The sequence below is a fragment of the Littorina saxatilis genome, linkage group LG11 (genome assembly GCF_037325665.1).
Source record: "Littorina saxatilis isolate snail1 linkage group LG11, US_GU_Lsax_2.0, whole genome shotgun sequence".
Lineage (NCBI taxonomy): Eukaryota > Metazoa > Mollusca > Gastropoda > Littorinimorpha > Littorinidae > Littorina > Littorina saxatilis.
The window spans coordinates 12,610,308-12,682,396 of NC_090255.1; the positions used below are offsets into that span (position 1 = coordinate 12,610,308).

The 72,089-nt window shown below is 41.7% G+C and overlaps 1 protein-coding gene across 2 annotated transcripts; it reads left to right on the forward strand.

The window, feature by feature from the left end:
* The first annotated feature begins 4,944 nt into the window (after nt 1-4,944).
* LOC138979772 (uncharacterized) lies at nt 4,945-47,827 on the forward strand. 2 transcript variants are annotated; one of them, XM_070352510.1, is made up of 11 exons: nt 4,945-5,222; nt 6,012-6,370; nt 10,198-10,293; nt 10,741-10,974; nt 11,417-11,439; nt 36,581-36,702; nt 36,922-37,056; nt 39,215-39,415; nt 42,384-42,655; nt 43,407-43,587; nt 44,011-47,827. In XM_070352510.1, exons 1-11 carry the CDS (start codon nt 5,006-5,008, stop codon nt 44,238-44,240), a joined length of 2,070 nt encoding a protein of 689 aa, XP_070208611.1. In that variant the 5' UTR covers nt 4,945-5,005; the 3' UTR covers nt 44,241-47,827. The 2 variants fall into 2 exon arrangements, with proteins under 2 accessions (XP_070208611.1, XP_070208612.1); XM_070352511.1 differs by lacking the exon at nt 4,945-5,222 and adding an exon at nt 5,366-5,471.
* Nucleotides 47,828-72,089: the final 24,262 nt, after the last annotated feature.

A 72,089-nucleotide genomic window follows, 5' to 3' on the forward strand; every position in this document is an offset into this window, starting at 1 on the left:
TCACATTGGCCCAGCGTGTTGTGCAGTTCTTCCATTGGGCACAGGGAATTTAAGCATCCTGAGAAAAACAGCTTTGCACGTTTGATTCGAAATTGTGCAAAAAGAGGAGAGTTGGAAGAACGTTCAGTTGTTCGAATTGGCCCACACCTGCAGTTTTTCCATTGGGCATAAAACAGTTAGGCCTAAAAAAAAAAATAGGTGTGGTTACGGTAACCCGACCTACCCTATTTTTAGGGGCCGACCCTATAACTTTTTTTATTACATTTGTCAAAACAAAACAAAAAACAGTGCAGAAAACGCAATGAAAGCGACAGCGCCCGAGTCGCACATTGTCTTATTTCCCTGTCAAGTAGGTTTAATTTGTATACATTAGAAAAAAAGTTTTAAAAAAAAAGTGATTGCCTACCTTCCTACCCTATTTTTTTTTTTTTTGGCTATGTTACCTTAACCACACCTTTTTTTTTTTTTTTTTTGCCTTAGCATCATGAGAAAACAATTTTGCGTTCGTGATTTGAAATAATGCAAAACAAAATTGAACAAAAGTGTTAGTATACCATAGTGCCAAGAACAAAAGAGACTTAGCACGTCTTCCACAATTTGGCACATATCTTTAGGACTCCTGAGAAAAGAGTTTCGCGTTCGTTATTCAAAATAGTGCAAAACAAGAGTGGAAAAAAAAAGAAAGAACAAAAAAAGTCCGACTGGGTGCGGATTAAATGCAGTGACTTTGTTCTGCCTGCTGCACAACTGAGTCAGAAGAAGGGGAAATCGTGAGTGTGTATGTGCGTGTTCCTTGGTGTGTTGCCAAGATGTAGGTCTCACTCTCAGTGAATGAGGTGAAACTGAGACGCTGAAGCCTACACAGTCTTAATCATAACCCCGAGGATTTCTGTGTACAAGCTAATACTGTGGAACAAAAACAATGTTGGTAAGTGTGTTCCGTGTTTGTCATTTTCTGCATGGTTAGGTGTATGTTTTCTTTCTGTATACTGACTTTCTTGGTATGAGAATTTATTCAGGACCAAGGAAGAACTATAGAGTTATTATCCAGATGCGTGTACGACTCAGAAATGACACAGATACTAAATAGTCCTGGTATAGTCATAAAGTGCAGCAAGGAATTAAATTGATGCCAATTCTCACGTAAATTTCTGCATGGTGAGGTGTATATTTTATTTCTCTATACTGAGTTTTTGGGTATAAGAAATGTATTCCGGAACAAGGACCAACGATACGTTTATTACAATCCAGATACTTGTACGAATGAAAAGTGACACATACACTGAGAAGTTAGGACTGGGATAAATACAATTATATTGAGCTTTGTTTTTTGAATGAGAAGTGACACAAAAAAATAATTCTGCTGGAGATTGATAGGGTAGGAGGGGAAGTGATTATAATTTATCCACAGTAGCCTTTTATTGTGTTTTTAAGACACACCCCTTCTCGTGGAAACTGTTGGGCTCACCATATCAGTCTTTCACATGGGATAAGACAATCCCTCCACTTGGTCACATACCAAAAATCAACACACAGAATGAATGCCGTGGCGAGTTTGAATTAGTTGATGAATTAATTTCTTCAAAAGCCACAGGTTGCATTTACAAAATGAATTCATACAACAGCCCACTGTGCCCTGGGACCACCCAGGCTGTTTATTTGTGTATGTGAGTTAGTGGAGGGATGGTCTCTTATCCTATGTAAAAGCCTGGGATGGTCTCTTATCCTATGTAAAAGTCTGGGATGGTCTCTTATCCTATGTAAAAGTCTGGGATGGTCTCTTATCCTATGTAAAAGTCTGGGATGGTCTCTTATCCTATGTAAAAGTCTGGGATGGTCTCTTATCCTATGTAAAAGTCTGGGATGGTCTCTTATCCTATGTAAAAGTCTGGGATGGTCTCTTATCCTATGTAAAAGCCTGGGATGGTCTCTTATCCTATGTAAAAGCCTGGGATGGTCTCTTATCCTATGTAAAAGCCTGGGGTGGTCTCTTATCCTATGTAAAAGCCTGGGATGGTCTCTTATCCTATGTAAAAGCCTGGGATGGTCTCTTATCCTATGTAAAAGCCTGGGATGGTCTCTTATCCTATGTAAAAGTCTGGGATGGTCTCTTATCCTATGTAAAAGTCTGGGATGGTCTCTTATCCTATGTAAAAGTCTGGGATGGTCTCTTATCCTATGTAAAAGCCTGGGATGGTCTCTTATCCTATGTAAAAGCCTGGGATGGTCTCTTATCCTATGTAAAAGCCTGGGATGGTCTCTTATCCTATGTAAAAGCCTGGGATGGTCTCTTATCCTATGTAAAAGTCTGGGATGGTCTCTTATCCTATGTAAAAGCCTGGGATGGTCTCTTATCCTATGTAAAAGTCTGGGATGGTCTCTTATCCTATGTAAAAGTCTGGGATGGTCTCTTATCCTATGTAAAAGTCTGGGATGGTCTCTTATCCTATGTAAAAGTCTGGGATGGTCTCTTATCCTATGTAAAAGCCTGGGATGGTCTCTTATCCTATGTAAAAGCCTGGGATGGTCTCTTATCCTATGTAAAAGCCTGGGATGGTCTCTTATCCTATGTAAAAGCCTGGGATGGTCTCTTATCCTATGTAAAAGCCTGGGATGGTCTCTTATCCTATGTAAAAGCCTGGGATGGTCTCTTATCCTATGTAAAAGTCTGGGATGGTCTCTTATCCTATGTAAAAGTCTGGGATGGTCTCTTATCCTATGTAAAAGTCTGGGATGGTCTCTTATCCTATGTAAAAGTCTGGCCAGACCTGAGAAGATCAGTGCGCTTTAAATGGAAACCCCGTACAAGTCAGTGCTTCAGTGTTTTGGCGTGCATCCGTCCGTCTGTGATTTCGTACGAGCGTGCTCGTGTGTTTTTTGCGTTTGTTTTGGTAGTCTACTCGTGCGAGTTCTACATGTAGTTCAAAATTTAGCTGTGTGATTGTCCAAGCTTATTTTTGCGCACATGTATGTGTTTGTCTGTATGTCTGTTCCTCTGCGTGTCTTTTAAGTACATGTGTACACGCACGTGTTCATAGTGGCACAGTATATATATCTGGCAGACAGAATGACAGGCAAGCAGAGAGACACGCAGACATGACACACAGACAGACATACAGACAGACAAACAGACATACAGACAGACATACAGACAGACATACAGACAGACAAACAGACAGACAGACAAACAGACATACAGACAGACATACAGACAGACATACAGACAGACAAACAGACAGACAAGAAGAGAGAAAGGCAGACAAGCATGGCGCGAGGGAGGACACATGTTGCAGGCCAGAGACACTTCGTTTGGTGTCACATTCCTGCTCAACAAAACTCATTTCCTTTTGCCGGTGATGAGGGTTCACAATGGCGTCCTCTTTTACCAAACAATCCCCCCAGGCCCTCCACATTCCCCCTCCCCCCCCCCCCCCTCCCTTTAGCTTCACCATCAACCGTCCACATACACAACCCACGCAGCGTGTTTCGGGCATTGGACTCTCTATTGTATCATTTCAGTAACGTTGTTTGATGTTGTGATCGTTGTAGCACATGTTTGTTAGTCCTGCCCCTGGAGACTAAAGTAAAGTGTTGGTCACACGGTCCTCCACATTAGATATACGAGGTAGACTAGATGTACTATCCAAAGATCTCAATGACTGTCAGTATGTGCATCCCAGACTCGAGGAGCGTGGAGTAAATAATCGGAATCAATTCACCAGCTCCTCAACAGTACATCTAGGCTACATAAATTAGCTATAGATCTCGATTTCTCCCAGCAGGTGTTGTCAAGACTTCGCAGCGCCTAGCGCATCATGGCGAAGTCACCGACCGTGACGGGCGAGCTGTCGTGCTCCATTTGCCTTTTCCGTTTATAACTCAAAGTTCCTCGACCGTAGATCCAGGATAGATCCAATATCTACTACAGATCTCAATTCTCCCAGCAGATGCTGTCCAGACTGGGCAGTGTATTTACAGCGCACCATGATGGTCACGTCACTGACCGTGAAGGGCTTCTCTTTAAATACACTATGACAGTATAGATCATACCATAGATCCAAATGAATCTAAGCAGGTGCTGTCTAGACTGCCAAGCCTATGCACCGTACATCATGGCGACGTCAATGACCGTGACGGGCGAGCTTCATGCTTCATTTGCCTTCTCGTAAATACGCTCGTACACATTCACAATCGATCTAAGCTTCATCAAACATCCACTACAGATCCAGTTTTCTGTCAGCAGGTGCTGTCGCGACTGCGCAGAGTCCAGCGCATCATGGCGACGTCACCCACCGTGACGGACGACCTGTCATGCTCCATTGCATTTGCATTCTCGGTTTCATAATCCAATAGATCTACTAAAAATGTCAATTTCTCCCACCATGTGCTGTCCAGACTGCGCAGCGTCCAGCGCATCTTGGCGACGTCACCCACCGTGACGGACGACATTTCATGCTCCATGTGCTTTCTCGTTAAATACAATTTGACAGTAGATCTAAGTTTCATCAAATATCCACTTCAGATCTAATTTTCTCCCAGCAGGTTCTGTCCAGACTGCGCAGCGTGCAGCGCATCATGGCGACGTCACCCACCGTGACGGACGAGCTGTCATGCTCCATTGCATTTGCAATCTCCGTAATGCAATAGATCTACTCAAAATGTCAATTTCTCCCAGCAGGTGCTGTCCAGACTGCGCAGCGTGCAGCGCATCATGGCGACGTCACCCACCGTGACGGACGAGCTGTCATGCTCCATTGCATTTGCAATCTCCGTAATGCAATAGATCTACTCAAAATGTCAATTTCTCCCAGCAGGTGCTGTCCAGACTGCGCAGCGTGCAGCGCATCATGGCGACGTCACCCACCGTGACGGACGACATTTCATGCTCCATGTGCTTTCTCGTTAAATACAATTTGACAGTAGATCTAAGTTTCATCAAATATCCACTTCAGATCTAATTTTCTCCCAGCAGGTGCTGTCCAGACTGCGCAGCGTGCAGCGCATCATGGCGACGTCACCCACCGTGACGGACGAACTGTCATGCTCCATTTGCCTGGAGCTGTTTGACCAGCCCGTCCTGCTGCCCTGTGCCCACACCTTCTGTCGCAACTGTCTGCGAGAGTTCTGCGCCAAGCAGCCGGCCGTCAGAGACCAGGAGGGGGATGGAGAACCCGGGGGCATCACCATACTGTGTCCCAAGTGTCGTGCCAGTGTCACGCTAGGTGAGTGTGTTGTATGGAGGGGGATGGAGAACCCGGGGGCATCACCATACTGTGTCCCAAGTGTCGCGCCAGTGTCACGCTAGGTGAGTGTGTTGTATGGAGGGGGATGGAGAACCCGGGGGCATCACCATACTGTGTCCCAAGTGTCGCGCCAGTGTCACGCTAGGTGAGTGTGTTGTATGGAGGGGGATGGAGAACCGGGGGGCATCACCATACTGTGTCCCAAGTGTCGCGCCAGTGTCACGCTAGGTGAGTGTGTTGTATGGAGGGGGATGTGAGAGATGGAGGAAGGGGGGGGGGGGTATTAGAGATGGGGGGGGGGGGCAGCCAGCCGTCCGAGACTAACAGGACGGTGGAGATCCGGGGGGGGGGGGGGGGGAGTCACCATACCGTGTCCCAAGTGTCGCGCTAGTGTCACGCTAGGTGGGTGTGTCGGTGTGTGTGCATGAAGGGGGGGGGGGGGGGCGAGAGAGAGAGACAGGGGATGAGTTCTTCGCCAGGCTATTTCAATGAACCCTTAGTATTATAACCTTGACCATGATCCTTTGACCTTGGCCTTATGACGCAGCACATTCGAAGGGCGTCGTTAAGCCTCAAATTAATTGAATAAGTCGACTTTACAAAGCTGGCAGCGCGAAGCTTTGACACTGAAGTTTTGATAAAAGTCGACGAACATTTTTGGCTTTATTGAGGACAGCCTTTAGACGAACATTTTTCAAAATTGCAACGGATTTAATAATTTTAACATATTTCTGACACGACTTTGTCCTTGACCTCGTGACCTTGCAGGTCCAGAGGGCATCGACGGGCTGCCGAAGAACACAACACTTGCCAACATCATCCTCAGCTTCGAGGAGGAGGGGCAGCGACAGAAGACCGTGGCTCCTTGCGACGTCTGCGACAGCGACCCGCCCCGCAACGGGTTCAAATCCTGCAGTGACTGCACGCTCACATTCTGTCGCACGTGCTTCGCGCAGCTCCATCCACTCAGGGGTGCCTTCACGCACCACGTGATCACAAGCCCCTCCCCCTCAGAACGCAAGGGCGACCAATCGGAGGTCGACTCTTTGCGGATCTCTCGCAGCGAGAAGCGTGTACCTATGGCGTTGCTGCGAGTGCGGTCGTTGAGTCCTCTTCCTAAGGAGCAGGTGGGTCTGATTTGTATGGGCACTTTCGAAATTTCGAAAAAAAATAAATGCTTTATTTGTTTAAGTAAAGGAAATAATGCTTAATCATAGTCAACAATCCAAAGAAACAAGAACGGTTAATTTATGGAACGTTTATTGTAGATTAAACAAAAATGTAAAAGTACGTCTACCTACTGGGTTTGTAGTGGACTGATTGACATAATAATAATAATAATAATGGAAACTTATAGAGCGCTTACCTAGAAGCTCTAAGCGCTTTACAATGACATTGCTATACACATGTACAAAACCAAAATACAGCATTAAGACACAAAAAGAACAGGAGTACAAAAGCAAATTCATCGTTTAACCTTTGCCGGATGCCGCTTTTGACTACACACTCCCGACGATGCGGGTTTGTCTGAACCCATACATTTGAAAGAGGGTTTTTACCGTTTATTCCTCTAACGACGATGCGGGTTTGTCTGAACCCATACATTTGAAAGAGGGTTTTTACCGTTTATTTCTCTAACGACGGGGTGGGTTCAGGGAAACCCACAGCGCTACTTCAGTGGTTGCATCGAGTTTCTCCCTTCACCGACCTCTTGCAGGGGAGGGAGAGGGGGAGGGAGAGGGGGAGGGAGAGACTGAGAGAGACTGAGAGACTAAGAGAGAGAGAGAGAGAGAGAGACTAAGAAAGAGAGAGAGAGAGAGACTAAGAAAGAGAGAGAAAGAGAGAGAGACTAAGAAAGAGAGAGAGACTAAGAAAGAGAGAGAGGGAGAGAGACTAAGAAAGAGAGAGAGAGAGTCTAAGAAAGAGAGTGAGAGACTAAGAAAGAGAGAGAGAGAGACTAAGAAAGAGAGAGAGGGAGACTAAGAAAGAGAGAGAGAGAGAGACTAAAAAAGAGAGAGAGACTAAGAAAGAGAGAGAGAGAGAGACTAAGAAAGAGAGAGAGACTAAGAAAGAGAGAGAGACTAAGAAAGAGAGAGAGAGAGACTAAGAAAGAGAGAGAGAGAGATACTAAGAAAGAGAGAGAGAGAGACTAAGAAAGATAGAGAGAGAGAGACAAATAAAGAGAGAGAGAGAGACAAATAAAGAGAGAGAGAGAGACTAAGAAAGAGAGAGAGAGAGACTAAGAAAGAGAGAGAGAGACTAAGAAAGAGAGAGAGAGAGACTAAGAAAGAGAGAGAGAGAGAGACTAAGAAAGAGAGAGAGAGAGAGACTAAGAAAGAGAGAGAGACTAAGAAAGAGAGAGAGAGAGAGACTAAGAAAGAGAGAGAGACTAAGAAAGAGAGAGAGACTAAGAAAGAGAGAGAGAGAGAGACTAAGAAAGAGAGAGAGAGATACTAAGAAAGAGAGAGAGAGACTACGAAAGATAGAGAGAGAGAGACAAATAAAGAGAGAGAGAGAGACAAATAAAGAGAGAGAGAGAGACTAAGAAAGAGAGAGAGAGAGACTAAGAAAGAGAGAGAGAGACTAAGAAAGAGAGAGAGAGAGACTAAGAAAGAGAGAGAGAGAGACTAAGAAAGAGAGAGAGACTAAGAAAGAGAGACTAGAGAGACAAAGAAAGAGAGAGAGAGAGACTAAGAAAGAGAGAGAGAGAGACTAAGAAAGAGAGAGAGAGAGAGAGACTAAGAAAGAGAGAGAGAGAGACTAAAAAAGAGAGAGAGAGACTAAGAAAGAGAGAGAGAGAGACTAAGAGAGAGAAAGAGAGACTAAGAAAGAGAGAGAGACTAAGAGAGAGAGAGAGAGAGACTAAGAAAGAGAGAGAGAAACTAAGAGAGAGAGAGAGAGAGAGAGAGAGAGAGAGAGAGAGACTAAGAAAGAGAGAGAGAGAGACTAAGAAAGAGAGAGAGAGAGACTAAAAAAGAGAGAGAGACTAAGAAAGAGAGAGAGAGACTAAGAGAGAGAAAGAGAGACTAAGAAAGAGAGACTAAGAAAGAGAGAGAGACTAAGAGAGAGAGAGAGAGACTAAGAAAGAGAGAGAGAGACTAAGAGAGAGAGAGAGACTAAGAAAGAGAGAGAGAGACTAAGAAAGAAAGAGAGAGAGAGACTAAGAAAGAGAGAGAGAGAGAGACTAAGAAAGAGAGAGAGAGAGACTAAGAAAGAGAGAGAGAGAGACTAAGAAAGAGAGAGACTAAGAAAGAGAGAGAGACTAAGAAAGAGAGAGAGAGAGACTAAGAAAGAGAGAGAGAGAGACTAAGAAAGAGAGAGAGAGAGAGAGACTAAGAAAGAGAGAGAGAGACTAAGAAAGAGAGAGAGAGAGAGAGACTAAGAAAGAGCTAGAGAGAGAGAGAGACTAAGAAAGAGAGAGAGAGACTAAGAAAGAGAGAGAGAGACTAAGAAAGAGAGAGAGAGAGAGACTAAAAAAGAGAGAGAGAGACTAAGAAAGAGAGAGAGAGAGACTAAGAAAGAGAAAGAGAGAGAGACTAAGAGAGAGAGAGACTAAGAAAGAGAGAGCTAGAGACTAAGCGAGAGAGAGAGACTAAGAAAGAGAGAGAGAGAGACTAAGAAAGAGAGAGAGAGAGACTAAGAAAGAGAAAGAGAGAGACTAAGAAAGAGAGAGAGACTAAGAAAGAGAAAGAGAGAGCGAGAGACTAAGAGAGAGAGACTAAGAGAGAGAGAGACTAAGAAAGAGAGAGAGAGAGACTAAGAAAGAGAGACAGAGAGAGAGACTAAGATAGAGAGACAGAGAGAGAGACTAAGAGAGAGAGACAGAGAGAGAGACAGACAGAGAGACAGACAGAGAGAGACAGAGACAGACAGTCAGATAGACGGATAGACAGACAGACAGACAGACAGAGCAACTGACAACAGACATACAGACAGAGAGATACGGACAGACAAACAGAGAGACAGACAGTCTCTTGGAGACAAACAGGCAGACAGACACTGTTCCGCCACTTTGGTAATTATGGGTGTAGCAGAACCCGCGCCGTCGGCAGAGGGATAGTTACAATCACTAATACTCTTTAAAAAGTATGGGTATGTGTGAACCCGCGCCATCGGTAGTGTTTATGTAAATTATCATAATCAATTAATTCTGATGTTTTGTCATGTACACACTAAAAATTTGCAGACAGAGAGCAAATTAGGTGTGTGAGAGATACTTAAAATTTCAAAACGATACCTTTAATGGTTCCAGAGTTACAATGATTTTAGTGTGTCTCTGGGTACAGGTGAACCCAGGAAGCACGGCAAAGGTTAAATCCATGCAGTCACAAACAAACACACGCGTGCGCACGCACATACGCGTGCGCATACACACACACATGCTATCACCACACACATGCACAGATACACACAGACACACAGACATACGTTCACACACACACACACACACACGCGCACGCACGCACACGCGCACACACACAAACACACACACACACACGCATACAGACAGGCGCACACACATACATACATGTATACTACGAGATGACCAAGATATCAAGAAATCAGTTAATTCGGGTGACTCTTCAACATCCAAAAGGCGAGAGTCGATGATCTGTTTATTTTTGGGAGATACAGGCGCACATTCAGACAGAGAGAGTCAGCTCATTTTTACCGTGACTGTAACACGGCAGCTTGTATACGGCAGTTTGTGATGTCCATGTATGTGTTGTATATTGTCTGAGCGATCTCTCTTGGTGGTCCATGTATGTGTTGTGTATTGTCTGAGCGATCTCTCTTGGTCTACATGCACACACAAAAAGGTTATATTACCAAATGGGTTTCCATAACCGTCCAAGGCTTTAAAAAATAAACGGAAGACTGCTACGCAATTACTGAGCTACATGTAGAGTGGACTAACATTTGGTTTACATAATTATGTTTACTGTGGTTTCAGGAATATATGGAGAGGATTCGCAAGAACATCACACGCAAGAGAAAGGAGCTGAAAGGCACGCTGAAGGAGGCTCAAGACCTGCTCAAAACTACTGAGGTCAGTCACACAACATCGTGATGCACGTGAAACTAAACTTAGCAAACTACAAAAACCCAACCCAACAAAAACACCCGACCACATCGTATAGCTGTGTTTTGAGGTAATAATAAGAAACGGCCACAAAATTAATGATCAAACATTCATTTCATGAAATTTTTCTCGAAAACGGAGTATGGCTGCTTTAATGGTGGCGGATGGGGGGGGGGGGGGTGTGGGGGTGACACCGTCATACATGCAACAGCCTACTCTAAAACACAAGTGTACGTAGGAGTAGCACAGGCCATGAACTCAGAAGAAGTGGAATTTCATAAAACCCTTATTATATACTCGCTTTCACGGATGAAGCAGAGTCGTGAAAAACACGAGTGTACGCGAGAATCGCTGTTTTTGAACACAGAAAAAGAAGAATTTCATAAAACTTGAATGATCATGCGTGCTTACCAGGATGAAACAGAGGACCAGATGAAGCAGATCAAGTCCATCAGCTCCAAGCTTCACGAGGGAGTAGCGGACAGAGAGGGCGCCATGTTGGCTCTCTGCACGCGCAGGCGTCACGAGGCGGTCACGTGCTGTTATGGACTAATCAGCGACGCGCAGGGACAGATGCTGGAACTCGATCTATTGGACGAGAAGTTCGGGCAGCTCCTTGTGAGGGGACCAATCATGGACATCTCTCATGTGAGTAGATTTTTGTTTTTAGATGTATAGCTCATAGCGGATGATGTGGGTCGTGTACGACCCATATTTTCTAAAAAAATAATAATTAAAAAGGATAAAAGTAAATATTATGGGTCGTTCACGGCCTACAACATCCGGACTGTGTAGTTTAAATGACGCCATCGTTTATTTTTGTGTTTACAAAGATAATCCTTACCAAAAAAGCCGTCGAGGGAAGGTTTATTCTATGGTGTTTGAGGATTACATGAAGTCTTAATCAAAAACTCCCAATAGTTTAAGAGATAGGCTTACTGACGCTTTTGTGAGGCTCTAAAAAATATGTTATTGTGAAGTAACGGTAATCCATGAGTGTGTGTTTGTGTATGTTCATATGCTAATGATGTTTGATTAGTCTACCTGTATACTCTGTTCTAATCAGAAAACTTTGTTCTTCTCCTCACAGGAACTCTCGTGTCTAGAAGAAAGGTCAGTGGCTCCGTCAGCATGTCTGTCTGTCTGTCTGTCTGTCTGTCTGTCTGTCTGTCTGTCTGTCTGTCTGTCTGTTTGTCTGTCTGCGTGTCTGTCTGTCTGTCCGTCAACATGTCTGTCTGTCTGTCTGTTTGTCTGTCTGTCTGTCTGTCTGTCTGTCTGTCTGTTTGTCTGTCTGTCTGTATATATGTCTGTCTGTCTATATGTCTGTATGTCTGTCTGTCTGTCTGTCTGTCAGTCAGTCAGTCTGTCTGTCTGTCTGTCTGTCTGTCTGCATGTCTGTCTGTCTGTCTGCATGTCTACATGTCTGTCTGTCTGTCTGTCTGTCTGTCTGTCTGTCTGTCTGTCTGTCTGTCTGTCTGCATATTTGTCTCCATGTCTGCCTGTCTGTGTATAAACCTGTTTGTCTTTCTGGCTATCTGCCTGCCTATCTTTCTGTCTGGGGAGGGGGGGGCAGACAGACACACTCTCTCTCTCCCCTTCTCTCTCTCTCTCTCTCTCTCTCTATAGTGGAAAAAGTCGACCATCACAAAGTTCTAGGTGTCCACATCGATAACAACCTGTCTTGGTCAACTCACATTGAACAACTTAGTAAATTAGTGTCAAAGAAAGTGTACCTCTTATCTAGAATTAAACACTTCCTTAATTGTCAAGCCAGGAAGTTATTTTTCACTGCTCATATTCAGTCTCTTATTGATTACGCATCCACTCTATGGGACTCTGCAAGTGATAATTCCCTAAAGCTACTCAGCAGATTACACAAAAGAGCGCTAAAAGTAGTATTACTCAAACAGACTACTCTCACCGACTCAGACTACATCAACATAGGGGTCCTACCTCTGAAGTCAAGAATGAATTACAACAAAGGAATAATGATGCATAAAATTATGACAGAAAATGCACCCGAAACCATTTGCTCAAAGTTCTCTTTGAAGAATTCGCACCACTTTATAAAACTAAACACTCCTCTTCCTAGGATAGACCTATTTAAATCAAGTCTTGTTTATTCAGGAAGCAGCCTCTGGAACGCTCTTCCGGACGCCCTGCGGCAATCCACCAACACAGATTCTTTTAGAACCAAATATTCTTTCCATTTAATGAACTCTATGAACAAATAAACTTGATTGGTATGTTTTCTTTGTATACAGTTGTTCATTATTGGAATTATGGTTTATTGTGACAAAATCACGAAGATTTGGCTCTGTAATACATTGTTTGCTGAGCTAATGTATTGTTGGGTTACTTTCCGTTTATTTTCATTGCTTTACACCCAATTTTGAACACTACCTTATGATCTACAATGCTTCTACATAATGCGCTTCATGTACATAAACTTATATGTTCTACCATTAATGTTTTTATGTAACCTTTTTTTCCCTAGTCATAGTTATAGTAAAATAGTTTAGTCCCTCTTTAGGGCGAGGGCCAGATGCAAAAAAGCATATCTATGCTTATTCTTGTCACCCTCGAAAAATAAAGATTTGTCATTGTCATTGTCATTGTCTCTCTCTCTCTCTCTCTCTCTCTCTCCCTCTCCCTCTCCCTCTCTCTCTCTCCCTCTCTCTCTCTCACTCTCTCTCTCTCCCTCTCTCTCTCTCTCTCTCTCTCTCTCTCTCCCTCTCTCTCTCTCTCACTCTCTCTCTCTCTTTCTCCCACTCTCTCTCCCTCTCTCTCTCTCTCTCTCTCTCTCTCTCTCTCTCTCTCTCTCTCTCTCTCTCTCTTATTTGTGTACAACCTTTCAAATCGGCAGATTAACTGAATATTTGGATCACTCGTTAGTGCAAGCAACTTGATTTTCTTTATCGAAGTTGCCTAGACAGGACTCTTCTTTCAGAAATCAAAGAGACAAGAAATGACCGTTATTTTCATACTGTAAGCCGATACATTTCCACTTGATCACAGCGACTGATTGGTTATTGTCGGTTACGTTAAAGGTATGATTTGTGTGGTTTTCTTTGGTCTTTTGTCTTCCTTATTATTTTTCCTACCAATATCACACCTGTTATTGTTAATCCAAATCGGACATTCAGGAGTTTTTTTTTAACTTCATAGCCACCTAGTAGCGTGTAATATAAGGAGCGAATCTGTTTTGTTGCCAAATTGAATGGGCAACTTATTATGTTTGTCAGAAAATTGCAGTAGTTTCACAAGCACATCGTGTCAGGGAAAATAACTTGTCTCTGACTATTTAAAGGTTGTTGATTGCCGTGCTGCTCTCCCTTACTTGCTTCAACTTAAACTGCACACGGTTGCGAGGCGTACTGTGACAAAGCGCACTGCCCTATCTAGCGCGGTGGGAATTCTGTCATATCTAGAACAATCGTGCACTTGGTGAAGAGTTTTTGAAATTTGGCATGGAGTTAGGTATGGTCATAAGGTTTTCAAAAACCATCGCAAACAAATTCAACCTTACGTTTTGTTGCCTGTTTGCGCAAAATTCAATATGGCCGCAGACGGAAGCAGTAAATGTCATATAGCAGCTCCCATTATTACTAGAACCTTGACAAATGTCTGCTATCCCATTTTTTCTAGTGCAAGGAATCCAAATATGAGATCTCTGGTGTTTCACCGCTATTTTCAGGGTCAAAGGTCATTTTTCAAGGTCATTTCAGTTAACAAAGACGATAACTTTGGAATTTATAAACTTCAAAAGATGAAATTGGTTGTACACCCTTGCGTGAGCCCTGTGAGCTCACGGTTCAAGTTCTTGAACTCATGACTAACTATTTAGTTAAACACGAATTATGGTGCTCAGAATTGTCGATGTTATAGATATGGTCGACTGGTCGTAAGTTCTGGACTTAGTCACTGGCACTGTTTGCGCAGCCTCCTTCACACTTGCACAGTGGACCACAGCGAAGACCAGCGCGATGACACTTGCAGTTTCCTTTGCAAGCAACCAAGCAGCCACAGTGGAGCAACAGTGAGCACCCTGTGCTGGCGTCAGGCAGACTTGTCCAGTATGGCATCCATGCCTTGGTTCTCTCGTTCCATTCCCATCCCCATTCACTTGGGTTTGGGATGTTGGAGGTTTTGGACAGAGATGGACAGATGAAAGCTGCGATGAGCAATGCTCGCTTTGTGTGCTGGAACAACGCATGCTGTGTTGGTGGGATGGATTCCAGAGGTTTGAGACCAACAGTAAACATCAGCTTTCTTGCTTCGTTGACAGACGTTGACCTACAGTTTTTGCTGTACATCAGCACAGTGAAACGCTCCAGACGCTGCATGTGCAGTGAGTCGAGTGTGAGGCTGGTTGGGTCCTGGGTGATGGCGATGAAGGTGTCAGTGACCTCAGCAAAAGTGGCCCATGCATTCCATGCTGTCTTTTTGCCAATTCCGAACATGGCCGATGTTACATCTCATCCTGTGTAGGAATGAAAGAAGGGAAGTGCCTGGCAGCGTTGAGGTCCCAGCTGTTGAGCAATGTAATGTACTGGAATGTCTCTGAATGTCTTTCCTGACCCAAATCCAATCCAAAGCTCTGACAGTTTCAGTTGATCAAAGTGATGGAGGGCAAGAACCACCACATCTGTGTCCACTGTCCTGAGGTAGGCCTTAGTGTGTCCCTGTTCAGCAGCATGGCAGAGGTGAAGCACCATCCGTGTGTCAGCTTCTTCTTGGTGGCAAGGAGATAAGGCTGATATATCTGTTGGTCTGTTAGTGAGTCAGGAGATGATATCTTGCATCAGTGGTATGTAGCTCTAGTTGCTCACTGATGAACTGGAACAGCTCATCCTTGTTGTCAGACTCCTTGAGGAACTTCTGCCAGTCAGCTCCCTTTGGAATAGGTATCTTTGCTGAGACTCTAGTTCGCTTTCCTTCACTTTCACCCCACTTGGCCAGAGTCTGTGATTTGAGACTTGCATCCTGATATGTGTCCCAAACAACATCCACTCTTGTGGTGTTGTTGGTCATCTGGCTCTCTAAGAAGGGTAGCAAATGCATAAGTGTGTATTCTTCAAACACAATGGCACGCTAGGGCTTGACAATATGGATGATGGCTGGCATATCCAGTACGATCACAGAGGCTTCCTTTGCTGCAGGAGAGCGTCCAGGATCAGGCATTCCAGGCAGGCAGCCAAGAAGAGCAGACTTTGTACCTGACATCAGTTTTCCACGATCACACAAGGAATGAGATTCACGCTGAATCTCATGTCTGAAAAAGTCGTCTATGAAATATCAACATCAGATCGTCCTAGCAAGGACAGAAACAACTTGGTGATCAGCGCCGCATTTGCTCTTGCTGATCCCAACTTGTTAGCACCATTCTTCAGGTCCACAGGTGGCCGGTTGCTGAAAGTGTACACATTGGCCCTTGGGATAACATCAGACAATGGTTTGGAGCAAGTTTCAAGTCTGTCCCTCACAAATTCTGTAAACATGGCCTTGCCGATGTTTGGAGCTTCCCTCAAGCAGTTGACAATTACTGGGTCCATGACTTCACCGGTGTCCAGTGTGACGAACAGGGAGCCTGTCTCCTTGAATGGGTTGACCACTGTTCCCTCTTTCACAAGATAGAGCAGTGCTTTGAGATGTTTCAGGAACTTGTTTTGTTCAGCAACAGAAGACTCTGGGTGCTCAAAATTGACTTCTCTGTTTGAAGCTGAAAGACTTTCGTTTTCAAATTCATCAATGACTCTCAGGACCTCTGGTTTTGAGAGTTCAATAAACTCTTTTTCGGGGTCCTGATTTGGCCTATTATGGTCCGCTGGACCCGAAAAGCAACAGCTAACTAACTAACTAAACTCTTTTTCCTCTGGCTGACCAGAGAGTCCTTTTGCTCCACTGTCCTCCTGCAGGAATGTGATGCTGTGCTCCTGGCTCTGGTCAAGCGCCATGAGGGAGAACTTCTTGTCACTGCGCTGCACAACGATCTTCCCTTCCTCAAATGCTTCATGGACACTTGCATGGGTCTCTGGCAGACAAGCCATGTCCTTCAGGAAGACATGCATCCAGCGGGCATAGTTTGTGTGCCCAAAAGCAAAAAACCATGGGCTATGAAGGGGGCCATTTTGAAAGACATATGTACCTTTTCAGCTTAAATGGTGAGACTGAGATATTCAAGGAGTTCAGAAATAGACTCCCAGTGGTCGAAAACATGGGTATAGAGACTAATTGTTTCTTTTTAAGTTGAGTAGGTTCAGAGTTATTACACTCTGAAATGAAATGACCTTGAAAATGACATATGAATGACCTTTGACGTTAAAATGACGTCCAAACGTCAAATCCATCTTGGATATGGGTTGCTTGCACTAAAACACATGTGAAAAGTTGTATTTCTCAATGCTGTCGTGGTAACAATGGGTGTAATTTAGCAGTCCTTTTTCCGGGTGGCGGCCATATTGGATTTTGTGCAAACAGACCAATCGAGGTCAAGCTCAATTTGTTTGCGATGGTTTTTGAAAACCTTGTGTCCATACCTACCACCATGCCAAATTTCAAAGACTCTTCACAAAGTGCACGATCATTCTGAATTCCTTCTCAGCTAATCTGTTTCCTTGGTTTGGTTGTCCGTCAGACTTTCTAGCAGTCCGTCTGTCCATCTGCCTATCCGTCCGTTCTTCCGTCTCTGAGTCAGCGTGTGCATGCCTCTGGTCTGCTCTGTCTGTCTGTCTGTCTGTCTGCCTGTCTGTCTGTCGTGTCTGTCTGTCTGTTCTGTCCCGTCTGTCTGTCTGTCTGTTCTTTCTGTCTGTCTGTCTGTCTGTCTGTCTGTCTGTCTGTCTGGTCTGTCTGTCTGTCTGTCTGTCTGTCTGTCTGTCTGTCTGTCTGTCTGCCTTTTTCTGTCTGTCTGTCTGTCTGTCTGTCTGTCTGTCTGTCTGTCTGTCTGTCTGCCTTTTTCTCTCTGTCTGTGTACTTCACATGTTGAAAGTTCAAAAATGCGAACACAGGCGAAACACAGACAGAAATATAGAGAAATACTACATTGCTTGCTGTGTGTTACCAGACAGAAAGATAGAGAAATACTACATTGATTGCTGTGTGTTACCAGACAGAAATATAGAGAAATACTACATTGCTTGCTGTGTGTTACCAGACAGAAATATAGAGAAATACTACATTGCTTGCTGTGTGTTACCAGACAGAAATATAGAGAAATACTACATTGCTTGCTGTGTGTTACCAGACAGAAATATAGAGAAATACTACATTGCTTGCTGTGTGTTACCAGACAGAAATATAGAGAAATACTACATTGCTTGCTGTGTGTTACCAGACAGAAAGATAGAGAAATACTACATTGCTTGCTGTGTGTTACCAGATTTACATGAGTTCAATGTTTTTTTTAAATATTAAAATGCGAGCGAAAGCGAGCTTTTCAATATTTTAATAAAGCAAACCGTGTAAACCTGGTATCACAAAGCAAGCCATGTTGTATTCTCTTTATCCTTCATTCTGTACACGCGTGCCTTCTGCTCCAAACGTAATACGGAGTAGACGCGTCCAAATCGAAGACGCTCCTATGGAAAATCGATCTCTTCCAAAGCCTCACGAAATCATTGACGTCTAAGCACAAAGACGACACTGTAGGCATAATAGCGTCATATGTAAGTTTTCTATAACAAATAACAAATAAACTAATCCAACAATGAACAAGCCATTTTATGTTTTAGATAATTGCATTTTATTGTAAGTGTGCGTTTTGAGTGTGTGTTTGTGCGTGTGTGTTTGTGTGTGCTTGCGCGCGCACGCGCGTGCGTGTGTGTGTGTGTGTGTGTGTGTGTGTGTGTGTGTGTGTGTGTGTGTGTGTGTGTGTGTGTGTGTGTGTGTGTGTGTGTGTGTGTGTGTTTGTATTCTTATTTAATTTGATTTTATTGTATTTTATATTTTTTATTTTGTCTGATTTTATTTTACTTTACTTTACTTTCCATTTTATTTATTTTATTTTATTTTATTTTTTCGCCCAAACACAAAACAAGAAACGAACACGACAGATAAAATGGCAAAGTCGAGACCATGTTTCTGGGGAAATTCCATTAAAGCGAACGTCTATCGATGTTAAGTTGAGGGAAATGGCGCCACTAGGGCACTGGAAGGAGGGCATTAATGAATTAAACAAATGTTGTGCAAATGTACTGCGCAGTTTCGTATAAAACAAAAAATAAAACCACGGTAATGGTTGCTCTCTCTCTCTCTCTCTCTCTCTCTCTCTCTCTCTCTCTCTCTCTCTCTCTCGCTCTCTCTTTCTCTCGTCTCTCTCTCTCTCTCTCTCTCTCTCTCTCTCTCTCTCTCTCTCTCTCTCTATTTAGTGAAACCCAACAAATGCTGGATGGAAAGGTTATCCCTGCATAATTTACAACAGTTAGTAACGATTCCAACAAGAGTTACAGCTACCTCATCTACGCTTATAGACCATATCTGTGTGTCAACTCGAGCTAACATTATTGAAACCTCAGTTCCAAGTTTTAGCTGTAGTGATCATTTTCCAGTGTGCCTCACGTGGTCGAAAAAAGGGGTTAGAATCCCAAAACGAAAACATAAATTTATAACATATAGGTTATTTTCAAAACTTGATCAAGATTCATACCTTTCGGAACTCAGTTGTACACATTTTTCAATGATTTATAATTATACTGACCCCGACGAAGCATTTGATTTATGGTACAACTTGTTTATAAAAGTATATGATAAACATGCACCATTTCGAACCTCTCGTGTGCAGCAACATCCCAAACCTAAGTGGCTTACAGACGACATTCAACATGCGATTGATTACCGCGATTTTCTTAAACGTAAGGGAAAAGAAGAAGAATACAGAAAACAGAGAAACAAAGTAACGTCCATGAAACGGGCAGCTCGTAGAAAGTATTACCGTGAGCTCGCTGCATCCAGTTCAAAACAAAACTCAAAAGCCATCTGGAAGGTGATCAACCAATTATCTCGTAAAGATACAGTAAAATCTTCCGTTATTGATATACCTGCTGATGATCTGAACATTCATTTTACTTCTATTGTTGACAAAATAATTACAACTGATAGATCGAAACAGAATAATCTGGACAAGTTGAAACAGTTTTGTGATTCAAAAAATATTACCCATAATTTAGACATTCCTCTGCTATCTGTTAGCGAAGTCTTCCATTATCTGTTGTGCTTAAAACAAACAGGTACTCGTGGTTTGGATAATCTTGATGGGAAAATTCTGAAGTTGTCTGCCCCTTTTATTGCAGAATCCCTTACATATGTTTATAATTTGTGCCTTGACAAATCCTACTTTCCCACCAAATTAAAGGAGGCGAAAGTAATCCCGCTATTTAAATCAGGTAGTTCTTCTGACCCCGCCAATTACAGACCAATCTCAATTCTTCCTGTTTTATCAAAACCACTTGAAAAACACATATTTACACACTTGACCACTCATTTGAAGAAATACGATCTTATACATTCCAACCAGTCAGGTTTTAGAGAAAATCATTCGTGCCACACAGCATTAACAAACCTTCTTGAAAGTTGGCTTAGTAGCATTAATAATAATCAACTCTGTGGTGTCCTATTCGTCGATTTTGCTAAAGCTTTCGACGTTATTAATCATGAATTACTATTAAGAAAATTAGTTGAATATAGAATGTCACCCCAAACCTTATGCCTGCTCTCCTCTTTCTTAGCCGGGCGAGAGCAGTCTGTCTGCGTTAATTCAACCGTATCCAGCAAAAGACCTGTGTTATACGGGGTTCCCCAGGGTTCTGTCCTTGGACCACTACTCTTTTCCCTGTATATTAATGATCTTCCTCTTAGTATTAATGATGACTGCGAACTCTTTGCTGACGATACGACCCTACACACTACTGATAAAAAATTAGACAAAGTTTATTCATCGTTGCAGAACAGTGTAGATGATCTCATTCATTGGACGGAGTATAACCACATGAGTCTTCACCCTAAAAAGACCAAATACATGTTAATAACAACAAGACAAAAGAGACAAAACAATCCTCATTCCATATTAATTGGTAACGACGCAATAGAGGAGGTAGGAGATCATAAAGTTTTGGGAGTAAATATCGATAATAATTTGTCTTGGGCCCATCATGTTCGGTCGGTATGTAAAACAATGTCGAGAAAAATATATCAGTTAAATAGAATTAAACACTTTCTTGATCAGCACTTAAGGTTATTATACTTTTACGCATATATACAAACCATCACAGATTATTGCTCAACCATCTGGGACTCTGCCAGTGATAATATTTTAAAACCATTGTTTAGTTTACATAGGCGAGCGCTGAAACTAATTTTACTGAAACAATCCAGTCTTGATTCGATGATTATAAGAAACTTAAGATTCTCCCATTAAAAGAAAGATTTAAATTAAATGAAGGCGTGCTCCTTCACAAAATACTTTCCGGCCGTGCACCACGAACTTTCGTTGCAAACTTTAAAGTCAAACCAAACCGAAAGTTTAACGTCCCAATTCCAAGGATAGATCTCTTCAAATCAAGCTTAGCCTATTCTGGTAGCGTCCTGTGGAATTCTCTCCCGGAATTTGTGAGAGTCCCAATGAGTCTCAATACTTTCAAAAAACACCTTTCATTGTATTTTATGTTAAATTACGAAACGTCACAGTGATGGAAGACTTCATTTGGTTATATTTTCATTTGTCCAAAGCATCAGTGTTCATTATATCCACACAAAAACACTCAAAGCTTTAATAACACATTTACTCATGCATGTGTATTCAGCATTGTTTTCACTACGTTACATATACGACGCTTTATATTTGTGTATAATATGTAATGTGTAAATATTCATATGTTGTTGTTTTTCTCTACCTTTTTATATTTAGTCAAGTTTTGACTAAATATTTTAACATCGAGGGGGAATCGAAACGAGGGTCGTGGTGTATGTGCGTGTGTGCGTGTGTGTGTGTGTGTGTGTGTAGAGTGATTCAGACTAAACTACTGGACCGATCTTTATGAAATTTGACATGAGAGTTCCTGGGAATGATATCCGCGGATGTTTTTTTCTTTTTTTCGAGAAATACTTTTGATGACGTCATATCCGGCTTTTTGTAAAAGTTGAGGCGGCACTGTCACACCCTCATTTTTCAATCAAATTTATTGACATTTTTGTAAAGCAATCTTCGACAAAGGCCGGACTTCGGTATTGCATTTCAGCTTGGTGGCTTAAAAATTAATTAATGACTTTGGTCATTAAAAATCTGAAAATTGTAAAAAAAAAATAAAAATTTATAAAACGATCCAAATTTACGTTTATCTTATTCTCCATCATTTGCTGATTCCAAAAACATATAAATATGTTATATTCGGATTAAAAACAAGCTCTGAAAATTAAATATATAAAAATTATTATCAAAATTAAATTGTCCAAATCAATTTAAAAACAGTTTCATCTTATTCCTTGTCGGTTCCTGATTCCAAAAACATATAGATATGATATGTTTGGATTAAAAACACGCTCAGAAAGTTAAAACAAAGAGAGGTACAGAAAAGCGTGCTATCCTTCTTAGCGCAACTGCTACCCCGCTCTTCTTGTCAATTTCACTGCCTTTGCCATGAGCGGTGGACTGACGATGCTACGAGTATACGGTCTTGCTGAAAAATGGCAGCTACTTGACTAAATATTGTATTTTCGCCTTACGCGACTTGTTTTTACGTTAATATCCGTGTAAATATGTAATTAGATTAGTCCCCTCTCTGGGCAAGGGCTGGTTGAAAAAAAGCTCGTTGTATTGCTTATGCCACAACCCTCGTAAAATAAGATTTGATTTGATTTGATCTCTCTCTCTCTCTCTCTCTCTCTCTCTCTCTCTCTCTCTCTCTCTCTCTCTCTCTCTCTCTCTCTCTCTCTCTCTCTCTCTCTCTCTCTCTCTCTACATGCGCGCGTGTGTGTGTGTGTGTGTGTGTGTGTGTGTGTGTGTGTGTGTGTGTGTGTGTGTGTGTGTGTGTGTGTGTGTGTGTGTGCGTGCGTTAGTGTGTGCAGCAATGAGTGTTTTCCCCTTTGTTTACAATTATTATATGAGCCTGTGCCAAAACGTGGTCTGCCGAAAGAGCCGACATGTTCATGCATTACTGTTCATCAACCGCACTTTCAATCGCAAAAAGCACTGAACAGTTTGAAAGCATGTATGTTAAAGACATAGCAAAGACAGTTTCAGAAGTTTGCATGCATTACACCTACATGAAAAAAATAAAAATGTTAGCCGAAGCGAGCAAATCCGGCGACTTAAAAGTGGGACATTCCGTACATGGTGTTTTGTTCGTCCGCGGTCCAGAAATCTCCGTCGGCAAGTTAGAAACAGTGCCCATAATATTGATAAATGTACCCTAAATTACCACGAAAAGATGATGTCTACGAAAAAAAAGATGTTTATTGGCAAAATATTTGACGTCAAAAACGTCCATAGCGATCGTAACTCCCTGTGTCTCCAGCGAACTCACGATACGTCCCTCGATTTTCGAATCTACGAACGTCATTATCGCAACCGAAAGTTGTAAGCAGCAGTAAATAAAAAGTTTTATTTGATTTGCAAACAATTGATTTAAAATAAAAGTATTTTAAGTAGTTTTGAGAAGTTTTTAGGTTGAATGCAATTTTCATGTCTTTTTGTTACGATCGCTCAATATTCAATAACTTATTTTAAATGACCGCGGAAGTATCGGGGCTGCTGTTATAAATAGCAAAAACGTTACACGCAAGCAGTTGGACTCCATTTTGCTACACGGATGGCCGACTTTCGCAGGGAAGGTAAGTTTTCGTTTCATGTCTCCTGTTTGATGAGCGTTACGATCGACATAAAGTTACGATCGACTCAAAATTCTTTAGTTTTTTATATTTAGTCAAGTTTTGACTAAATATTTTAACATCGAGGGGGAATCGAAACGAGGGTCGTGGTGTATGTGCGTGTGTGCGTGTGTGTGTCTGTGTGTGTGTGTGTGTAGAGCGATTCAGACTAAACTACTGGACCGATCTTTATGAAATTTGACATGAGAGTTCCTGGGTATGAAATCCCCGAACGTTTTTTTCATTTTTTTGATAAATGTCTTTTATGACGTCATATCCGGCTTTTCGTGAAAGTTGAGGCGGCACTGTCACGCCCTCATTTTTCAACCAAATTGGTTGAAATGTTGGTCAAGTACTCTTCGACGAAGCCCGGGGTTCGGTATTGCATTTCAGCTTGGTGGCTTAAAAATTAATTAATGACTTTGGTCATTAAAAATCTGAAAATTGTAAAAAAAAATAAAAATGTATAAAATGATCCAAATTTACGTTTATCTTATTCTCCATCATTTGCTGATTCCAAAAACATATAAATATGTTATATTCGGATTAAAACCAAGCTCTCAAAATTAAATATATAAAAATTATTATCAAAATTTTTTTTTCGAAATCAATTTAAAAACACTTTCATCTTATTCCTTGTCGGTTCCTGATTCCAAAAATATATAGATATGATATGTTTGGATTAAAAACACGCTCAGAAAGTTAAAACGAAGAGAGGTACAGAAAAGCGTGCTATCCTTCTTAGCGCAACTACTACCCCGCTCTTCTTGTCAATTCCACGTGCACTGTCTTTGCCACGGGCGGTGGAGTGACGATGCTTCGAGTATACGGTCTTGCTGCGTTGCGTTGCGTTCAGTTTCATTCTGTGAGTTCGACAGCTACTTGACTAAATATTGTATTTTCGCCTTACGCGACTTGTTTACTTATTCGCTGTGTTATAGCTAGTAGCAAAGAATATGTTCTGGGTGATTCTTCCTTTCATATTTTAAGCATTTGTCTGGACTGAAAAAGTTCGTTGAAGCACGCTGGGTTTTTTTGTTTGTTGAATTAAGACACAGGGACAGTTTAGGTCTTCGTTACGATCGATCCATATTCTGTGATGTCTTTGTTACGATCGACTGAACAGCAAACAATGGTTCCGCTTGGATTAGCAAGTAATGTATGAGTTTTCGGACTTGTTTTTACATTTAGTCAAGTTTTGACTAAATGTTTTAACATAGAGGGGGAATCGAAACGAGGGTCGTGGTGTATGTGTGTGTGTGAGTGTGTGCGTGCGTGCGTGTGTGTGTGCGTGCGTGTAGAGCGATTCAAACCAAACTACTGGACCGATCTTTATGAAATTTGACATGAAAGTTCCTGGGAATGATATCCCCGAACGTTTTTTTCTTTTTTTCGATAAATACGTCATATCCGGATTTTTGTAAAAGTTGAGGCGGCACTGTCACACCCTCATTTTTCAATCAAATTGATTGAAATTTTGGCCAAGCAATCTTCGACGAAGGCCAGACTTCGGTATTGCATTTCAGCTTGGTGGCTTAAAAATTAATTAATGACTTTGGTCATTAAAAATCTGAAAATTGTAAAAACAACAATTTTTTTTTATAAAACGATCCACATTTACGTTCATCTTATTCTTCATCATTTTCTGATTCTAAAAACATATAAATATGTTATATTTAGATTAAAAACAAGCTCTGAAAATTAAAAATATAAAAATTATAATCAAAATTAAATTGTCGAAATCAATTTAAAAACACTTTCATCTTATTCCTTGTCGGTTCCTGATTCCAAAAACATATAGATATGATATGTTTGGATTAAAAACACGCTCAGAAAGTTCAAACGAAGAGTGGTACAGAAAAGCGTGCTATCCTTCTTAGCGCAACTACTACCCCGCTCTTCTTGTCAATTTCCCTGCCTTTGTCATGAGCGGTGGACTGACGATGCTACGAGTATACGGTCTTGCTGAAAAATTGCATTGCGTTCAGTTTCATTCTGTGAGTTCGACAGCTACTTGACTAAATGTTGTATTTTCGCCTTAAGCGACTTGTTCTTGGTTTGGTTGTGAAATATTTTTCGAGAAGGCCACTCGGGGATCTTCTTGCGTCAATCGTAACGCAAGACATGTAACTCTCACTGTGTCTCGGTTACGAATGACACAAAGTATTTTTGGACAGCTATGCATTTACATACGTATGCCTTTCTTTTCTATTTAAGGTCTGCGTTTTACTTTTAACTTTTGGAATTGAGAGTTTAGGGTTGTGTTTTTTTTTTAATGTTTGTAGCTTTGATTTACGAGGAATGCATGTCGACCGTAACTTTTCTTGGGAAGGACACAGTATTGTTTTATGTCCTTTGTTACTTGTTTTTTTAGTTACCTCAATTACCAGCCTTGTAAATAAATGACTCTGCAGATGAAAGCATATTAAGTTATGGTGATTGTGTCAACTTAGACACATCTCTTTGTATCCAGTACAGTCTTAGTTCTTAGGACTGATGTTAGAAGTGGTATTGTTGCTCTTAAAAGTGAAATGTTACATTTATCTGGGAGAGGTAGAAGAGACAGGGGTCAGTGCTGTAGAAACTGCACTTGAACATGTCATTAGATTCTAGATGTGCTGTGGGCAAATATTTTTCTGTCTTGTACTTGAGCCTCATTTCTTTTTCGTGATTGTAAGGTCTGCGACTGCAAGTCAGATTGTCACCCCAGGCTGAACGAGTCCGGAAGCAGAACAACGAGCGATCCAAAGAGTACAGACAACGGCTAAAGCTGGACCCTGAACGCTACGATGTCTGCCATGAACGAACTTTGGAGAGGAACAGAAGACATGCTATTCTTACACAAACACGTTTGCACCCACGCGTATGGCTTTGCTTGCAAAGTACACCAACTTTTTGAAAAATACACTCAACGTTTTGGGAAAGTACTCTTGCCTCGGGTTTAGTGTAAACAGGTCTGCATCTGGTTTGGTCTGACTCCCTTCTGACAGTGACAGTCTGGCAAGTTTGCTGATCATGCATAGCCCGTGTAGATTAATTTATTTGATGGGGGAAGCCAATTTTACGAACTTTGTAGTTATCATTATCATATTATTTTACATGTAGGCATTGGCAGCTAAAGCTATGTGTGAAAGCTGATCTGTGATTTTCTCTAGTCTTGTACATTGTGGTACTTTGAATGCTTGTGTGTATTTATTGGTAGAGGTGCACATTTTTTTTAAATCTCTGATTACCAATTTGTGATTGATCAAGTCTTGTATTTACCTTTGTAGGGTGCTAGTGTGCCATGTGTTTCTTTGATTATGTGCATGACTATTTGAGAGTGCAAGTGACACTTAATGTGTGGATGTGGAGGATATTCATGAGATTGACATTTCCCTTGGGCGTTTGTAATTTTACCTTGTTTTCTCCATGAACTTGCGTTTTAATTTTTCATTTTTATTTAACCAGTTTTGAGTGCAAAATTGTTTGTTTAATGACTTTTGACTCGTTCAGACTGGAATGTAATGTTCACGAACATTAACTGCAGGAACTTTCTGTATAAGCTGATGGTGTAAATATACCACTATTTGGGAATGTTTTGGTTAGTTTTCTGTTGTGTTTTTGAGATTCTTGCCATCCATTTTCCAATGAATTTGTACATTTGAAGACATCTTATCCTTATTTTGCACTTCCTGCATGTAACACCTGGCATTTTGGCATTTCTTATTCTCTTGTCACATTACAGTGTGTGTTCCTGACTTTGTGTGTCAACCGGAACATGAGACACAGTGCCATTTTCATGTCTTCCTTGACCCCGTTACAGTTGACACATCATGGACTAGTTTTTCTACTTTGATTTCTTTTTCTTTTGATTTTAAGGTTTGTTTGAGTTGCAAATGATGGTTTTAAAACAAATTTCTAGTCCTTGGTAAATCTTGTTTGTATTTTCTTTCCTTACAACATTCCCGGTGATCGGTTAACGCAGGAGCCCCCCGCGGGTTAGGGGGAGTCCCATATTGGTTGGGACAAGAAAGAATTTACCCGATGATACCCAGCATGTCGTAAGAGGCGACTAACAGATTCTGTTTCTCCTTTTACCCCTGTTAAGTGTTTCTTGTATAGAATATAGTCAATGTTTGTAAAGATTTTAGTCAAGCAGTATATAAGAATTGTTAAGTCCTTTGTACTGGAAACTTGCATTCTCCCAGTAAGGTCATATATTGTACTACGTTGCAAGCCCCTGGAGCAATTTTTTTATTACTGCTTTTGTAAACAAGAAACAATTAACAAGTGGCTCTATCCCATCTCCCCCCTTTCCCCTATCCCATCTCCCCCCTTTCCATTTTTATGTAATATTTTAATGGACAATAAAGTGCTGTTATTGTTATTGTTATTATCTTCCCCCTTTCCCATATCCCCCCTTTCCCCGTCGCGATATAACCTTGAATGGGTGAAAACGACGTTAAACACCAAATAAAGAAAGAAAATAAAAAAAGTTAACGCAGGACACAGTGACTTGAGTCATATTTTTCTAAATGCAATGTCTACATCAGAGATACCATATTTTATCTCTGTTGGTGTGTAAATCTAACTTGCACAGAAAATTTGAAGCAAATCGGTAAAGAACTTATAAAGATATTTATGAAAATGTTGTATCTCGCGTTACAGTTGACACGTAGATATCGTTTGCTGTGTGAGTATTTTTTTCATAAAAGGTATTCAAACCAACTCTTTATGTAGCATTTTAGTATTAGTTGCATATGTTTGCACTACTGTATTGTTGTTATCTGCTATCATACAGTGTCTGTTCCTGACTTTGTGTGTCAACCGTAACATGAGACACAGTGCCATTTTCATGTCTTCCTTGACCCCGTTACAGTTGACACAGCAGGGACTAGTTTTTCTACTTTGCTTTCTTTTTCATGTGATTTTGAGGTTTGTTTGAGTTGCAAATGATGGTTTTAATAAAATATTCTAGTCTTTGAAACATCTTCTCTGTTTTTAATTTTTTTACAGGATTTCTTGTGACTGGAGTGTGTCAACTGTAACTCAGGACACAGTGATGGGTGTCTTATTTTTCAAAATACAAGGTCCATTTTAGAAGTTCCTCAATGAATCTCTTTTGGGATGTAAATCTTACTTGCTGAGTAAATTTGAAGCAAATCAGTTAAGAACTTATAAAGATACTTATGAAAATGCTGTGTCTCGCGTTATAGTTGACACACAGCTATGTTGATGCGGTTTTTTTTGTTTTTTCGCAAAAAGTAAAGCCCAAGTTATCTTTTTGGTTATGGAAATAGTTACACTATACAAAGTCAATTAGTGTATAAAGATAAGACAGTATTATTTCCAGTTTGGTTTTCAACCCCAAATGTCCCATTTTGGCAAGCACGTTTTGGCACAGGCTCATATACAGACATCACATGGCATCCCTTTACTTGGATATATATCTCTCTCTCTCTCTCTCTCTCTCTCTCTCTCTCTCTCTCTCTCTCTCTCTCTCTCTCTCTCTCTCTCTCTCATCAAAGCGCGTAAAAGCACCACTCTGGCTTTTTACATTTAGTGAAGTTTTGACTGAATGTTTTAACATAGAGGGGGAATCGAGACGAGGGTCGTGGTGTGTGTGGGTGTGTGTCTGTGTGTGTGTGTGTGTGTAGAGCGATTCAGAGTCAACTACTGGACCGATCTTTATGAAAGTTTTCATGAAAGTTTCTGGATATGATATCCCCAGACTTTTTTTTCATGCTTTCGATAAATGTCTTTGATGACGTCATATCCGGCATTTTGTAAAAGTTGAAGCGGCACTGTCACACCCTCATTTTTCAATAGAATTGATTGAAATTTTGGCCAAGCAATCTTCGACGAAGGCCGGACTTTGGTATTGCATTTCAGCTTGGAGGCTTAAAAATTAATTGATGACTTTGGTCATTAAAAATCTGAAAATTGTAATTAAAATTATTGTTTTTATAAAACGATACAAAATTACGTTTATCTTATTCTGCGTCATTTTCTGATTCCAAAAACATATAAATATGTTATATTCGGATTAAAAACAAGCTCTGAAAATTAAAAACATTAAAAAATGATTAAAATTAAATTTCCGAAATCGATTTAAAAACAATTTCATCTTATTCCTTGGTTTTGTTATGACATGGGTGGTCTTTCTCCCTAATGTAGGATAAAGTGAGCTTATGAAGGAAAATCAAGTGGTACAGCTACTGACTGCGAAAAACAAAGAAAACGGAAAAAGTTCATCCACTCCCGTGGCAGACACCATACACTGTCACAGTGACAGCGAAGGATAGCACATGACCCTCATCCCTACATCTGATGTACCACCCACCCCCATCCCCACCACCACCACCATCCTCCATCCCCCCTGAGAGCATCCCCCCTGTCTCCTTCAGCCGCAGCTTACCTAAGACTGTTTCAGGGTCGACAGAGTCTGTGATGCAGATGGTGGAAAATATTGAGAAATACTTGTTACGAATTGGGAACGGTTGCGTTGACAACAACAACAACAACTACAGACACCACCACGGATATCGTAAAGCAAAACAAATCTATACTTGAACATGAACATTTCTATTACTAGTTCTGCGATGTTATTTTCGTATTTGCTGTATCATTGCAAAGTTTGACGTACATGTTTCACAACTCTGCTGGGGTAAATTCCTAAGAACACGACATTTGCCAAACTTTCTGTTTTGTGGAAATGCGTAGTTTGCGAAAGGTTAGCTGTTTTGACCACTCTAAAAGCTTTTTTCTGAAACAAACCGAACAGGTGTTAGCACCTTCGGGGTTCATTTTCAACAAAGCTTTGACGTATGTGATGACGTAAATAAGAACAATAAACAAAGTACCCCATCTTGTGATTGAAAACAGAAACCATTACAAGTATCAAGGCCTTCCGAATCGATTTGTAGAACCATTTTGGGTTTAGCAACGGCGAATGAAAGCCTAAATATGACATCGCCTTTCGCTGAAGATTAGCCTGTGTTGTTTTGTTGGCGGCGGAAATGACGCACAAAAAGTTTTCTATGTGCACGCTTGTGTTGGCTGTGGCAAATAGACGAGTTCCGGAAATAACTCTGTCACGTGTGTATGAGTTGTGAAAGAGTGAATACTCTTGTTTGTTTGTTTTTAATGTGACAGGGGAGGCTACCGCTCCTTTCACAGCAGACTCTGCACCCGAGTTGTTGGCCTTTAAGTCAACACCTCTGGATTGTGGAATTCTGTTTGTGATGGGGTCTGGTGGTTTCCGATTGTCTGTATGTTCATGGAAACCTTCGGGTTTGCATAACAGTTTTAATAGGGCTAAGAAATTAGCCCTAACATTTTCAATCCTGTTTGATTGCACTTCGCCTCCCGAGGTGATCGTAGTGTTACGGCACTCGGTTACATTAAACGAGCTCTTTGTCCACGTGTTTTAAACACATCCCTCGCTGGTGACTGGCCTATAATGTCACGTGGGAAAGTTTGCCTCAATAAAAGCAGGAGCATTCACTCTTTCACAACCGATGCAAACCGGACAGAGTTACTACTGAACAATGATCGTCTGTTGCAAAAGAAAGCTTAATAACTATTTTTAATTTGGAGACGGAAGCAGGAACATTCTTGGTCCTCCCTTGTTTTAGGCAGAGATCGAGATCATATTCAAAATGTGGGAAAACACATTTGTTGTTGTTGTCTAAGGTATGTGTTTTATCAGAAACATATAGCCACATCTATCTCTCTCTCTCTCTCTTTCTCTCTCTCTCTCTCTCTCTCTCTCTCTCTCTCTCTCTCTCTCTCTCTCTCTCTCTCTCTCTCTCTCTCTCTCTCTCTCTCTCTAGGTATAACTATGTTAATGTAATTTTGTAATTTTTGAGTTCTCCTTATGAAATTCCTTAAATGCACATTGTGTTGCATTCCATACAATGTATTTCTGTATTTTATATGATTGAATATATATTTTGTATGTGCGTCTGTCTTTATGTGTTGTATAAAGGACAGGTTGGAAGAATAGGCTTTGCCTAAAACCTTTATCCTTTTGTAATAAAGTTCTGAGTCTGAGCCTGACTCTCTCTCTCTCTCTCTCTCTCTCTCTCTCTCTCTCTCTCTCTCTCTCTCTCTCTCTCTCTCTCTCTCTCTCTCTCTCTCAATAAAAATGTTTCTCCCTCCCTTCTTTCTTTCAATCCTCTCTTTATTTCGTTTATTCATTCTGTCTTTCTTTCTTTCTTTCTTCTTTCCTTTCTACCTTTTCTTCCCTTCTTGTTTCCTCTTTCTTCCCTGGTAATTCCTCTTTATTTCTTGTGTTTTTGCTTATGCTGTGGTCATTTCATCATGTTAGACTTATTCCCTTGGCCGACATTTTAGCCCTCATCCTTTCAGTATAAATCTGGTGAAATCCATCTTACATGCATACACCAATGTCTCTAGGCCTACGCATGGTTTAACCCCAAAAAATCGAAGTTTCAATGCGATTTCTTTCTTTCTGTCTTTCTTTCTTTTTGTTCGTACTTTTTTCTTTCTTCTTTCCTTCCGACCTATCTTCCCTCCTAATTGTTTCATGTGTGTCTTCGTGTGTGTGTGTGTGTGTGTAAAGTCATTCGGAGAAAACTACAGGACCGATCTTCATGAAACTTCACATGAGAGTTCCTGGGTATGATATCCCCAGACGTAAGTTCCAATGTGCTTTCTTTCTTTCTTCCTTCCTTTCTTCCTTCCGTCGTTTCTTCCTTCCTTCTTTCCTGTGTTTCTTTTCAGTCCATTTTTCTGTCTTTCGTTCTTTTCTTTCTTGCGCTTGCTGTGGTCATTTCACTGTTCGTGCTATACTAGACTAGTTACCTTGACCTACTTTCTACCCTCATCATTTTAGCATATATTTTGTGCAATCCATCTAACATACACCAATTTCTCTTGGCATTCTCATTTTACTTTACAAAACATGTCAGACTCAGGGGCACCTTCTGGCCATCCCATTTCCACAAGCTGATAAATTCGATCCGTTTGACGTCACCAAGTGCACAAAAACTCGGATCGGAATACAAAAGCTTTCGCGTATTGATTTGGAAATGTACAGCGTCTCTGGTTTATTTCGGTTCTGCCTGTTTTTTGTCTGAATGTACGTATTGCGATTGCTTGAGCCACAGGCACTGTAATCCTTTTTAAATCCCTTGAAGGTATTACGTCAAAGGCAAGACGAAGTCTGAGTACGATTTCAGTAATCGCTGGTCGGCGTTTTGTACAATAAGTGCAAGTGGATAAAAGGTTCACTCTAAACAGAAGTGTTCCACTTTTCAATACATTTCTGAAAGAAGTTTTGAACACTTTGCTGCAGATACGTTAATTTGTTTAAATTCAAAGAACGATTTGAGTAATCGCGGTCGGTGTTTCGTAAACCGGTGTAAGTTGATAAGGGATTCACTCTTAACAGAAGTGTTCCACTTTTGAACACATTTCTGAAACAAGTTTTGAACACTTTGTTATATAGTACATTTTGTTGCTGGCAAAAGTGGCACACTTAGTGTTCAATATTGTTCAAATGAACACTTTTTAACACTATGTACTGTTTATTTTGTGTATCTCTTTTGCTAGTAAATAATATGTACTATACATGTCACACACTTACAGAAATGTGTTCAAAAGTGAAACACTCCTGTTTAGAGAGTTTGCATGTTTCGAAGTGCGCAGGACTATGTATGATTCACAAAAATGGGTGTCTACGGACTCTGTTGTCTTAGGAACGTAAGTCCCTGGATTCTATGCCCTTGGAAAAAGAGTCCTATTTTCTAGGCAAGAAATTCCCTACAGGAGCGTATAGTCCCAGGAAAAAAAAAGTCTGCTCAAAAGTCCAGGTATAACTGTCCGACTGTGGACTATCATTCCTATCACTCTTTCTCACAGCGGACACGATTAACCTTGGTCACCGGTATTACGTCAAAGGCAAGACGAAATGTAACATCCCACACACACACATTGGTCATCGGTATTACGTCAAAGGCAAGACGAAATGTAACATCCCACACATACAAATTGGTCACCGGTATTACGTCAAAGGCAAGACGAAATGTAACATCCCACACACACATTGGTCATCGGTATTACGTCAAAGGCAAGACGAAATGTAACATCCCACACATACAAATTGGTCACCGGTATTACGTCAAAGGCAAGACGAAATGTAACATCCCATACACACACATTGGTCACCGGTATTACGTCAAAGGCAAGACGAAATGTAACATCCCACACACACACATTGGTCACCGGTATTACGTCAAAGGCAAGACGAAATGTAACATCCCACACACACATTGGTCATCGGTATTACGTCAAAGGCAAGACGAAATGTAACATCCCACACATACAAATTGGTCACCGGTATTACGTCAAAGGCAAGACGAAATGTAACATCCCACACACACACATTGGTCACCGGTATTACGTCAAAGGCAAGACGAAATGTAACATCCCACACATACAAATTGGTCAAGCAAGCACGCTAAACAGTCACGCTTGATTGCGATACAGCACAAGTTTCTATTTTGATAACGAAAACGATGCAGTCAACACCACCAGTATTTCCGAACAAACAGTGTTCATCTTCCGTTTTAGAAGGCAAGGGTCTTGAGAGGAAAAGAAAAAAGAAAAACATTGAATGCTTCCAGAGAACGATTACCCAGAGATACCTACCTGTTCTATTCTCAGTAACATCGGCTTTTGGAAAAAGTCGACTGCGAGTAAAAGCGGTTGATTACTTCTCATTGATTAACGTTTGGCTTGACACAATATTTCAGTCATTATCTTGGACAGTTATTCCATTTTCAATCAATCAATCAATGAGGCTTATATCGCGCATATTCCGTGGGTACAGTTCTAGGCGCTGTGCAGTGATGCCGTGTGAGATGAAATTTTATACGGCCAGTAGATTGCAGCCATGTCGGCGCATATTTACCTTTCACGGCCTTATTCCAAGTCACACGGGTATGGTAGACAATTATTAATTGTGCCTAAGCAATTTTGCCAGGAAAGACCCTTTTGTCAATCGTGGGATCTTTAACGTGCACACCCAATGTAGTATACACGGGGGGTGGTTCGGACACCGAAGAGAGTCTGCACACAAAGTTGACTCTGTGAAATAAATTTCCGCCGAACCTGGGATCGAACTCGCGCTGACAGCGGCCAACTGAATACAAATCCAGCGCGCTACCAACTGAGCTATATCCCCGCCCCGATTTTGACGGAGGTATCTATCTTCTATCTCGTGTGAGTGAAGAAATGAAATTTCACATTCTTAACGGAGCTAGATAGCAATGCTTACATCGCCTGTGCGCGTCATCTTGTGTGATATATCTTTATATTCTTGACTTATTACAACCACTCTCTGACACAGTTCTTCGTCGTTGACGAAGGTGAGCTGATTGTTGTTGGGTTTTTTTATTTTTTTTTTATCTGTCTCTATGTCTCTCTCCTGTGATCGAGGAAATCAAATTGCACAATCACAAGGAAGCTATACATTACGTTGAGTCAATTCCCTGTGCGTCATGTTTCCAATGACGTATCCATACAACCTTGACTTATTTCAACCTCTCTCTAAAGACAGTTCTTCCTAGTTGACGGAGTTGCAGGAATTTTTTTTCCAGCTTGTGTCTTGATCTATTTCTCTCCTGTGACGTGTGGGAAAAAAATGAAATTTCACAAGCGCATACGTCAAAGATGGGTTACAACTCCTTCGGGTAATGTCCGGAGGACGTTTTGGGGTCGAGTATTTCGCAACATGGCGAACAAAGAACTGCCCCCACCCCCCAACAACAACAAAACAACCCCCAAAACACTGTATCATAGTTCCATTAAGATCAGTTCGGTTCAGTTTAGCAATGCCCCCCCCCCCCATCTCTCTCTCTCTCTCTCTCTCTCTCTCTCTCTCTCTCTCTCTCTCTCTCTCTCTCTCTCTCTCTCTCTCTCTCTCTCTCTCTCTCTACTTCTAATACCTTTGTATTAGAAGTAAGGACCGGTTGTAAGAAAAGGCGTCGCCTTAAACGTCTATCCTTGAAAAATAAAGTTCCATCATCATCATCATCATCATCTCTCTCTCTCTCTCTCTCTCTCTCTCTCTCTCTCTCTCTCTCTCTCTCTCTCTCTCTCTCTCTCTCTCTCTCTCTCTCTCTCTCTCTCTCTCTCGCGCGCGCGCGTGTGTGTGTGTGTGTGCGTGCGTGCGTGCGTTAGTGTGTGCAGCAATGAGTGTTTTCCCCTTTGTTTACAATTATTATATACAGACATCACCGACATTGTCCTCGCGTTAAAACATACCTGTTTGCTGCCCCTGCTACAACAATCGTTGAAAACACAACCGACCTCTACGTGCGTTTGTCTTGAACATGTCACCCCTTTACTTGGATATATAGATATATCACACATCAACAGTCTGCCTGCTCAGCTAAAAATTTTGTCTGAATTTATTTTTCATATTGACAAAGATGTCTGTAACGAAATTAATCCCGCAAAATCTTCTCATACGGACAGTAGTTAGTTCGTAGCCTTTTCGTAGTTGTTTTAATGGGATGGTTCTTGTATCCAATGTAAATGCGTGTATCTGTGATTGTATGTATTTCGTACGTTGTATTTTTTTTGAGCACTTCAAATTGCCTGTCTCTATCATTGCATGTATTGTGTACGTTGTTTTCTTTTGACCACTATCAATGCCTGTATCTTTCATTGCGTTGTATTCTTTTAAATCCAAAAACAAATCGACTGCCAACGTTCCAAACTTCAAAATAAATAAAAACAAGAAAGGTATGTTATTGGAACGTTACATTTATAACAAAACAAATTGTTAAGTTCATTGATCTTCGACTCATCGGTCTTTTAAGTGGACGGACAGACAAACACTTATAATACAGAAAACGTATCTGACATATTGCCCTGAAGCTCGCTTGGTAGACACAAGCGAGACAATGATTCATTTATGCGCTGTTTTTTGTTTGACCACTATCAATGCCTGTATCTTTCAAAGCATGTATTTCATACGACGTTTGCTTTTGACTAATGCCAATGCTTGTATAATTAATAGATGATACTACATGGCTTGCTTGACTAGTTTGACTAGACCTTATTTACGTGATATCACCACGTGTGAATTGAACGTTAGTGTGATCTCATGGGTGGTCTCTCTAACGTATGTAGGGTAAAATTCAATGATGTCATACGCTGTGTCTGTGTTCCCTGTGTGTGTGACAGACTGGCGATGCTGACGTCCAGTCGGCTAGACGGACGCCTATGCATATTCCTATGGTTTTCAACAATGTCAATGTCAGTAGCTTCCAAACCATATTTTCCATACGCTGTTTTCTTTTGACCATTTTCAAAGCCTGAAACATGAAATGCAATGATGTCACACGTTGAGTGTGTTTTCCCTGTGTGTGTGTGCCAGACTGGCGATGTTGACGTCCAGTCGGCTAGACGGGCGTCTCGACGAGGTGCCGCGACCCAGAGAGCTGCATCCTCTGCACGTGAAAACCGTGCTCAAAGACCTCGACTTCAAGCAAGAGAAAGGTTGGTTAGCGTGTGTGGGTACAGGAAGGGGGGAGGCGGAGGTGTCGTGGGTCAGTGTGTGTGTGTGTGTGTGTGTGTAACCGCGATATGTCTTACTTTTTGTGTTGTGGTCATCAGAGATCGGACCACCGGTGATCACGGAGGTGTCGTGTGTCAGTGTGTGTGTGTGTGTGTGTGTGTGACCGCGATATGTCTTACCTTTTGTGTTGTGGTCAACAGAGGTAGGACCCCCGGTGATCACGGAGGTGTGTGCACGGCCAGTGTCCAAGGGTCCGGCAGTGGTGGACGTCAAGTGGGCGGGGGGACATCCCGGTCTGGCCTACAGGATCATCGCCCACAGAAAGACACAGAAAGGTAGAATGGGGGGGGGGGGGGGAACAAGAATTGTAGGTTATTGTTATGTTTAATTATTGACAAAACAAAACGTCACATTTACAGTACGTCTACGCACTGGTCTTTTAATTAGAAAGACAGGAAAACCCGTTAATGATACCATTTTTGATCTTATCTCAAAATCGTCGATGAAACTCGCTTGCAACATGCCTGCGGGGTTTAATAGTTAAACGCTCCAATAACGTACACTTCTTTTTTCTTTATTCTGAATTTTGGAACCGTTAGCAGTCTATCTCTTTTTTGACTTTTTCAAAGGAAAGTTGGTTCTTTACAATTGCATTCTACAGAAAGCACAGGGGCTTGCATCAAAGTGCGTAGCCGGGGCAGGACTATCGAACTCGTAGGGGCCGTGCCATAAAGCAGGCTACTGTCAGGGCTAGACATACAGTACGAGAGGGGGGCCCTTCCAAAAGAAACCGGAGTACATGGACTGGCCGGGCAATGCTCCCCAAAGAGAGAGAAGAGGGGCGAGGGGAATAATATTGGTTCATGTAAAAACTTGAATGGGAGAGTTTTGAATCTCCGTGCACTGTCTTCGCTTTTTTCAGCAAGTCAGTCGCGTTCACGTGATAGAGGAACGGATAACAACGAACAAAGGTGAAAAACATGAATACACATATACTGGGTTGTTTACCCCATACAAGTTTCAAATTGACTACGCAACCCCAAAACACCCCCCCCACCCCCCCCCCACCCCCACACACACACACTCATTCTCTCTCTCTCTCTCTCTCTCTCTCTCTCTCTCTCTCTCTCTCTCTCTCTCTCTCTCTCTCTCTCTTTAATGTCTGAGTAGTTTAACGCCTTTTGATTTACCACACTTAGTATTTCGTCAAAGATATGCTGTGCATTGTATATTCTGAACATATTTTTGTTGTACTATTGCTACATGTTCGATTGCTACCAGCTTGTATTTATAATTACCTGCATAGTATGCATTTGATTTTATAAATAACCACATATATGTATGCTCTTCATGCTTCATCATCATCATCATCATCATTATCATCATCATCATCGTCATCATCATCATCATCGTCATCTGTATTATCACGTGCTGAAGTTTTCCGACCTCCTTTTGTTGGTTAACTTTTTAACTTTTTAATTTTTAATTTTTTAATTATATAGTTGTGTGTCTATGAGTCCCAAGGACAGATTGTAAGAAAAGGCGTAGCCTTAAATCTTAATCCTTGTTAAATAAAGTTCAATTCAATTCTCTCTCTCTCTCTCTCTCTCTCTCTCTCTCTCTCTCTCTCTCTCTCTCTCTCTCTCTCTCTCTCTCTCTCTCTCCATTCCGTGCTTGGCATATTTCATCTGCTTTTCTTGTTGTTCTATATTGAAACTGTGCCAGATAGCGACCGCCAATCCAAATCTAAAACTGTATGTCGATCATTGGAACACAAAGGACGTCAGATTGTCTCCCATTAGTAAACATGTGGGGCACGAACAGAATTATTCGTCTTTGTGCGATGTATTGTTCACCGAAACAATTCGATTACGAAAATAACATAGCACCAGATCCACCAAACCATTTCGTTTTATTTTTGTTTTTTGTTTTTTTCTTTAGCGTATTTTGTCTGGGATCAAGAATTGTTAAAAAGAGACGGGCAAAACTCGTCTCGCTTTTGAATTGCGTAAAGACATGTTGGGCAAATACCATTTCAACATTTATTTTAGCATATTTCGAGGCTGTTCTTTTCAAAATATATTGTAGTACCTGGGCTATCTGTGTTAAACATGTGTAACTACTTTAGAGTTTTGCAGTGAATAGCATATAGTTGCAGATCGTTCAAAAGAAGCAACTGTGATTTTCTTAGTGTGAAACGGGACACTGGTTTTACTCATATGAAGGAGTTTGTTCAACTTTGATCTTTATTTTTTTTAATCTTTTAATTATTTCTCTTAAAGTGAAAAAATGAGTCTTTTACAGGCTTCTCTCAAACTTGAAAGATTTATTTTTGTATTGCAGTGCCATTTTTTACATTTATATAACACACTTATCTTAGCTTGACCTGACATGAACTTCTCAATGAAAACCAAAACCCCGCCCTTATTAACAAAAGCGTCCTAGAATAATATAAATATTATATAAAACTAGTAATGTTTTTCATTGTTGCAGGTCGCACAGAGCGTGTGATTGTGGATGACGTCAGCGACGGAAGTCAGCTGATGTTACTTCCGGGAATCGACGCACAGTACCGCCTCCTGGTGGCAGTTATTGGCAAAGAAGGGGAGGAGACTGCGCAAGGGGCGATCATTCCGTCAGCAGACGACATTGTCAGTGAGGAGAAAGTCTTCCGGACTCTTCCCTATGTCAACTGTAAGTGTGAAATCAGAATAAAACATTTGACGAAATTAAAGGCACACTTTTTCCAAAAAAAACGGTTCTGCCCACGATCTCAGATCTGGCCAGCATAATGTTGAACTTCAGCGTTGTAAACTCATAGCTCACAATCAGGTGACAGTATTGACTTATTTCTGATACAAGTCCCTTTAATCAGCCAAAGAAATGTTCTCGTGAAATTGATTGGCGGATTGATCTCCAAAATTCAGTATGATTAATTAATGTTGCCATTTGATCGACACAAATGACAAAACAATGCATACGTTATCGCGACAGAGTTGTCTCCCATCCTTTGAAAAAATGGCTGCGCCGGTGTTTTCCTTTTAAAAGACATGTAAGTGAAAGATATCTGTACTCTTCATTCCGTGACTTTAAAGGTATCTAAAATGACTTGTTATGCTTACAAGAGCAGGTTCTGCAAAATTGGAGGCTTAAATTGCAATGCATTGTGAGCAATGAATTTACAACGCTAAAGTTCAACATCATCCTGGGCAGGGTTTGCCATGGGATATCAGACAGTCCTTCCACTTGGTCACATAACAGAAATGAACAGCCTGGCTGCATGCTCTCTGTGCACACAATGGGAATTTTAGAGGAATTCGTTAAAGCCTCTATAGTAGCATTTTAAGACTCTTGTTTTTAATCTGAATGATTTTTGGTATGATACTAAGTGGAAGGTGGGGTTACTCCATGTCACAGCCTGGCCAGAACTGAAATGGTCAGCCGAGCTATTTACGCGGGAAGGAGTGTGCATTTAACTATATATGTGACCCTCCACCACGAAATGAGTCGCATGTCCCCTCGCGCGGTTCTGCGCAAGGCTTAATAATATAAGTCCGGGGAGTGTCTGGTAACAGTGTGAGGGTCACCTTAGTCACAGGCTTATAGCTCAAACAGTTTTCGCTCTTTTCTAAAACGGTTTTCACCACTGGATAGAGCATAAAAAAACTTTTTAGGAACATGTACAAATACGAAAATCATGCAAAGGTGACATGCGACTCATTCTGTGGTGGAGGGTCACATTATGTGTCAGTTACAATATTAATTCAGCAAATAAACTTCCTCTCTGCAAAAAAAGCCGCAATTAGGCTGTTGTTGTTTGATATGTCTTCATGTTCATGTGGACAGTTGCTGTTATCCCATGTAAACACCTGGACAAATCTGTGTTCATTTACAAGATGGTTTACATGCCAACACCTTAGATCATTGGTCATTCAAGTGGTGGCTGCACAGATGCTGTTATCCCATGTAAACACCTGGACAAATCTGTGTTCATTTACAAGATGGTTTACATGCCAACAGCTTAGATCATTGGTCATTCAAGTGTAACTGTGTTGCACAGATGGTCAAAAATTAGGTAGAAGATATTGCACTTTAAGTGGTATTGTTCTGTTGCTTAGTGTCTGTGGAATGCTAAAATGTGAAAAAGAAAGTGTATGGGAAGGCATGTACCTTTAAGCAAGATAAATCGGGTAAACCAAAAATACTCTGACACTAGAAAAAAAGAAAAAAAAGACAACTTAGCGAAGTGCTGTTATCTGGCATGAATAAAGCCTGAGAAAAAGTACTTCCTCTTTTCTTTTGAATTACAATTCAAAAGCACAATTCTGCTTTTTTTTCACGTCCTGTTTCTAGTCCGTTCGAACCAAGACGCAATACGCTCGAAAACAAAAAAGAAAGCAGATAAATGAATTACTGGTCCTAGTACAATGTTATTTTTGGACTTGGGTTATTTCAGTGAACAATACCACACACAGAGCACACTAACCTTTCCTGCTACCGTTTTGTTCCTGATGTGGAACATATATATTATACCGACGTCTTTTGATTTCCAACAACCTCAGTAATAGGCCACACGGAACGAAAAGTATGTTTAAACTGACTAAATCGAGTAAAACAAAAACTTGGACAGGAAAAAGAGAACAATTGGCTTTTTTTTTTATCCGGAACGTGCTAATTAAATCCTGAGAAAAATTACTTCCTCGTTCGCTTCTATCAAACCACAATTCTTTTTTCTTTATAGTCCTTTTTCGAGTCTGTTCAGAAAAAGAAAACAGAAAACAGACAAATGAATTGCTGGTTCAGGTGCCATGTCATTTTCGGACCAGGATTATTTAAGTGAGCAATACGACATAGAAAGAAGAGCTATCTTTTCTGCTACCTTTTCGTACCTGATGTGGAACAACTTCTTTTGAAATCCAACAAGCACACGAGAAGACTAATCACGATTTCTGGTAGCTTCCTAAAGGTGACATTATAACGCAGAGTATAGTCAATTATATATTGAGAGGAAACGACCCGAGTTTTGAAGGAAAAGAGCATCCTTCCAGTTGGACACGTAACAAATCTCAACAGTTTGGTTGCATCCTGTGAGTAGTGGGATTTTTTTTGATTTTGTTTTTGTTTTTGTACCGAGTTATTTTTGCACTTTGACACAGTCATATATACACACACACAAAATTAAACAATGACGACCATTTTAACGATGCGATATTTCATCTACAGGTATCTCCATTCGTTTTGACCCCGTCCGTTGCCGCGTGAGTCATCTTCTTCTTTTCTTCTTTTCGATCGCCGATCACACTTGGAGTCCAGATCTTGAGATATAATTAGTGGTCCTCTGCAGCGCAGCCACTGGCCCGTACAGCGTGTTGTGCAGGGACTCCGGCAATGGCCAGATTTCCTCTCTCAGCACCTGGTGGTTCCTGCAGTCTCGTAAGATGTGGGCCGTGTCCTGCTCTGCTTCCCCACAAGAACACATGGGGGAGGGCACAACATGCAGCTTCTTGTGGAGATGCTGCCGCGTGAGTCATGAATCGTGACCTTTATATCCGCTTTTTTCATAACCAAATTTTTTTTAAATGTTGCCAAAACAGCAAGAAGTTGAAGAAAAAATTCTCCGGAGGGTGTAAACAAGATTGTTGCGATATATAATCATCCACAGGCATTTCCCTTCGTTTCGACCCGGCCTACTGTCACAAGGCAGTGGCCGTGACGTCATCACGGGAGGAGGTGATGCACCGGAAGTGCAAGCTGGCCAACCTGCACGACACCTACACGCCCGCCACCTCGCGGCGACTGGACGACCTAGAGGGCGCCATGGCCGATAACCCCTTCCCCAACCTGCCGCACATGTACTGGGAGTGTGTCATTCATTTCCACATCATCTCAAGGCTGGACGATTCCAAGCTTGTGTGCGACATTGGGGTGTGCAAGGTGGGCAACAGTTTTTTGGTTTTCATTGTTTGTTTCTTTGTTTGCTTAACGCCCGGCCGACCACGAAGGGCCATATCAGGGCGGTGCTGCTTTGACATATAACGTGCGCCACACACAAGACAGAAGTCGCAGCACAGGCTTCCTGTCTCACCCAGTCACATTATTCTGACACCGGACCAACCAGTCCTAGCACTAACCCCATAATGCCAGACGCCAGGCGGAGCAGCCACTAGATTGCCAATTTTAAAGTCTTAGGTATGACCCTGCCGGGGTTCGAACCCACGACCTCCCGATCACGGCGCGGACGCCTTACCACTAGGCCAACCGTGCCGGTTTGGTTTTACTTCACTTCAACAAAATATAGATGATAGTGAGGATAACCTGTCCAGGAACATTAGCCTTTTAGGGTAGGTGCGTCGGAAATGTGTGTGTGTGTGTGTGTGTGTGTGTGTGTGTGTGTGTGTGTGTGTGTGTGTGTGGTTTTCGCTTGTCGTTTGCAATACCATGGCTGGTTGACTGTGTCAAAGGCATGGTTTTTGTGTATGTGTGTGAGTGTGTGTGTGAGTGTGTGTGTGTCTGTCTATGTGTGTGTGTGTGAGTGTGTGTGCGAGCGAACGGGTGGGTGAGCATCCGTTCGGGCGTACCTGTCTGTCTGTCTGTCTGGGCAACCACTGTTTAAACAAAACACAAAACCACCATTTAAACTAAATAAACCACCATTTAAACCAAATAAACCACTGTTTACCCCCAGGTGGGCATGGAGGACGCGTGCGGGCTGGTGTGCGACAACCCCAAAGCCTACTGCTGCTACCTGGTCAACAGGGGGCGCTTCATCACCTTGGAGTTCTGGAACGGACCCAACCAGGAGATCCTGGCTCGTAGCATCAACGTGGCAGACCTCGACCGCGAGAACGAGAAGACCCTGCGACTAGGTTGTCTGTGTGTGTGTGTGTGTGTGTGTGTGTGTGTGTGTGTGTGTGTGTGTGTGTGTGTGTGTGTGTGTGTGTGTGTGTGAGAGAGAGAGGGAGAGACAGTGTATGTGTGTGTGTGTGTGTGAGAGAGAGAGAGAGAGAGTGTGTGTGTGTGTGTATCTGTGTGTGTCTGTGTCCGTGTGTGTGTGCCGGTGTCTGTGTGTCTGTGCCGCTTTGTGTGCCGCTTTGTGTGGGGGTAGTATGGATGTGAGCGTGCGTGCCTGTCTGGAGTACTTTTGGTGTTTTACTTCGTATGTTTGATTGTTTTTTGGTTTAGAGTTGTTGTCATATGTTGCATGGTTGTTTTAAGAGCAGATGAACCACACTTTTCCATCCATTTTTTAATTGTATGGACAATGAATTATCTTATGTCTTATGTCTTAGGTTTCTACCTGGACCTCAACAAGAAGGTCTTCGCTGTGATCAACCCTGCCGCTAGCACGGTGCTGGCTCAGTTCAACGTCAAGTTCACGAGCCTGGTGTGGGTGATAGGGCTGTACTGTCCCGAGCAGGTCTACGCCACGGTGAAGAACGTCTGCGTCACCAACGTGCCTACTGTGGTGGCCAAGCTCGTCACCAAGGTGCAGGGAGCCGCCGCTAACGTCAGACAATGATGACGTCATTTAGCGTCCCTACGTCACGGAGCCGCCGCTAACGTACGTCAGACAATGATGACGTCATTTCAGCGTGTCTTTGTCACGGAGCCGCCACTAACATCAGACAATAACCACGTCCTTTAGACAGTTGACTTTGTGATTACGTCATTTGCTTATCAGCGTCATGATGTGTTTTTGCCGACCAGATTAACTATGACGTCATTTTTCTGTCAACCTTCATGATGTGGTTTGCCAGTCAACGTTTCTATGACGTTACTTTCCTTTCAACGTCATGATAACGTCAATTGCCTACTGGCTTTAGGGTGACCCCGCTTGTATCTAAAGTGTCGCTGACATGGTGACAGCTAGAAGTTCTCCGGGTTATGGTGACTCATCAAGCGGCAGTAACCACTTGCTGACGCCAGAAAAATATTATAACATGATTGTCACTTTGACACCAACAGCTTTCAGCAGTGAGGGATGGTGTCTGACAGAAGAAAGTGATGTAACTTTTACATGGTCAAGGTGTGTCAGTTACGTTTTTCTGCGGAGTTTCAAGGATACAAATGTGAATCCAAAAGCTTCTATAGCTGTCATCAAGTGAACGCTACCAAGAGGGTTTTGGAGAAAGTTCATGGCCCGTCCAGAAAGGAGTTAAGCCACATAGATCTACCAAAACGTTGCATGCCATCTGAAGATACATCTGAATCCCAACCCTTTTGACGCTGTGGTCAACTGAATGCCCCCAAGAAGGTTATGGGGAAAGTTCCTGGCCCGAACGGAAAGGATTTGAGCTACATCATGATCTATAGACCAAAAATTACATAAAACCTCCAAGTGCCAAGCGAATGCTACCAAGAGAGTTTGTGAGAAAAAAAATGCATGGCCCGAACGGAAAGTAACTGAGCTACATCATAAGGGCTGGGTATAGGAGGAATCTCCTGGGTTTCGTACCCCCAGTCCCAGTCATTTTGTAAGCCAATGCGTGAGAACTTGTTTCCTGTTGCCCATCAGTTCTTGCGTAATTTTTTAAATCCTGGCCAAGTACTCCTTCTCCGGATAAAGTCGACTGATAAAATAACCCCTTACTGCAGAATCAGATAATTATACTGATTGTGTTCCGCTAATTAGGACATTAGTGCATTGTAAACCGAAGTATTCCACTTTTGAAGACATTTGTTGTGTAACCAGTTGTGAGCACTGTGTGGATTACTCTATAATTCTACTGGCAAAAGTAGCGCACATGGTGCACGAACAATGTTTACCATGCGTGCTACTGTTGCTAGTAGAATGATATAATTTGTTACACAGTGTTCATAACTGATCAAAGAAACAAGAATGTGTTCAAAAGTGGAACATTTCAGATTACAGTGTGACATTTGGATATGTGCGGCGTGTGTCATTCATTTCGTGTCAAATGTCTGGAGCGTGTCAAACGTTCAAGTCATCCCTAAGACCATTTAATTATGTACGATGACCTTTTGCAGCTAGCACCCAGACAAAGACCAGACCGTTACCCCCATTCGCCTTACCTGACTCAGCCAGACCCTCAGGGTGCCTCCCCGCGTCACCTTTGCTCGGCCAAGCCCTGTGACCCAGTAAACTTCAGCGTGGTGGGGCAAGCCTTCTGGGCTTTCTGGCTCATTAAGAATGGTGAACACGGTGCAGGCTTGCCAAGCCCTGTGACCCAGTAAACTTCAGCGTGGTGGGGCAAGCCTTCTGGGCTTTCTGGCTCATTACGAATGGTGAACACTGTGCAGGCTTGACAAGACCTTGTCCTGGTGACATTTAACAGGGGGGGGGGGTCTGTTTAATTAACAACTCATTCTAAAAGCAAGGTAGGATATAATAAAAAAAATAAATACAAATCCAGCGAGATGACACGACACAACCCGCAATGCCTTGTAGCTATTGCTGTGATTTTTGGGTCGCTTTCTTTCAGTGGAAAGCTAGCAGCAACAAGTCTCGCTACCCAGATGTGCACTAATGCCTTGCAGAATCGCCGAGGTCTTTTACGTGCCACTGTGGTGACACGGGGTTGGGGCATGGATACCGTCTCTGAGTCTGCACATAAAATGGACCCGTGTCCGTCCCGGCCTGGATTCGAACCCGTGGCTCTAGAGTAACAAGTCCAATGCGCTACCAGCTGAGCTACCCGGTCCCCACAGTGTTGACAGAAACTGCGTCATACGTTGTCTTTCCCAGCCTCTTAATGTCACAGCAGCTTGCCATGTCTCAAGGACTGCTGCTGATTGACCTTTCCCTGGGGAAATAACCAGCATTTCCAACACAAGTCCACGTGTACCAGACACATCGTTATCCTTAATTCGAGTTTTTCGGGATCACAGCAACATGCTATTAATGGAATGCTTGTTAGAGCTAGATCATCAATATAATTATAATGAACCAAGGTCAGTTGCCGATATTGTTTGTTAGTATGTTGGTGGTGGTGAGCGTTGATGTTTTATAACATAGCAGAAAAAAGCACTTGGCATTTGATAGTTTTTGGTTGAGGCACATTTTCGTAAAGATGTTTGGCCTGACCAGCTCAATGGAAACCGTTATTTTCTTTGCTCTTCTTAACTAACGTAATATCTCTCCTCAAGTCCTCACAAACTGGATATGAGCTGAGATGCTGACGTAGAAAACAACGACTGCTTGGTCCTCGAAGAGAATGTCGTCCTAAACATTCTTCTCGGCCGATTCAACGTTTTCAGAAGTTGTTTGTTTTGAACCCGTTTTCGGCGGCAGAGATGTTCTGCAAATGTTTGATATTGATACAAATGATTATGCTTTTGAGATTTACAAAAAAAATCGGACTTCTCCAGAATTTGTATGAACGCTTTGCAGAACTGTCGTCTCTTATTTTATGCAACGCGTATATTCAACATAAAGTATCTAATAGATTTGGTGAGGTTGCATTGATTTTATGATTCATTTGTGAAATGCATACATTTAGTACCATCACCTCGATTTTAAAAGCAACCAAGCTTCTCTCCATAAGCGCTACTGTCCAGTTTCATGAGTGTGTGTGTTCACAAATGTAAGTGTTAAAATACTGTTTTAACTTATTTTGCATGATTGTTTGTGAGCGTGCGTGCGTGAATGTGTGTGTGTGTGTCTGTGTGTGTGTGTGTGTGTAGTCATGCATGTGAAAAAACAGAACATAGAATGTTCACAAATGTAAGTTTTGAAATACTGTTTTCATTTATTTTGCATGATTGCTCGTGTGCGTGGGTGCGTGCGTGCATGTGTGTGTGTGTGTGTGTGTGCAGTGTGTGTGTGTGTGTGTGTGTGTGTGTGTGTGTGTGTGTGTGTGTGTGTATGTGTGTGTGTGTGTGTGTGTGTGTGTGTGTGTGTGTGCGTGTGTGTGTGTGTGTGTGTGTGTGTGTGTGCAGTCATACATGTGAGAAAACAGAACATAGAATGTAAAACAAAGAAGACTGGTTGTGTACAGTATTTTATTTATTCTAATGATTCTGCGCGTGGGTTTGTGTAAGTTGCCACCCCTGTAGACCAACTAATTCAGGCTTGTCAAACTCTCCACTGTTGTATGATTTATAGATGATGAGTGAAGAAGAATAAAACAAAATGCTGAAAGCAGAGTGAGTTTTCTGTTTGTTTGTTTGTTTGTTTTGTGAACTGTTGCTAATGTCTTTTTGGTTTGCTTTTGTTGTCACTTTTGTTATTATTTTATACATTGTGTGGTGTATTGTATTGTACGGTGCTGTAATGTGTTTTTATTGTGTTGTGTTGTATCGTGTCGTATCGTATCGCATCGTGTTCTATTCTATTCTATTCTACTCTACTGCAGCAATAGATCACCACTACCTTAAAGTGTATAATATTATACTGCGCCGTATGCGGGTCCGTTCAGCCACAAAGACGGATTTGTTTGTATCGAAAACTATTTCCGTGTTTCGTTCCACCGTCGGTATTGACCATGTTACTGTGCCCGGTGTCCATTCACACTGTTAACATGACATAACACACCGCGCGGTATTGATCATGTTACTGTGCCCGGTGTCCATCCACACTGTTAACATGACATAACACACCGCGCGGTATTGATCATGTTACTGTGCCCGTTGTCCATCCACACTGTTAATTACATGACATAACACACCGCACGGTATTGACCATGTTACTGTGCCCGGTGTCCATTCACACTGTTAACATGACATAACACACCGCGCGGTATTGACCATGTTACTGTGCCCGGTGTCCATTCACACTGTTAACATGACATAACACACCGCGCGGTATTGATCATGTTACTGTGCCCGGTGTCCATCCACACTGTTAACATGACATAACACACCGCGCGGTATTGATCATGTTACTGTGCCCGTTGTCCATCCACACTGTTAACATGACATAACACACCGCGCGGTATTGATCATGTTACTGTGCCCGTTGTCCATCCACACTGTTAATTACATGACATAACACACCGCGCGGTATTGACCATGTTACTGTGCCCGGTGTCCATTCACACTGTTAACATGACATAACACACCGCGCGGTATTGATCATGTTACTGTGCCCGTTGTCCATCCACACTGTTAATTACATGACATAACACACCGCGCGGAATATTTCGCAAGTGACCGTGGTTACCATGGTTACCTGGACAGTGGAACCCGCCCGATACGACCTCCCAAAAACTCAGAAAATCAGACCAGTCTTAAAAAGGAGTGGGTTTTTTTTAAATGGAGGTCAATTTGCAGAGGATATCATCAATGAATCTGAAAATACAAGGTTTTAGACCTTTAAGACCTTTAAGACCTGCCAAAAACTTTGAAAATTGGGTCTTACCAAATAGGGGGTCTTAATAAAATGGAGGACAATTTGCAGAAGTTAGGAGAAAAATAATCGTAAAAAGCAAGGTCTTAAAAGGCTGACTTCTTAAATGGCGTGTGGGGGGGGGGGGGAGGGGGCTTAAACGGGAGGTCCCACTATACTTTGCTGGTCAGCTACACGTGGTCAGTTGTGAGGGTAAATGTTCCAAAATTCCGAATAAAAAAAACAAGAATGGCATGTTATTGGAAAGTTTGATTTAAAAGCCCGCTGGGTCAACGTACCGGGACTGTAACGTGTGTTTGTTGTTGTGTTTTTGGTTTTTTTTGGTCATAAATTAAACGCTCCAATAACATACCATTCTTGTTTTTGATTACTTCAATTTAGAGCTTTGACACCTGGTTATTGTCAGTCCGTAAGACAAAAAAGCTACAGTGCAATTGGCTGCAGGTAGGGTCAATATGGTCAATCCACACCTTCCATTTCACGTCAACAGGGCAACAGTAATCAGGTGATTATGGTCAGTCAGTAGACCAGTGCGAGTATGCACAAAGCGGGCAATGTCCGTCAACCCACAGCATTGGTTTGACAACCGTACGGCCAGTGGCTCTCTCAGTCTCTGATCATTCCATAGGATGAATACATACACGAAAGCGCGAGAAAGTGACCAAAGTATGGTCCATCTGTACCGGCTATGACTGATTTCAAAAGCACACCGCGCTGTCACGGTGGCCAGGTGAGAGTGGTCAGTCCATATTTCATAAATAACCTAAAGCGCAAAAAACTAAGGTTATATGGAGAACACAGGTACAGGAACGATATGGTCAATCTGCACCTATGATTTCACAAACGTGCTGCGCTGTCACGATGGCAAGATCAGTGATAGTGGTCATCTATATATATATACGACTAGTGTCTGTCTGTCTGTCTGTCTGTCTGTCTGTTCGCGATGCACGGCCAAAGTTCTCGGTGGATCTTTTTCAAATTTGGACACCGTATTCAGCTACACCCCGGACACAACCTCATCGATGAGATATTTCAACACGTGCTCTCAGCGCGCAGCGCTGTGCGCGCTGAACCGATTTTGTGTTGTTGCTGTTGTTGTTGTTGTTGTCGGGATCCACTACCAGTAAATCTTCCTTATCTTCTCCAGTGTTTTCAGCCGCGATTATCTCCCTTCCTCCGTGTGGCGTCAATCCATATTCCCGTTACTACGTTACTATTTTTAGAAGGTCACTGCACGTTACTATTTTTAGAAGGTCTCCAGTGTTTTGCGCGTTTATCTCCTTTCCTTCGTGCGCCGGCGAAGCCGCAGGCGCAGCCTGGTATTCGGCTATACTTCTTCCCGGCGAAGCCGATACCCGGCGAAGCGGGTAATCATCTAGTTCCATATATATATACTAAATAAATAACATAAAGCGCGAGAGATTGCAGGGTGCACGCCGTATAAACGGTTGCACCGACTGAAAGCCGCGGGATCGGTTGCATCGACTAAAAGCCGCGGGATCAGGACACGCGAGGTGAGTTTCTCCACAAAATTACAAATCTCTTCTCTTAATTAGTAGATTATCACATAACTTTTGTTTACACTTTGAACTTAGGTGTTGTAGCATCACATCATCGATTTTTTTCATTGATTGCATTTACGTGGGAATGTTGAACTGTGATTATTTACACTTGTTCAAGCGCATTTTTGTAAATTTTGACTTTCAACCTTCACCACTAAAAATCAAGCTTTCGGACAAAGCTACAGACAATTAAAATGTAATCAATGATTATTTATTGACCATTGGGTTAAATTTTATTAGCTAATGTTACATAGTTACTTCATATTTTACGGATATGCAAGGACACTAAACAGTTTGACGGTTGCACACCACGGACAATCCTTGTACAGACCGGTTGTGCGCCACGGTAGTCATCGGTTGTGCGCCGTGGAAGTAATTGAAAGTTGAAAAGATTTACTTTAAGGCTGAAAAATCGCTTCTGAACATTGTACAACAAACATCATGCCATGTAATGGTGTACAGTGGCCAGCAAAAGTATCGCACCAAATGGGAAGAACGGAAATGACTAAAATTGCTTTGAACGAATCGGGAAATTACCTCACATTTTAACGGTCCTAATTAGATATGTAAGAACTCTTCATTTGCTAACAGATTTGGTATCACAAGAAAGAGGGGACTTTCGTCTTTACTATGTTAAAAATTCATGAGTGTAGTATACTTGATTGTATTAAAAAGACCGTTTGAAAAGTGTCTAAATTGTTAGACCTTTCCTCTCTTTCTATGTGGTGTAATACTTTTGCCGGCCACTGTACAGGTGGTTTGACCCGGATAGTGTACAGTCCCAATAGTTTCATGGAGACACGCACTTTTTTCAGGATGGTAATCGCACTCTGATATTTCTAATTTTCTATGGCAGATGGAGTCCGGCCCCTGAAATCACCTGTCCACTGCATAAACCATGGATGCGAATCAGCCCCGCTTCATGTGCTGGTATTGTTCCGAAAAATGTGAAGAATTCATCATCGCTATCGATCATGCTTTATCATTACACCCCACTGAAAATGTGAAGCTTCGCATTCTTCGGCTTGACGATAAAGCCGGGGTATTCAGATATTGTTCAAAAGACTTCGAAGTAATTCCAAAGACAGTAGCAGAGGGATACCACATTGTTGGCCATAAGAATGAAACTATCACAATAGAATGCAAAGCCGACGAATGCTTCTAAGTAATACAATAAAAATTCATCAGCCCGAAATGCACAACATCTGATGCATCTAAGAGTAAATTAAAAATATATCACAAACTGCATTCCTTGCTGCAAATTGACTCAAATTAGAATAAAATGTAGTCATTGTAAAATAAATAAACAATATTGATCACATATATTGGATTTCTTGCTAACAATCTGGAGTAAAAGAATTTCAACAAAATATTCTTCTTGTGACTTGAAGTTGAACACAGACAGTTTCTCACTGCCTAAATGCCATTGGACACCTTGACTTCTCATGTCGACGCAACCCCTGTCGCTGTTTGAACTTACTGCGGCACTTGACACACTCAAACTGGGGTTTCTCGTCATGGGTATGCATGTGCTGACTCAGCAGTCGGGCACAAGCAAAACTCTTGCCGCATTTGCTGCAGACAAGAAGTCTTGGTTCTGTCTTACAATTGTGGCGTGTGAGGTTCCGTTTGCTTTGGAAATACTTGTTGCATTTTTTGCATCTGTGTGGCTTTATGCCTTGATGACCACTACAGTGGCTGTGAAATTCAGTAATGTTCATGAAAGCTTTATCACATACCCCGCACGTGTGTCTTGATCCCGTTTGAAAGCCGTGTTCTTGTCTCCTGTGTTCTGTGAGACCAGAAGCATATTTGTAACTTTTGCCACACTCTTGACACAGATGACGCTTGCCTAAACTCCCAGACGGCTTTGATGGTGTTGATGTCCTTGTGGGTGGACCTATGGTCTGAGCTTGCCCTTGTGAAAGAACAGCGTCCACAGCTTCCACCACCTCTTCGCTAACATCAAGATAGCTATCCGTCGTGATACCAGAGATCTCCATTCTGCAACCTCTCTGCCGGGATCGGTGGGGGTGGTAGCCCGCTATCGTGGGGGTTGGGGGTTGCAGAGAAGCAAAATATGGAGTTATCGGATCGTACAAAAACGCACAGAACATCGGCAATAAAGGTGGTGGGGGACTATAACAACATAACAAAACAAGAGCTGAGACATTCACCAAATATAACTTGATATTACTGGAAAATTTAGAAGGACAATGTCCCATGGTGCACAACCGCTGGCAATCAAATATTGTCGCGACGTGCAACCATGCTCTTCCGTGGTGTGCAACCGTCAAACTGTTTGGTGTCTTTACATATCCGTAAAATATGAAGTAACCATGTAACATTAGCTAATAAAATTTAACCCAATGGTCAATAAATAATCATTGATTACATCTTAATTGTCTGTAGCTTTGTCCGAAAGCTTGATTATGGTGGTGAAGGTTGAAAGTCAAAATTTACAAAAATGCGCTTGAACAAGTGTAAATAATCACAGTTCAACATTCACACGTAAATGCAATCAATGAAAACAAGAAGAGCAAACGCTCGATCGAGTCACTTTCGCAGTTCTGAATATTATATGAGGCATCAGATGGACAGGAAGAAATTGCTATTCACAACACAATGAGTCACGTTCACATAAAATTTGAGCCCGGTCACTTTTATAGTTTCCGAGAAAAGCCCAACGTTAAGTTGTGTGTTGCCGAACAGAAAAGGCTAGTTATCTCCCTTGTTTTTCTGATAACGTTCGTAAAAGGCTACAGATGTAAATACTTTGATGTAAAGAATAATCCTACAAAGTTTCAATCACATCCGATGAACTTTGTCAAAGATATAAAATGTCTAATTTTTCCTTTGACGCTGACCTGTGACCTTGAAAAAGGTCAAAGGTCAACGAAACCATCGTTAAAGTGTAGAGGTCATTGGAGGTCACGACTAAACAAAATATGAGCCCGATCGCTTTGATAGTTTCCGAGAAAAGATATAAAATGTCTAATTTTTCCTTTGACGCTGACCTGTGACCTTGAAAAAGGTCAAAGGTCAACGAAACCATCGTTAAAGTGTAGAGGTCATTGGAGGTCACGACTAAACAAAATATGAGCCCGATCGCTTTGATAGTTTCCGAGAAAAGTCCAACGTTAAGGTGGTGTCTACGGACGGCCGGCCGGACGGCCGGCCGGACGGCCGGCCGGACGGACGGCCGGCCGGACAGACTAACACTGACCGATTACATAGAGTCACATTTTCTCAAGTGACTCAAAAATCGATGATGTGATGCTACAATACCTAAGTTCAAAGTGTAAACAAAAGTTATATGATAATCTACTAATTAAGAGAAGAGATTTGTAATTTTGTGGAGAAACTCACCTCGCTTGTCCTGATCCCGCGGCTTTTAGTCGGTGCAACCGATCCCGCGGCTTTCAGTCGGTGCAACCGTTTATACGGCGTGGGGTGCACGTATGGTCAATCTCTACCTATGCTTACACAACCGTACTGCGCTTTCATGTTGACCAGATGGAAGTGGTCAGATGGTAGTGGTCAGATGGTAGTGGTCAGATGGAAGTGGTCAGATGGAAGTGGTCAGATGGTAGTGGTCAGATGGAAGTGGTCAGATGGTAGTGGTCAGATGGTAGTGGTCAGATGGAAGTGGTCAGATGGTAGTGGTCAGATGGAAGTGGTCAGATGGTAGTGGTCAGATGGTAGTGGTCAGATGGAAGTGGTCAGATGGAAGTAGTCAGATGGTAGTGGTCAGTCCATAGGATCCATAAATAACCTACAGCGTGAGGAACTGAGTGCACGATTAGTATGGTCGATATGCGCCCATGGTTTTACAACCGAACGCCGTCTGTACTGAACGGGCGAATCAGTCAGTGTGGTCAGTACATATAGCCACACTCACATTTCACAACACTCGCTACTCATTATTCAAGCGGCGAAGCCATGGCTAACGAATGGTCAGTCGAGGTCAGCTTGTGTAACAACGGGAGTAGGTTGGCTGGCGGTGTTTACATTGACATTTCACAACTTCGCCATTGTTGTACGTGTTCCTGTGTTGATTGCATTCTATCGAGGTCAGTCTACAGGCAATGTACAAAGCCGTGCATATTTTCTGTAAATGTAAGACATTTCACAACTAAACCATTCATAAAGTCCTGTGGTGGGTGTTTCACCAAGATGAGACTGCATGCAATGTACAGGGCAGTACATATTATCTGTAAATGTAAGACATTTCACAACTAAACCATTCATAAAGTCCTGTGGTGGGTGTTTCACCAAGATGAGACTGCATGCAATGTACAGGGCAGTGCATATTATCTGTAAATGTAAGACATTTCACAACTAAACCATTCATAAAGTCCTGTGGTGGGTGTTTCACCAAGATGAGACTGCATGCAATGTACAGGGCAGTGCATATTTTCTGTAAATGTAAGACATTTCACAACTAAACCATCCATAAAGTCCTGTGGTGGGTGTTTTACCAAGACGAGACTGCATGCAATGTACAGGGCAATGCATATGTTCTGTAAATAAAAAATATGTCACATGAACGCATAGGGCAGTAGATACTTTCTGTACATCAAAGACATTTCACAACTGCGCCACACATAAAATCTTGTGGTGGTCGTTTTACCAAGATCAAACTGCATGCAATGTACTGGCAGTGGATATGTTATGTCATAAAAGACATTTAATCACAACTGCGCAATGTTTAACGTCACGTCGCGGTGGTCGTTTTACATAGGTCAGACTATAGGTCTCGTATGCTTTAAAGGTCAGTGGATATTTTTATGTCCATAAAAGACATTTCAAAACAGCAAATTATTTGTAGTGATATGAATCGTCTGGTCGGACTGTGTTCTCGGCAGGTCTGAGAGAGAGAGAGAGAGAGAGAGAGAGAGAGAGAGAGACAGAGACAGAGACAGAGAGAGAAAGAAAGAGAGAGAAAGACAGACAGAGAGACAGAGAGACAGAGAGAGACAGAGACTGAGAGACAGAGAGAGAGAGAGACAGACAGACAGACAGACAGACAGACAGAAAAACAGAGAGAGAGAGAGAGAGAGAGAGAGAGAGCCGAGAGAGAGAGAGAGAAAGAGAAGAGATAGAGAACGAGAGAGAGAGAGAGAGAAAGAGAAGAGATAGAGAACGAGAGAGAGAGAGAAAGAGAGAGAGACAGAGAGAGAAAGAGAGAGAGACAGAGACAGACAGACAGACAGACAGACAGACAGACAAACAGACAGATAACGAGAGAGATGAACAGAAAGACAAAAACAAACTCAGCGTTGGCCGCCTGCCTGTTCCTTCTGTCTTTCCTCATTTTTGTCTGTCTGTTTGTCTGCCTGTTTGTCTGTCTGTTTGTCTGCCTGTGTGTATGCTTTCCTGCCCGTCTGTCCGCCTTCTATTCCTGCTTATAACTCAGTGACTGCTTGTCAGTCTGTCTCAACATGCCCACCCATCATGTAATGTACAAGGCTCTGGATATTTCCTGCACGTGCTGTATGGACATTTCACAATTCTTAACATAACGCCCGCCGCGGTGGTCGTTTTTACCAAGGTCAGACTGTAGGTCTCACACGCTTTACAAGGGCAGTGGGTATTTGTATGGCAATAAAAGACATTTCACAACAGCAGTTCATTTGCAATGCCATTGATACGTCTGTTCTGACTGTGTGTTCGTCAAGACAGTATGGAATTAAAGTGGCAGAAACCGCCGGTTTTCAGTGTCGAGAGAGAGAGAGAGAGAGAGAGAGAGAGAGAGAGAGAGAGAGAGAGAGAGAGAGAGAGAGAGAGAAAAGAGAGAGAGAGAGAAAGGGAAAGAGAGAGGGAGAGAGAGAGAGATATGTCAAGTACATTCTGCCCAAGATAACGGTGTCGCAACAACGCAATTCGTCCAATGTGACGGTCAGTACTGATGAGTTTCCAGAAACAACTGTTCGGGCAGCTGCATAACGTGGAATGGAGAAATCGCATGAAAATTAAGGGTAACGGTTGGGGCGAAAAGACCATGTTGAAACCATTTCGAATAAAGATTGACACTGACCAAAGAGAGCTTTCAGGTTTGACTCACATGACGCGGACGAGCATAAACATTGTTTTGTTTTGTTTTGTTTTGTTTTACTGTGTTAGTGTGTTAGTGTGTGTGTGTGTGTGTGTGTGTGTGTGTGTGTGTGTGTGTGTGTATGTGCGTGCGTGTGTGTGTGTGCGTGTGTTAGTGTTAGTGTGTGTGTGAGTGTGTGTGTGCGTGTGTTAGTGTTAATGTGTGTGTGTGTTTGTGTGTGTTCGTGCTTGAGGTCGTGCGTGTGTGTCTGTGTGTGCGTGCATGTGTGTGTCGTTCAAAACTTACTTTACAACTTGTAACAAGCGGTTTCAACTAATGTATAAAAAAAAATTTTTACTTCAGTGATGCCCAACTGAACAGATGACTAGGCTAAGAATGAAAACGTCAAATACAGATGAATATTGTCTCCCTTGAACTGTGAAAATAGACAATTGAGTTACATGCTCCTGAAGACTTCAACAATACGTTTCACTGCCAGCAGAAGTCACTGTTTCATGCTAGATATAATTTGTTCTCAGTGGGGATCACTGACTAAAACGATAACAAAAACTCCTTTTATCCATGTCAGAGTTGCAGACAGACGAACATACCCAGTATGTATCTGTACCTATATGGAGTCATGGGTGGCGTTGGTAAAACCATAAATGTCAAATCCCAACCGTACACACACACACACACACATACGCACGCACACGCACGCACGCACGCATGCACACCGGGCACACACACACCGTGCACACACACACACACACACACACACACACACACATACACACATACACACACACACACTCACACACACACTCACAAACTCACACACACACACACACACACTCACAAACTCACACACACACACACACACACACACACACACACCGTCACTGTGACAAAGAGTTACGCACTGCATCATGTGTCGATGTTCCGGCTGTCTCCCCTACTGATCAATAAACAAATAGCAGCTTACATACTGTACCCAACCGCCAGCGTTACCGCTTCTTACCTCTACCGCCGTTCGTTGCTCGGACTTGCGAAATAGCTAACACTGACACTGCTACAGAAATACTGATTCAGCAGAAATTTACAAATTGCCAATCGCATTCGTCAACATTTGGTTACAAGGAAATCGAAAATGTTAATAAGTGCTTGTTCTTTGGTTTGTATGTCATTGCAGTGAACCGTCTCTACATTTACAATGTGTGTCTGTGTGTCTGTGCGGTGTCTGTCTTTCTTTCTGTCTGTCTGTCTGTGTCTATCTGTCTGCCTGTCTGTGTGCCTGTCTGTCTGTCTGTCTTTCTGTCTGTCTGACCTGCTGATCAAAACACAAATAACTGTACCGAGCCGTCAGTGTTACCGCTTCTCACCCGGCTCAGACACCGCTTGTTGCTCAGACTTGCGAAATAGCTACCACTGCTAGCACTGCTACAAAAATACTGATTCGGCAGAAATGTCAAAATCAGTAATTCCCGGCGTCAACGTTGGTTACAAGGAAATCGAAAAAGTGCTTGTTCTTTGGTTTGTATGACATTGCAGCGAACTGTCCCTACTTTTACAATTTGTCTGTGCCTAACTGGTGTTGCTTAAAACATAAATGTCTCACACACACACACACACACACACACACACACACACACACACACACACAGAATGTGAGACTGTCTGTCTGTGTCTGTCTGTGTTTGTCTGTGTCTGTGTGTCTGTCTGTCTGTCTGTCTGTCTGTCTGTCTGTCTGTCTGTCTCTGTCTGTCTGTCTGTCTGTCTGTCTGTCTGTCTCTCTCTGTCTCTCTCTCTCTGTCTCTCTGCCTCTCTCTCTCTCTCTCCTCTCCTCTCTCTCTCTCTCTCTCTCTCTCTCTCTCTCTCTCTAGCTCTCTCTTTCTCTCTCTATCGTCGCTCGGCTAAACTCATCGTAAAGGATAATGCCCCAACAGATATGAAATTAAAAATGCTCAACTTTCTTCCACTGGAAAAGCATCTCAAGTTAAACAAAGCCATTTTCATGCATAAATTGTATTACGGTAAAGTGCCGATTTACATTACATCATTATTTAATAAAGCTACCGACAGATATGGGTCGGTTGATCCCACCGATTCCACGAATTGACCTTTATAAGACCAGTCTTGCTTTTTCGAGTACATCAGTTTGGAATTCACTTCCATCATCCTTTAAGCACTTAAAGTCATTAAAAAGTTTTTAAAAATTTGTCAAAAAACACTTAATGTCTGAGTAGTTTAACGCGTTTTGATTTATCACACTTAGTATTACGCCAAAGATATGCTGTGCATTGTATATGCTGAACATATTTTTGTTGTACTATTGCTACATGTTCGATTGCTACCAGCTTGTACTTATAATTACTTGCATAGTATGCATTTGATTTTATGAATAACCCCATGTGTATGCTCTTCATGCCTCATCATCATCATCATCATCATCATCATCATCATCATCATCATCATCATCATCATCGTCATCATCGTTATTGGAACGTTTGATTATGACAAAACAAAACGTTGGTCACTGACCCACGAGCCAACGGTCTTGGTATACATTCTGACAATTCATTATGAAGACATCTTTCACCAACGGTCTTTTATATAACATTCCTTTTTGGGTTTTTTTTAATTCTGAATTTTGGCAGTCTTTGTGTTTTTGGATTTTTGTTAACGACAGAAGCGTTTTCATGGAAAGGACTGTCGCGTTATCGACGGAGAGTTTGAATCGTGTTATATTTAGCTGTATAGTATTAGAAATAGTTCATTTCTATGTATCCTTGTTGTTCTGCGTGAGCGGTTTTCCCAGAACTGACTGCACTGCACTGCACACAACGAGTGTTATATCCTGTACATGTATAGAAAGGCCTTCTGCTACCGTGCTGTTGGAAATATGTCAGCGCATGGAAAAAAAGTGACAAATTCCTGTTGCTTTTTTTTTATTTTTTTTTTTAAGTTGGGTTTTTTGTGTGGTTTTTGTGCCCACACAAAATTGCTTTTATGTACAGTTTGTTTGTTTGTTGTTGGGTGTTTTATTGCGCACACAAAATGTGTGTTGATGCCGTGAATATAAATAATAAAGCCTATGTACGCACTGAGAGGAAGCCACACTAACCTGATTTAAGCACTCCAGAGTTTTACCTGTTTGGTATTTCTGAAGTGCAATGCATACAAAAACCATCCTCAGACAATACATATGTTGAAACTTTTCTTTCTTTATTTGGTGTTTAACGTCGTTTTCAACCACGAAGGTTATATCGCGACGGGGAAAGGGGGGAGATGGGATAGAGCCACTTGTCAATTGTTTCTTGTTCACAAAAGCACTAATAAAACATTTGCTCCAGGGGCTTGCAACGTAGTACAATGTATTACCTTACTGGGAGAATGCAAGTTTCCAGTACAAAGGACTTAACATTTCTTACATACTGCTTGACTAAAATCTGTACAAAAATTGACCATATTCTATACAAGAAACACTTAACAAGGGTAAAAAGAGAAACAGAATCCGTTAGTCGCCTCTTACGACATGCTGGGGAGCATCGGGTTAATTCTTCCCCCTAACCCGCGGGGGGTATATGTTGAAACAACAATTATGAGAAGTATGTGGGGTTCAAGTAGGATGAGTGTGGCTTCTGCTCAGTGTCACACCTACTGTTGAGGCAATCACCGAATTTGACAAATATATTTTTATATTTAAAAATCAAATCACTTTACCTACGTTGAAACTGTGTCAAATGATCATCCCACGTCTCAAGCTAATGTACACCAAATATGAACTAATTCGCTGAACACCGTCGTGTGAGAGTAATTAGCATTTTAAAGGGTGGCATTTTTGGGTCACCCTGTATGTGGATTGATTTTGACCCTGTAGCATCAAAATAGCTCAAGACGCAAAATTGAGTAAAGCTTCCTCCCCCCCTGTATGTGGATTGATTTGACCCTGTGGCATCAAAAAAGCTCAAAATCAAGTGCGAAAATAAGTAAAGCCCCCCCCCCCCCCCCCGAGACTGCTTCCAGCACGTAACTAGACAGTGTGTTAGTGTGTTGGTGTGAGTTATGTCACCTTTTCCCAAACACTGTTAAATATGACAAGTCACATAGTGCTATATTTGAATCTTGCTTCAGCGTGCTCACGCGGTATGCCTTTAGGTTATTGAAATGCACGAGGCGATAGAAACAGCGGGACTGATGTTAAAATCGGTGTCGACTTTTTTGTTTTAATTTACAAGAGTACATAAGCACCCAACACTAAGACATGAGGGACACACGAGGGACACACGAAGGACACATGTATAGAAAAATGGGTGTCTCCGAATGTGAATCACTAAGCAAACACGGGGGCTTTCCCCACCAAATAAATGTTTCAAATGTATGTCTTATTTATACTTGTCATATAACGAGAGAGAGCGAGAGAGAGAGAGAGATGATGATAATGGAACTTTATTGTACAAGGATAGAGGTTTAAGGCGACGCCTTTTCTTACAACCGGTCCTTACTTCTAATACAAATATCTAATAAATGATAAACAAGTAAAGCAACATGACAAATAAACAAAGTAAACGAACGAACCAGCAAACAATCGACAAGTAAGCAAACAAGCAAATAAACATAAACAATAAAATGGCAAAGTAAGCAACATACAAATCGAAAGCGAAACATGCAACATGTTAACACATGGAAAGTGATCGACGGTAAAATTCACACGATACCAACGTTTACACTAATGCTAATAATGATTATATGGTGTAAATGATGATGATGATGATGATGATGATGATGATGATGATGATGATGATGATGATGATGATGATGATGATGATGATGATGATGATGATGATGATGATGAAGTGATGATGGAAAATCGCAACATAAATTCCACATAATACATATATAATAAAGAACATATTTGTGTAATTCATAAAGCTTTGCCAATTGTTGACAGCTACTTGCACGTGTTAAGACTAGTATAGCCAACTAGGTAGACATAAAATGATTATGCAGAGCTTGTTTAAAACTCTTTAGTGAGGTTAATGATCTTATTACAGACGGAATGGAGTTCCACACCATAGCGCCAGAGAAGGCTTGACTAGTTTTGAACAAATCAATCCTGGGTATTGGTGGTAGAAAATTGATAGACCCGTACCTTTCGGTGACTCTGTGAAATAGGTCCTGAATATAGATGGGCACTTCGCCATGATATACTTTATACATCATTACAGTCTTATTAAACTGTAACTGTTTAACTAGCGGCAGGTAGTTTAGATTCTTTAACTTCAAATCAGCTGATAATTGTGGACCATTTACCATGATTTTAGCTGCCCGACGATGTAGAGAGTTTAATTTTTTCATGTGAATATCAGAGACGCCATCCCAAAGAGTTGATGCGTAATTAATATGGGATAAGATGTGGGCATGATAAAATAGTTTTAGTGTTGCGATATCGACATATTGCTTTAACTTTGATAGCAGAAACAAATTCTTGGATACTTTTTGACAAATATAATGTACATGAGATTGCCATTTTAATTCTTGATCGACTATCACACCCAAAACACGATGTTCCGTTACCTGCTGAACAGGTTGTGATTCCAGAGAAAGATTTAACTTAAGAGGTCGTGACTGGTGTTTTTGTCTTGTTGTAATAATCATGCTTTTTGTCTTTCCTGGGTGCACTATCATACAATTCTGGTTACACCAACTATTGACTTCATTCAGACTAGACTGTAAGGAAATTTCAATTTCTTGAACAGTCCTACAGCTTGTGTGAAGCGTCGAATCATCTGCAAAAAATTCCGTTTTAACTTTGGAATTAGATATATGAAGGGGGAGGTCATTAATGAATACACAAAACAAGATAGGCCCTAAAACTGACCCCTGGGGGACTCCACTCTTTAAACATCCTTTGGGAGATGTTTTACCGTTTATAGAAACATACTGTGTTCTGTTGACAAGATATGATTTAAAGAATGAACACGTTGCGGGATTGTTCACGTACAATGCGAGTTTATGTAAAAGTAATGTGTGATCTACAAGATCAAAAGCTTTCTTAAAATCAAGAAATACAGCCCCTGATATGTCCGAACGATTAATTGCCGATAGCCAGTTATCACATAGTGATGAAAGAGCTGTACTACAGGAATGTTTCGGACGAAACCCAGATTGAAAGTTGTGAAATAATGTGTACCTTTCCATGTAGTTCAGAAGATTCTTCTGGATGTGCTTCTCTAAAGGCTTTGATAAAATAGGAAGCAATGAAATTGGCCTGAAGTTATTAGGGTCAGACACATCTTTATTTTTAGGAAGTGGAACGACCTTTGCCGTTTTAAATGCATCAGGAAAAATATTTTGTTCAATGCAAAGATTATACACATACGTTAGGGATTCCACTATGTACGGTAGGGCTAATTTAAGCAACGACGGGGGGATTTTGTCAGGCCCCATGGATTTATTATTCTGAAGGTTTTCTATAAATTTTCCAACTTCATGTACGGCAATAGTTGGGATAGAGAATGAATCTTGTGATTTCAATTTATGACTACAAAATTCTTTTAGTCTAAACAACAGGGTGTCCCCACCCTCGACTTCTTCATTTACATTTTTTTATTGTTTCAATCGATCAGCCAAACACAGAAAGTGCTCATTGAATTTGTCAGGAGAAATGGCGCTATTTAATCTGCTATTTCTTCTCTGGGATTTACCTAACACTTCATTTATGGCTTGCCAAAGCGTGGCAACATCTTTTTTGTCTTCAACCAATTTATGAAAATGATTACTTTTAGCCTGGCGTACTAACTCGAGAGACAGAGAGAGAGAGAGAGAGAGAGAGACAGACAGACAGACAGACAGACAAGACAGACAGACAGAGATAGACAGAGACTTACAGACTGAGAGACATACATAGACAGAGAGAGAGACAGACAGAGACAGACATACATAGACAAACAGAGACAAACAGAGACTTACAGAGACATACATAGACAGACGGACGGACAGACAGACAGAGACAGAGAGAGGGAGGGACTGACTGACTGCATGACTGATTAATCTTTAATGCATAAGGACACATAACTCTACTACCAACAGGTAGCACATGGTTAACACTAGTGTTCAACTACACAATTGTGTTTACTGTGTGCTACCGGCTGCTTCTGGGCCTACATTATCACACTGTGCAGGGCCGGACCAAATGAGTTGTAAGGGGGTTCCTCCTTTTTGGGGGGGGCAAATCAGCGAAGTGGCGAAGCCACAAGCGCGCGCCTGCAGGGGTCCGGGGGCATGCTCCCCCGGAAAATTTTTGAAAAACGGTTAAAATCTGTGCAATCTGGTGCATTCTGGGCCTTGTTTTGAGGGTTAAGGCCTGTCAGTGTGAGTTGGTGGGGGGGGGGGGGGGGGGTACCTTTTTCTCATCGGATTTCACATTGAATAAAATTTGTTAGAGACACACACAAAATTTATTTTAAAAAACAAACAAAAAAACCAACACTCAAAGCAAGGTACATGCTTTTTCCCAGGGGTGGGGTTCCGGAACCCCTGGAACCCCCCCCCCCCCCCCCCCCCCCCTGGGTCCGGCCCTGCTGCGATCAACACTGGGTACAGAAAGTCTGTTCAAAAGTCGGTGATTCACTTCAGTTTAGAGTGTATTCGATTTCCCCTTTAATAAATTGTGGTGCGTATCAGTAACAGGTTTACCTACACAGTAGAAGCACACCGGCCTGAGAGATAAGCTGTACTGATTTCAGTGTGATAGACCGTACATGAATGTACGCAATAGATACGCACACACTTAAACTGGTTCGTGTTAGTGCATTGTAAGTACAGCAATGTAAATCGCACCATTTCTACAGGTCAATGAAGGCTTCCACGATGCTATATCTCGAGTATGCTGTGGCTGTAAACTTTATGTCAACCTTATCTGCAGGCCCAGAGACGGAAGCCATGTCCCACCCCCGTGTCACCACAATGGCACATAAAAGACCTTGGTCATTCTACAATAAGTGCAGATGGTTGATACCACCTAAACACGCATACACTTGTGTATCTCGTCAAAAGCCGTGAGGGCATAAAGCATTTTATCCTACATACGTGAGAGAGACACCCGTGAGATAATAATCTTTCAAATCACACGTGTGTATATCATGTAAATGAGGTCATGTCAAGCAAGTCTGGCAGGGACCTGTTTTTCCACCGCTTATGATGCCAAAGTCACCGAGACAAACGTCATTATAGAAACAAAAATTGCGCTCACTAATTACCCTCGATAAATCTTTAGAACTAACACGCCACGCCACACTTTCAGAGTGACATTTCTTTGCTTTGACGTAATAGATTGCACGAGGCTTTAGAAGAGATACAAGCGTCTTCTATTTAGCTGCCTCGACTGCAGGACATGTTCAGTAAAATACACCTAAGTACAGTATGTAGGATAAACAGAATACTATATGGCTTGCTGTGTCGCATCAGATTTACACTCGTTGCTTTTTCAAATAGTGAACAGCTCGCTTTCGCTCGCAGTTCAATATTTAAAAAAACAACTCGTGTAAATCTGGTACGACACAGCAAGCCATGTAGTATTCTCTATTTCTCTCTTGTAGGGGTCTGCCTGCTTATGAAATAGTCTGGGTTGCAACAGAAAACTGCATAGCTTTGTCTCGTCCCCCAACTCTCATCGACAGTCACAAAGGTCGCCTTTTTTTTTACCAACAATTCAGTGCTGAAGCTTCGTGCAGCGAGCTTCGTGAATTAAAACTTCGGGAAGTCGACTTCGCCCAACTAATATCAGAGGTACGATGACAGGTAAATGATCGTGACCGCAACAGAACGATAGCAGTACGTGCGTCCTGACTACAATTATAGTCGATAAAGATCGTGACTTATCACGGTGTACTTGTATAAAGTGAGCGATCACGTGACATCCGGCGGAAGACATTCTGACATAAGCTTGAATTCTAAAATAAAATCAGCAGGATTGTCTTGGTCAGGAACTCACGCGCGTAGGAGAATAGCAGTTCATTGAACTTCTGAAGACAACACATAATTATAATGGTTTGGGTGTGGGAAGTCGGATTAGGGAAATATCCTGATTTAGCTCCATGCCGCGGGTGAGTTTCGACGTCAGTCTAAATAAATCTGAAAATATTCATTTTTTCTTCAGTATTTGACGTCACTTCCACGATGCCATATCTCGAGTATACTCACATTATTTGTTGTTGTTGTTGTTTTTGTTGTTGTTGTTGTTGTTGTTGTTGTTGTTGTTGTTGTTGTTGTTGTTGTTGTTGTTGCCTCAAAAGAAATATAGGGGAAGGGCCAGTAGTCATTTTTTTCTTTATTGAATTTTTGCTTGATGTCTATCAAAACCAATTCGCCCTAATTAGGCCTACTGGTTAAGGAAAGAGAGAAATACTACCAAAATCAAAATGAAACTTCTTCTCAAGAAAACAAGCTAGTTATCAGCATAAAACACAAAGTGGTCCATATTAGGGACCCTTACTGTGAGCATTCGTACTAACGGTTTTGTTGTTGTTGTTGTTGTTGTTGTTGTTGTTGTTGTTGTTGTTGTTGTTGTTGTTTTGTTTGAAGCGGTAGCTAACGAATTTATTTACTTCTGTGAAAATCTTCAAAAGAACAACTTCGTAACAGGGTCTTCATTTCCTTTAAATTTGCCTTGCAGCATGAATATTGATCGCTTTCATGTCTCGCAATCGAGGAAGAGCGATGAGAGATTAGGTCTGCTGGAGAAAGAATCCTCTGGCCATTCTTTTCTGACACAAACTGCGCACAATATTCAGTTAGCATTTTAACCGAATCGATTTCCCAGAAAAATGGCAGACTAGCACGTGCAATTCGTCCTTGGCGAGTTTGATCACGTCGTATTAATGCACTCGGAAAATGCCTTACGCGCCTTGAGGGAAGTAGCGTGGGGACATTACACTAAAGCACAAAATTAACATAAAGATCGAAAAAAAAAAGTCGACGGAATCTTACTTAGTATGTCTAATCTTGTTTCTAAATAATATACTGCAACTTTTAAACCAGCATCGAACAAATGAAAATCCAACCAACCAAACAGAAGAAAAACCTACAATTGTGAAAACAATCAAGGGAGGATGTACATGTATAATGATTGGTTGAAACGATGCCATGCCATTTCTTTATGTTTATTTCAATCTTTTAAATGCAAATGTGAAACCAGTTCTGGTTTACGTCACTGTCGCTTTCAAAACTAGCAAACAACAACGAAATAAAATAGGAAAGAAAGAAACACATTCGAGTTTCAAACATTAAGCCTATCATTTTACTTTTAAGCTAATGATCGCGTGAAGAAAAGCAGCCTTTATACTAAGTGCAATTCCACGTGGCACCACGCTCGCAAAGTCCTGTCATTTCTTGGGGCTATCATCAGATAAAAACCCTACGTCACTGTGTATGCCGGAAGTCAGACAGACAATCTGTAATGTCCCCACACTACTTCCCCTCAAGGCGCGTAAGGCATTTACCGAGTGCATTAATACGACGTGATCAAACTCGCCAAGGACGAATTGCACGTGCTAGAAGTCCTTGCCCTGAAGCTTGTTGCACGGTGTCATTGTCTTAAAAGGGGTTTGTCCTTTAAAGTTTTTTGGGTCAGCAAACTTTTTACACCCTGTCGTGAGATGTACAGATGTTAAAGCCCCACTCCGCCTCATGAAAACATTTCGCCGCACCGCCTCAGATCTGGTCGGCCTTTAACATGGGATCTTCTTCTTCTTCTTCTTCTTCTTCTTCTTCTTCTTCTTCTTCTTCTTCTTCTTGGCGTTCGCAGAGGTTACACAATCAGTCCAGCACTGGTGATAAATGTTGTCGTTTTCTCCAACTCCTGTCGACTGCCGTATAGTTTGGTCTGCAAGGGAGTTGGTGACGGCCACACTTCTTTTCGTTCCTCATCTAGTTAACATGGGATAAGACCACCACCCCCCACCCCCCACTCTTGGTCACATACCTTCTTCTTTCTTCTTCTTCAGCGTTCCTAAGGTCACATACCAAAACGAACAGTCTGGGTTCTCTCTGTGCAAAGTGTTTGGGGGTTTTTCAAATATTAATATCGTAAATGGCACGGGTGCCTTTTTCGGACATTAATTCATCAAAAAATTCCAACTCACCATAGCAAGCAGTCGTACGTGGTGTTGATTTTCTTGTATATGACTAAGTGGATGCATGGTCTTAGCCCGTCGCGATATAACCTTGAATGATTGAAAACGACGTTAAACACCAAATAAAGAAAGAAAGAAAGAAAGATGGTCTTAGCCCATGTAAAAGCCTGGCCAGGTCTGAGATGGTGAGGTTCTTCATGAGGCGGACTGGGTCTTTAAAGCGGTATTGTCTTCAACATGTTTTGGTCTGTTTACACTCTGTCGTAAAATTGACAGATTTTAAGGTCATGATTCGAAACATTGTTAAATGTCATGAGTATGTATATAATGCAAGTACTGTTTAGAAAGTGTGTTAAATGAGTGTGGTACCAACCCATCAGGGGATTTTTTCTCTCTGTTTTTGATCCTTCTCTCTCTCTCTCTCTCTCTCTCTCTCTCTCTCTCTCTCTCTCTCTCTCTCTCTCTCTCTCTCTCTCTCTCTCTCTCTCTCTCTCTCTCTCTCTCTCTCTCTCTCTCTCTCTCTCAAAACATATTTCAAATCGTCGGAAACTTTACTATACCGTCATTTTTTTCTGAATAGACGATGTTCGGAAATAACTCCGTCATGATTTTTAAGCGGTGTGGCAGAGTAAGGGCCCCTTTTACTGACTCAAGCTTTTCAAAGCGACGCGAGGCAAGCAGCTAGCAGCCTACTATACCGGTGTAACACGAGAAAATTACTCCCACGAGAATTTTACTCCGGAGTAAACATTTCGTACGAAAAAGTGACTCCTTTTACGAAAAAAGCACTCCCCCATTGCACGAGAAAATTACTCCCCAAGACAGGTGAGTTCCGAGTAAACATTTCGTACAAAAATGTTACTCCCCTGACGAATAGATAACGAATAAATTACTTCACCCCAACACGAGCAATTTAACTTCCCATGCCAGGTGTACGAAATTTTTACTCCCTTGTCCCCTGTTAGTCTTGGTGGTGGAAGGGGTGGAAGGAGGGTAGCGCGACATTCGTTTGCGCGAGATCACTTATTGGCATTATCCCTTCGCCCGCATCCCATTTTTGCGTACGAGATTTTTACTGGAAGTAAAAAAAATGGGGAGTAAAAATTTCGTGGAGGGAGTAATTTTTTCGTGCCTTGGGGAGTTCTTTTCTCGTACGAAAAGTGTACTCGGAGTAAGAATTTCGTACGAAATATTTACTCCGGAGTAAATTTTTCGTGGAGTAAAAATTTCGTGTTACACCGGCATAGTGTGCATATTTTCGAAACAAAACGGTATCATGTTGAGAGCCCAATGCATAACAAACACATCAGAGGTGGTAGTTGTTGTCGCGATGACATGTTAAAGCCGGTCAACAACGTGATAGTCGCTACGTATCGCTTTGAAAAACTTGACTCACTAAAAGGGGCTCTTACTCTACCGCCACGCCACTTGAAAATCCTGACAGAGGTATCTCCGGAAAACGTATATTGCCGAACTTTTTGACGTCATGGATAAAGTGACACCAAGACCTGCCGGAAAATATTCGAAACTTCTATGGCCATTTCGGCAAATGTTTCGTAAAATAACAAACAAACAAACAAACAAATAATTTGTGTTATAAACAGGGTTTGTATTGTTTCTGTGAAGTAGAAAAACAAACAAAAACATACCTGGCGCTTTAAGAAGATCCATTCTTTCCATCAAGGATAGCTTGAAAACGCTTCTTTCGGCCATTTAAGCCTACGTCAGTGTATGTCCATTTGTTGGAAGTGAAAATGAAAACAGAAACTCAATAACAATTTGTTTAGTGTCAGTCTTTGAAAGTACTATCACGTAATTATTGCTTAGCACTTAGTAAATGACTGAACAACGGTTTTAGTTAATGCCGATTGATTCATCATGGAAAGTACTGTTATGCCCAAATAATTTTATTTATTTTTTAACACGGGGTTGTTGTTTTTTTGTGCTACTGTGCAGAGAATAAATATTGGCAACATACCTGTTGCTTTAAGAAGACTCATTCTTTCCATTAAAGGATAGATCTACAGCAGGTTTTTTACCGACACGTGCGTAACTAAACATGTATCCATTTGCTGAAAGAGGATGTGAAAATGGAAACAGACGTACAATAACAATTTGTTTAGTGTCAGTCTGTGACACAAAACTGACTCGCGAAGTGCTAGCTATCACGCGATTAGCTCTTAGTAAATGACTGAACTATGGTTTTGGTTAATGCCGATTGATTCATCATGGTAAGTACTCTTTTGACCCCCCCCCCCCCCCCCAACAAAAAAAATTAAACACGGTTTTTATAACGAAAGCAGAACAATGGTGACTGCGCGTGAGAGCGAGAAATAAAAAGACCAAACAAATACTGTACTCACGTGTTTGACGAAGACGATACGAATAACAAAGCACGACGTTTCGACCACGGTCATACACGTTCAAGCCGTGGGAATGTCAGCCCATGAACGAAGAAGAAGAAGACTTCCTCAGGCAAAAAAAAAAAAAAAAAGACAGACGACAGAACAAGAAGAATTACGGTTTTTATATTTAGTCAAGTTTTGATTATTATACTAATATTTTAACATCGAGGGGGAATCGAAACGAGGGTATGGTGTATGTGCGTGTGTGTGTGTGTGTGTGTGTGTGTAGAGCGATTCAGACTAAACTACTGGACCGATCTTTATGAAATTTGACATGAGAGTTCCTGGGTATGAAATCCCCGAACGTTGTTTTCATTTTTTTGATAAATTTCTTTGATGACGTCATATCCGGCTTTTCGTGAAAGTTGAGGCGGCACTGTCACGCCCTCATTTTTCAACCAAATTGGTTGAAATTTTGGTCAAGTAATCTTCGACAAAGCCCGGGGTTCGGTATTGCATTTCAGCTTGGTGGCTTAAAAATTAATTAATGACTTTGGTCATTAAAAATCTGAAAATTGTAAAAAAAAAAAAAAAATTTATAAAACGATCCAAATTTACGTTTATCTTATTCTCCATCATTTGCTGATTCCAAAAACATATAAATATGTTATATTCGGATTAAAAACAAGCTCTGAAAATTAAATATATAAAAATTATTATCAAAATTAAATTGTCGAAATCAATTTAAAAACACTTTCATCTTATTCCTTGTCGGTTCCTGATTCCAAAAACATATAGATATGATATGTTTGGATTAAAAACACGCTCAGAAAGTTAAAACAAAGAGAGGTACAGAAAAGCGTGCTATCCTTCTTAGCGCAACTACTACCCCGCTCTTCTTGTCAATTTCACTGCCTATGCCGTGAGCGGTGGACTACGAGTATACGGTCTTGCTGCGTTGCATTGCGTTCAGTTTCATTCTGTGAGTTCGACAGCTACTTGACTAAATATTGTATTTTCGCCTTACGCGACTTGTTACTGCGAAGAGAATAAATATTGGCAACATACCTGTTGCTTTAAGAAGATCGATTCTTTCCATAAAGGATAGGTTGGCAGCTCTTCTTTCGGGCACGTACGTAGGTGTAACGTAGGTGTAACGTAGGTGTAACGTGGGTGTATGTCCATTTGCTGGAAGTGGATGTGAAAATGGAAACAGGCGTACAATAACAATTTGTTTACTGTCAGTCTCAGTGCCACACAACTGACTCGTGAAATGCTAGCTATCACGTAATTATCGCTTAGCACTGATTGAACAACGGCTTTGGTTAATGCTGATTGATTCTCCATGGCATTTACTGTTACTGCGATTGACAGTTAAGTCTGGTACTAATTGGGCGAAGTCTTCTTCTTCTTCGTTCATGGGCTGAAATTCCCTCGGCTTGAACGTGTATGACCGTTTTACCCCGCCATTTAGGCAGCCATACGCCGCTTTCGGGAGATGCGTGATTAGTATTTTCGTGTTCCTTTAACCCGCCGAAGTCTGATAGATTACAGGCTCATTTCCGTGCGCACTTGGTCTTGTGCGTGCGTGAACAAGGCACAAGCAGGTCTGCACATAAGGTGACCTGGGAGATCGGACAAATCTCCACCCTTAGCTCACCAAGCGGCCGCGGCCGGGATTTGAACTCACGACCTTCCAATTAGGAGGCGGATGTCATCCACTTGGCCATTCGGCCATCATTGGGCGAAGTCAACTTCGTGAAGACTCTTTATTACTGAATTTTCGGAAAACAGACTTCGCAAAGTCAAATTGGGGCTCAATTCAGGACACCCTATAGGCACACTATTATGCTGCTTTCAATGTTTGAACAAAACACCCAAAATCTACACAATCTCTTTGAAAATTAAAAACGAACAGTTTATTATATTAATATGGTTGAATGGTTGGAGATGTATCGTACGTTTTTTCTTTCTTCGTTCCA

Coding starts and splice junctions, on each gene's coding strand:
- LOC138979772 (XM_070352510.1), top strand. CDS start 5,006: ATGGCGACGTCACCCACCGTGACGGACGAACTGTCATGCTCCATTTGC. Junction 5,223..6,011: donor TCGTGCCAGTGTCACGCTAG/GTGAGTGTGTTG, acceptor GTGACCTTGCAG/GTCCAGAGGGCATCGACGGG. Junction 37,057..39,214: donor CCACAGAAAGACACAGAAAG/GTAGAATGGGGG, acceptor TCATTGTTGCAG/GTCGCACAGAGCGTGTGATT.